This window comes from Erinaceus europaeus, chromosome 8 (assembly GCF_950295315.1).
Source record: "Erinaceus europaeus chromosome 8, mEriEur2.1, whole genome shotgun sequence".
Classification (NCBI taxonomy): Eukaryota; Metazoa; Chordata; class Mammalia; order Eulipotyphla; family Erinaceidae; genus Erinaceus; species Erinaceus europaeus.
The window spans coordinates 54,551,694-54,623,782 of record NC_080169.1 but is presented as its reverse complement, the minus strand read 5'-3'; the positions used below and the strand labels follow the sequence as shown (position 1 = coordinate 54,623,782).

The 72,089-nt window shown below is 39.9% G+C and overlaps 1 protein-coding gene across 3 annotated transcripts; it reads right to left on the bottom strand.

Annotated features, from left to right (window-relative positions):
- Positions 1 to 19,511: 19,511 nt before the first annotated feature.
- TMBIM7 (protein lifeguard 1) lies at positions 19,512 to 61,613 on the bottom strand. Of its 3 annotated transcripts, XM_060195703.1 has the most exons (11): positions 61,546 to 61,613; positions 61,298 to 61,424; positions 56,808 to 57,067; positions 42,389 to 42,467; positions 41,604 to 41,657; positions 40,754 to 40,844; positions 32,632 to 32,669; positions 32,462 to 32,549; positions 28,371 to 28,460; positions 25,184 to 25,231; positions 19,512 to 20,023 (listed from the first exon to the last, which is right to left on the bottom strand). In XM_060195703.1, coding segments are annotated over exons 2-11 (903 nt in total). In that variant the 5' UTR covers positions 61,300 to 61,424; positions 61,546 to 61,613; the 3' UTR covers positions 19,512 to 19,870. The 3 variants fall into 3 exon arrangements, with proteins under 3 accessions (XP_060051686.1, XP_060051685.1, XP_060051687.1); XM_060195702.1 differs by having other exon boundaries at positions 61,298 to 61,601; XM_060195704.1 differs by lacking the exons at positions 32,462 to 32,549; positions 32,632 to 32,669 and having other exon boundaries at positions 61,298 to 61,601.
- Positions 61,614 to 72,089: the final 10,476 nt, after the last annotated feature.

Below are 72,089 nucleotides of genomic sequence, written 5' to 3'. Positions count from 1 at the left end.
AGTTCTTAGCTGTATCAAAGCCCCTACATGCTTTTGCATTCATTTGTTGCTCCTTTGGAACACAGGAAACTAACTTAAATGTGCTGGTGCTCATTTTTTTTAGCTGTGTCTTGTCCAGAATGATAGTTTTTGCCTCTGATGCAGTAGTCTCGTGTTTTCTGTCAGCATCTGTGAAACTAACAGCCTAACTTACAGCCCTGTGAATAGAGTAAAATCCAATCCGAGACTCAGTAGTCTTGGCATTGAGGACTGAATGCTGACAGAAACATGATTTTCTGGAAGAGAAACAGTATTGCAGGTTTGGGAACATAAGATATCCTGGCAGCTGGTAATTAATTATCTCACCTAAGTAATGGGTAAAAGAATACAAAATGGGGGGGGGGGCGATTAAGGATCTTCACTGTCTAACTGAACGGGAGTTTAATGTTTAGAGTCATTGTAATAAATATTGCACCAAGCTGTCCAATTAATGCCTTGATTGTTACTAACTCCTGCAAGCACAATCATTACAAATGGTCAACAATTCCTGTGGTCCTGACTGAAAGGAAATAAAGCAGCATCCAGGATGTCCTAGATGTAAAATAAATGGTGTTGGCAATAAGAAATAATGTGTTTGGTTGAGTTTTGGATAAATTTAAAAAAAAAAAAACACTAGACGTTCATTTGCTTGTGCAACAAGCTGTTTACATGCGAAAATGAGTGGAAAGCCTCATCTCAAAGAGTAAAGCAGGGCACGTCACAGCTTTGGCTCCTGACCTAGTGAGGACATGAATCTGGATACAGGAGTAACAGAAGGTACCAAAGACTGCAAGGTAAAATGCAGCAGTGGGCAGGCATGGACAAAAAGAAGCCCTGAGCTCTGATTTTCTCTAGATGCTAACAGGCATCACCACTGCCATGGGAGAGATAGCTGTGCCACTATTAAGGCACTGACTTGGGAGCAAGGGACTAAAGAAGAAAAAGACCAATAAATTTGTCTTTCCACAAACTAATCTCCCCCAACTTTCCGCCTTCTCAGTTGGGAAACAAGACAGCCTCGTACCAACTTTGCTATAGCTACTGACTAGATCGTATTTAGACTCTTCAGTTAGCAAAGTATTTATACACATTCAGAATTAGTGTAATGTTGACTTTCAAGTCTGAAAGTCTAATGGAATCAGTGTATTACATGCCCCAATTGTCAATGAGATTTTCCTGTTCAGGAACTGTCAACCTACCTTCCTGTCTCATAGTCCAACAGAAACTAAAGAATCTGGAGGAAAAAATAAAATCATACTGTGTTAAAGATTTAATGGCAGCAGAAACGTAAGCTGTTTCTTAGCACAACAACTGCCACCTACCTGATGCCACTAAGTACAGTCATTGCTAAAAAAAAGATCCCTTAACCAGCTATGATTTATGCCTAACTATGGAGACTTTATGATTCACTGTTAAGACGTCTTCGCTTTGGTGTGGATCGCATTAACTTAGAAAATTAACATGGGCCCGACAGATCTTTCAAGTAGAAATTATGTTTAAAAGTGCAGCTCTAGGAGGCTATCAAATGGCTCACCTGGTAGAGTGCACACATCACCATGCATAAGGACCGTGCCCGGGCAACCACAGGGAGCACCTGCAGAGAAGTTCCACCAGCAGTGCTGCAGTGTTTCTCCCTCTCTCTGTCTCTCCCTGTCTCTAACTGGAGGGAAGGGGGAAAATGGCTGCCAGAAGCAGTGATATGTAGGCACTGAGCCCCAGCCACAACCTTGGTAGCGGGGCGGGAGGAGAGGCAGCTCTCCCAACCATAGCTAGTAAGAATCAGAATTTTATATAACTAATGCGTAGCTACCCCCCTTTGGGGGGTGATTTTGTGCTCACCTCCACCATCTGAAGCAAAGTCACTGGCTTGTTGGGAACCTGAGTACACAGAATGTCTGGGCCTGCTATATTTACTTGGTAGTAATTTCAACCAGACCCCAGCAAGATTTTCCTGTAGCTATAAGTAATTTTAAAATGTATATGGAAGGACAGAAGAACTAAAATAGCTAAAGTGATTTCAAGAAAGAGTAGGAATGATTATCAACCCAGTTTCAAGACAATAGAGAGTGATAGACACTAATCAGAACAGAAAAATTAAAAATAACCCCACACAGATAACCACCAGCTGACTTTGACAGGTTCACAAGCATTGCAATGGAAGAAATAAATTTAATTTTGTTTTGTTTTGTTTTGTTTTGTTTTCCCAGAGCACTGCTCAGCTCTGGCTTATGGTGGTGCGGGGGATTAAACCTGGAACTTGACAGAGCCTCAGGCTTGAGAGTCTGTTTGCATAACCATTATACTATCTACCGCCGCCCAGAAATAAGTTTTTTATACAAATGTATTGGCACAATTGGTTATGAGCCAAATAAAACTAAACTTCAGACTTTACATAAAACTTAGCTCTCAATGAAGCATAGATTTAAATGAAAAAATATCAAACTTTCAGAAAAATTAAAAATCTTCATGGTGTAGATTAAGCGAAGAACTATTACGCTTGATACCAAAAGTAGGACCCATAAAAGGAGAAAATGATCATTTGAATTTCATTATAAGTTTTAAAGACCTTGTGATAAAGATGAAAGGACCAGCAACAGATGGAGAAATACTTTGAAGCCACATACCTATTCTCTATATAGAACTATCAAAATTCAGCATTTCAATATGAAATGAAAGAACTACATGAAGAGATTTCCAACTAAGAAAATAACGTGATTAGCAATCCATGAAAAAGTGTTCAACATCACTATCAGGGAAATGCAAATTAAAATCACAATGAGATTCTATCTAAACATCTAAAAGATGTTTATACCTGTACATAGTAATTCATTAAAGCTTTACTTTTAATAGCCAAAGACCAGAGTCCACCAAAATGTCCTCTAGTTGGAAAAATGGTTAACTTTGTCATATCCATGCAGTGGGCTGCTATTTACTCAGTAATAAAAACAGCACAGCTTGGGTAAATCTCAATAGCATGGTGAGTGGAAAAAGCCAATAGAATCTATTAATACAGTATTTTAAAATGATGGGAAGAAGTATATATAACTATGAAGGGATGGTATAAGAAACATCTTATTTTATTTTATTTTATGTATTTATTTGCCCCCAGCGTTATTTCTGGGGCTTGGTGCCTGCATTACGAATCCACTGCTCCTAGAAGCTATTTTTTCCCTTTAGTTGCCCTTGTTGTAGTTATTATTGTTGTTATTGATGTGGTTGTTGTTGGATAGGACAGAGAGAAATGGAGAGAGGAGGGGAGACACAGAGGGGAAGGAAAGATAGACACCTGCAGACCTGCTTCACTGCCTGTGAAGGGAACCCCCTGCAAGTGGGGAACCGGGACTTAAACCAGGATCTTAACCCAGTCCTTGTGCTTTGCGCCATGTGTGCTTAACCCACTGTACTACAGCCCAACCCCCAAGGAACATCTTTTTTGGTAATGGAATAGTTTATTGGGGAGGCGGGTGGTCATGCACCTGGTTAAGTGCATATAGTACTCAGCACAAGGATCTGGTTCCAGTCCCCGGCTCCTCACCTGCAAGGGGGACTCTTCACAAGCCGAGAAGCAGGTCTGCAGGTGTCTATCTTTCTCTACCCCTCTCTGTCTCCCCCTCCTCTCAATTTCTCTCTGTCCTATTCAATAAATAAATGGAAAAATAGCCACCAAGAGCAGTGGATTCATAGTGCACACTGAGCCCCAGCGACTGGAGGCAAAAAAAAAAGTATTGGTTGCAATAATGGCTACATAAATATAGCATGATAAAGTCAAAAAGAACTATACATACTGTATACAAATGGCAATTTCCTGGTATTACATCGTACTTTATATACTAGACAACCAATAAGGGAAATTGGATAAAAAGTACATACAGCCTCATCTTTATAACTTCCAGTGCATCTGTAATTATTTCAAAAGAAAAAGAAAAAAAAAGAATAGATCACATTTTACATGTAGACAGTAGTGTGATGATCCCTAATATGAAACAGCATGATAAATAATAACACATTATGAATTGTCAATATTGCTATGACTTGGGAACTATTGAAGTTGTCTTTGGCATTTGATTCATTTATTTCAAAGATTTTAAATAAGCAAAAGATACTGCCAACTTTCTTTTTGACAGTAATGTGAAACTTAAGCCACAACATTTTGACGTGACCTTCTTTGATCCTATTAGTGAAAAGTGTGATGTTGATTTAAAAACAGTGTGGTAGAGTGGTAGAAACAAAGATGACAGACTAGCAGGATCTTTTTTCATCTACCTCCCCAAGCAGATCATAACATGCATTAAAAACTGCATAGAAAGGGGATTCCATTGCAGACAAACTTCCTTAACTAAGGACAGCAGCTCATCTATCCCACTAGGGAAAGAGAAACAGGCTGGGGATATGGATCATACTGCCAACACACATGTCCAGTGGAGAAGCAGTTACAGAAGCCAGAACTGCCTTCTGTACCAAAAACAATTTTGATCCATACTACCACTGGGGAAATGACAGGAGGAACATGATAAGAGGGCTCTGAACTACAGCTCCATCAGGACCTAGAGAGAGAGGAGAAAGAGAGGGACATTTGGATGTAGTAATAGGGTTATGTGTGGCTTGGAGGGGAAGAGAGGATGGGACCTGGGAGAAAATGGCGACAATTATGTACAGATGTAGACAGTTGTAGAGATGACAAATAACCCATGTCTGTAAACTCAGAACTGTGGCTTGCAATGGAGGGATTGGGGATTCAGAACCCTAGTGGTGAAAACGGAATTGAATTATGTATACCACTGTTGACATGTAATTTTGTAAGTAAATATTAAATTACTACTACTAATAAAAAAAAAGACAACAGCTCAGATAAAGCTCACTGAGTTTCCCAGTTATACTTGACTCCTTCAAGTCCACTCCTAGATCTTCCACCCTTTTCCACACTACCACCTAGTACCCAAAGGCTCGGGGCCCCAATCTATTCCCTCCTCTGAGCCTCAGTTCACACTGGCCCACTCAGCACTTCCCATCTAATGGCCCCACTCTACTCCCCAGGATCCCGCCCTGCCTTGTACCATGCTTTGCAGGATAATAAGCCACAATAGGAAGAAACCCAGGAGACACAGAACTTTACTTGAGTGAACAAGGAGTAAGCTGAACCAAAACCCTGACACTCCAGTTGCAAGTTTGTGCCCACAACTTTACAGCAGAGAGGAAGAGGAAAATAAGAGCTAAAAAAAATACTGTGGAAGGGAGTCGGGCTGTAGCGCAGCGGGTTAAGCGCAGGTGGCGCAAAGCACAAGGACCGGCATAAGGATCCCGGTTCGAACCCCGGCTCCCCACCTTCAGAGGAGTCGCTTCACAGGCGGTGAAGCAGGTCTGCAGGTGTCTATCTTTCTCTCCCCCTCTCTGTCTTCCTCCTCCTCTCTCCATTTCTCTCTGTCCTATCCAACAACGACAACAACAATAATAACTACAACAATAAAACAACAAGGGCAACAAAAGAGAATAAATAAATAAAATAAAATAAAAATACTGTGGAAACTGCAGCTGCAACTTAGTTGCAGTTAACATTGGGTTTCAGGTCCCACAGTAACTGACTGTAGCAACAGAGATGGAGAGATCTCCACTTACCCAGTTTGTAATGTAACTGCAGTGTCAAACTTATGATTTGGCAAAATGAATTTCTTGAAACAGTTACAGCCAGACACTCACGACTGAGACCCACAGACCCCTTGCTCTCGTTCATAGACATGCGCACGCGCACACGCACATGCACACACACACAGAACATAATGTGAACACAGAGAAAATCACCCTCAATGGAGGATGTAGACAGCAATTTATAACCCCAAATTCAACCCCTACACCATAAGCCGGAGCTGAGCAGTACTCTGGTCTCTCACACTATCTCATTAAAATATGTATAATATTTTAACGGATTATAGACACAATATTTGGGACCATTATAAAAATACATAACCAGATTTTTTCCATGGATCCTCTATATAAACTTTCATTGCCCAGTTAGAGAAATCTTGAGTGGGCTTACACATGTGGAAATTGAAATCATGCCTGACAGATTTTCAAATCATGATTTTTTTTTATTTATGAAGGGGAAATCTGATTCACTAAACTGACTCTTAAATTGTGCCTTGCTCAGAGTGTTTAAATGCAGAAATCAAATGACTGTCATAGAAGCATTCAGATGCCTTTTAATCAACTCACTACTACCACGTAATGGAACATAAAATAGACTCACATAACAGACTGCATGAGGTTGGGAACATTGCTTTAGAGGGTCCTCCAAGATATGTTCTTGGGTGGCTTTAAAGTCTCTTTTTTATTTACTCACATTTTATAAGCCATGCATGTGTTCCAGGACTTTTCTGCTAGTGGCAAGATAAATTTAATAAGAGAATATACTGAGGGGGGTGGGTGGTGGCACATCTGGTTGAGTGCACATGTTATGATGTGCCAGGACCCAGGTCTGAGCCCCTGGTCCCCACCTGCAGAGAGAAAAGTTTTGCCAGTGGTAAAGTAGTGTTGCAGCTCTCTGTCACCCCCTTCCCTCTCAAATTCTGGCTGTCTCTATCCAATAATAAAGATCGTTTTTAAAAACGAAAAAGAAAATATACTGAAGTAGTGGGTCTAGGGATAATCTGATACAACTGGAATATGAAAAAAGTGCTTATACTTAAATGTCTTTTGAGATTTGTAAATTCAGCTAAATCTAGAGATAAAGGTCTATGGTATATCTATGTAATTCACATAAGATTATGTAATTCCTCTCTTATCCCCACTGTACAATTCATCCATGTTGGAAATAGCACCTCATCTTCATAGCAGACACAATTTGTCCAGACACAGAAGACTCCCCTGGATATTAAATATATTCATTTGAGATAACAATTCTTACGTATGTAGGAATTAATTGTGTAAAACTTGAAAGCAAAATGTATTAGAGTTGCTACTCATGGTTGTATTATACATATATCATAAACTCAACTTTATCAGTTACCAAAAACAGATTCTTTTTTTTTTCTTTTTGTCTCCAGGGTTATGTTGCACTTGTTCATCGTTGCTATTATTGTTGTTATTGCTGTCGTTGTTGTTGGATAGGACAGAGAGAAATCAAGAGAGGAGGGGAAGACATACAGAGGGAGAGAAAGATAGACACCTGCAGACCTGCTTCACCGCCTGGGGTCTCAAACCGGGATTCTTATGCCAGTCATGGCGATTTGCTCCGTGTGTGCTTAACCTGCTGCGCTACCGCCTGGCCCCCCAAAACAGACTTTCCAAAGTAATTTATCAAAGTCTTATAGTTTGATAATAATCCGTTCAAGTACTTTGTGCCTGGAAGCTTTTTTTAATTCTATTCCTCATTTATCTATTAAGATCTTAACATTTTGTGGGGGAGATAGAGTAATGGTTATGCAAACAGACTTTATTGCCCCAGGCTCTGAGGTAATAGGTTCAATCTCCCACACCAACATAAGCTAGAGCTGAGCAGTGCTTTGGTTATATATATATATATATATATATATATATATATATATATATATATTTATTTATTTATATATTTATATATATTTATATTTATATATATATTTATATATATATATATTTATATATATATATATATCATAAGTCAGGAGTGGAAAACTTTCTATAAGAGGATAGATAATATTGTTAGAGTTTGCAATTCATAGTCTCTGTCACTGTTGTTCCAATAAAGCTTTATTTACAAAAAGCAGAGTTTGGCTTAGAGGCCTTAGTTTGCTAACCCACAAAATATGAGTTACTCATATATGAATGTTTTTATTAAGAGAGTTGGTACCAGGGGAATTAATGTTTTGATAATATTTTACTGTAAATTGTAGGTTTAGCAGATTTGCTGTTTTTTCTCCTCATAGTTCATAAACTTTCTCCATATGATATGACTGTTAAGATCCCATAATTTTTAAATATTTATTTATTCCCTTTCATTACCCTTGTTTTATTGTTGGAGTTATTATTGTTGTTTTTGATGTCATCATTGTTGGATAGGACAGAGAGAAATGGAGAGAGGAGGGGAAGACAGAGAGGGGGAGAGAAAGATAAACACCTGCAGGCCTGCTTCACCACTTGTGAAGTGACTCCCCTGCAGGTGGGGATCCAGGGGCTCGAACCGGGATCCTTATGCCAGTCCTTGCACTTTGTGCCACCTGCACGTAAACATCTGCGCTACTGCCGGACTCTCTAAGGTCCTATAATTTTATGCAAGAGGTTCCAGCTTCAAGCCCCAAGCCCCATCACCCTGCCAACCCCACAATGGAGAAGCTTCACTAGCAGTGGAGCAGAGCTACTGGCATATCTCTGTCTCTCTCCCTCACCCTCTACTTATTTCTCTGTCTCCTATCAAAAGAAATAAAAACAATCAAATATTCGATAATCTTTATTTTGTTCACAATCAAGTTTAAAATTGTTCTATGGTTGTAAATTGTTGTATGGTGTGATTTCTATTCTAAATTTAGTTTATGATCTTCTTCAGCAAGGTTCTATCCACCACTCCCTTAAACCCCCTCACCCACATGAACGTTTCTAACTTGTATTGGATGACTACATTAACCTCATTTTAGGAACTGCCTTCCTCTGCCCTGCCATCTTTTTGGGGGGTAGGGGGGTAGAAATGGTAGCTTTTTGAGTCCTAGAACATGAAAGAAAAGAGTGAGGTTTAAGTCAGCAAAACAGGAGATTTTATTGTTCCAGAGTTCACAGTTGACTCTAAGCTTCTCTCAGTTCTGCATCTCTTCAACTGACTACAATTCACATAACAAGGAGCAGGGAAAGGCTTCTGGTTGTCCAGGGTTCCAACCTGCAACAATTTTAGAGACTTATATGACCACTAAGAATTTTATAATTGCATTTTGAAAGTTCAGTTAACTCAAAATTTGCATCTTTTTGTTCCTGGTTCCTTCCTTCCTCCCTTTCTTTCTATCGTTCATTCTTTAATGTTTTCTTTTCTTTATTTATTCAATAGAGATGAAGAGAAATCGAGAAGGGGAGGGAAAATAGGGTAAGAGACATAGAGACACCTGCAGCCCTACGTCATGAAGCTTTCCCCCTGCAAGTAGGGACAAGGGGCTTGAACTCGGGTTCTTGTACACTATAATGTGTGCACCAACACCTGGCCCCTTTGGTTCCTGGTTTCTTTTTAGGGCAGGGTTAGAGGACATCCAGCTCACAGGCCATATATTCTTTTGTCTGACATTGCCAAATGCAAAGCAATCTTAGGCAGGATTCACAATTTAATATATGTAGGTACTTCAACATAAGTAGGAACTTTTTTCATAACAACATTAAGTCCTGATTTTTTTTAAATATTCTGTTTTGTTGCCCTTTTTTTTTTTTAGTTTTGTAGTTATTATTGTTGTCATCGTTGCTGGATAGGACAGAGAGAAATGGAGAGAGGCAGGGAAGATAGAGGTAGAGAAAGATAGATACCTGCAGGCCTGCTTCACCGCTTGTGAAGAGATGCCCCTGCAGGTGGAAAGCCGGGGCTCGAAAAGATATCCTTGTAGGGCACCAAAATAAAAACCCTGGAGTGAGGGTGAGGGTGGATATTCCGCTTCCCGGGGCAGCGGGGGAGGGGGGGATGGGTGGGATGGGACACAGTCTTTTGGTGGTAGGAATGGTGTTTAGGTACACTCCTATTAATTTGTAGTCATATAAATCACTATTTAATTAATATAAGAGGGGAAAAAATGATTGTATGTCTCAAACTTTTTAAACCACATACCGAGTCTTTTTAATACATAGGCTGAGTCTTTGTTATATTGACTCTCTCAAAAGCCTAGACCAGGGAGAACAGAAGCAACCAGTGGCACAGCTATATACAAACAATGTCAAAAGACATAAATTATGGTTATGTTGGGTATTATACAGCAAATCTTAACAAAGTGATTTTTCAGACTTAACCCAATTACCAAATAATGTGATTATAAGAATAACTATCTTTTGTCTTCTTGAACCCTAAGACAGCAGGAACCTCACATTTCCACTATAGAGCCTATATTTTCCCCAGTCCTAGAACCTCTAGGGTGGGGCGCACTTTCTTGCATGCTTCTCTCAGTTCATACCAAATAATACTGCATTTGCTGATCCCAACCTAATCAACACAGCAAGTGCCACCACAGCATGCTTCACTTCAGACTGTGTCCAGAGACATCAGGCATGGAATGTCAACCCTTCAGCTTCATTACTCAGGTGAGACCTTTCCTTTCATAGTATTCTCTAATTCCATTCCAGGCAGTTTACTTCCTAACAAAGTCCCAAAACCTAGATATAGACCAGGTCCCATGAGACAAAGCATATGTTCACATGTATCCATAAATTAGGGCAAAATACATACCTGAAAGCAAAAGTACACAACAGTCTGCAGTGAGTCAGTATAAAGTTCCTAATGAAATAGTATCTAATTAGACTTAGATACCCTCCTCACCTACTTCCTATTACAGTTCTCTCACTCACTCCAAAGCTAACCTTATCAAAGCAAAGACTGCAAAAGCTGAATAATGGCAAGAGATTGGCTTACTTTAATGATGACTCTTTAGTCACTGTCAGGCCACCCCATCAGCTGGGGCCCTATTTGGGGAGTCCTGAGATTCCCGAACAGACATGGTGGGCCTAGACCTCAAATAAATCCCTCTCTCCATTGTTACAGGTCATCTCTATCAGGAACAATGAAATAGACCCCTTTTTGGGTCCCCCATAGGACCTTGCCCTCAACTTGGATCAACAACGGTAGAGAATGTTCCATCCTCCAAACGGAGGATGGACAACACACTCTATGCTACACCTGAGGAAGATGGGTCAATATTGGGGCAGCTTGGAATGTTCCTACTCATGACCACAGAATGTGAGCTCAGATCTACAGGGATGCAGAGGTCACATAGGCTCCTAAGCTGAATATGGGTCCCAGACCAAATCAAATCGATGGGATTTATAGTCAACAATATTTATACCCCTTTCCCATATTAGGGAGCTACTCTCTTCCCTGATCCAGCTTTCTGTTCCTTTTCCAGCCATGACATCACTTCCCCAGACAATAACTTGGATCCACCTGCATATCAGATTTCAAGCTCAGAGAAAAAAAAAAAAAACTAGTATAGCTTCAGGTCCTTTGAAATATAACTAAAATATGCCTACTAGCTATCTACAAAATGGAGGACCTCCCCCCAACTCTTCATCTGCACTATTCCAGCCTTTAGGTCCATGATTGTTCAACAATTTGTTTGGCTTTGTATGTTAACTCTCTTTTCAGCCACCAGGTTCCAGATGCCAGCATGATGCTGACCAGACTTCCCTGGACAGATGACCCCACCAATGTGTCCTGGAACTCCACTTCCCCAGAGCCCCACCCTGCTAGGGAAAGAGAGGCAAGCTAGGAGTATGGATCGACCAGTCAACACCCATCTTCAGCGGGGAAGCAATTACAGAAGCCAGACCTTCCACCCTCTGCATCCCACAATGACCTTATCAGGGGAGGGAATGGGATATGGAGATCTGGTGGTGGGAATTGTGTGGAGTTGAACCCCTCTTATCCTATGGTTTTGTTAATGTCTCCATTTTTTAAATAAAAAATAATAAAAAGAAAAGGGATCCTTATCCTTGCACTTTGCGCCACCTGTGCTTAACCCGCTGCGCTACTGAGCTACTCCCTAAGTACTGATTTTTAAGTGTATTATTTTGTGTGGCCCACACACTATGTTATAAGTATCCAAATGACCATTAGCAGAAAAATGTCCCATTTTAGCGCTTACCAAGGAAATGACTAGAACATTGTAAAGTAATTGTTAATGTATAGTAGAATCTTGGAAAAGCTGTAATATAAATGGCAGATCCCAACAAAATAGACACGGAGGGAGTTGGGCGGTGCCGCAGCAGGTTAAGCGCACTTGGCACAAAGCACAAGGACCAGCTTAAGGATCTCAGTTTGAGCCCCCGGCTACTCACCTGCAGGGGAGTTGCTTCACAAGTGGTGAAGCTGGTCTGCAGGTGTCTGTCTTTCTCTCCCCCTCTCTGTCTTCCCCTCCTCTCTCCATTTCTCTCTGTCCTATCCAACAACAATGACATCAATAACAACAATAATAATAACCACAACAATGTTAAACAAGGGCAATGGAAAATAAATAAATATTTAAAAAATTTAAAAATAGATAACAGGAATTGCAAACTGTTTTTCTCAGTCTCCAGTGTTTTCTTCAGTTATACATTTATCACCTTATGATTAAACTGTGGATCTCTCAGGAATCAGGTCAAATCTTCCTGGAAGCAATCAAACTTCCTTTCCCAATTAACTTTTTATTTCCACAATCTATTTTCCAATCCAAATCTGTTTATATTTGCCTCGTTTGCATTGCCAAAGCATCCAGAAAAGACTCTACAAACTTGATTAGCTCAAGTTGGAAGATTTAAAATTTTTTCATGTCAGGCAGGGGTAGATAGCATAATAGTTATGCAAAGAGACTTTCATGCCTAAGGCTTCAAAGTTCCAGGTTCAGTCCTTTCCACCACCATAAGCCAGAGCTGAACAGGGTTCTGGTAATATATATATTTATGTCGTAATTCCAAATCATTTCTGTTGTTGGAAAATTTTCTGAATAAAGTTCTAGTCTTGACTGTGGTATTTTAACAAGTTCATTCACCTTATCAGATACTTAACTTCCTTTAATATTTCCTAATAAAATAGGAAGAAGATGCTCTAGTCCTCTCTAGCCATTTTCCACCTACATAGCTCCTAGCATCCAAATCCTCAAGTGTTCTGGAAACCCTAATCTCCCTGGAAGGGGTTCTTCAGTCCAAATTTCTCCCTGTTCTGTTCAACTTCTCTCCATCTCACAAGAGGCTGCCATAGGTGAATGTTCCAATTATACCATTTTTATTTTTTATCAAGTGATTTTATATTGATTTACAAAATTATAAGATAACAGGAGTATAATTCCACACCTTTCCCACCACCAGAGTTCTGTGTCCCCATTCCCTCCACTGGAAACTGCAGTAGTTCTTCCGAGATCACAGATATGGGTTGACTATTACTTCTATAGCCATCTATCTATATATTATATATATTTGCCCACTTTTTTCTATGGTCCTGCCCCCTTTTTTTTCTCTCTTCTTTCTATGGGTCCTGGTGGAATATGAGTTCGCAGCCCTCTGGTCATCTTCCCCTAATAATTACCCCTCTACGAGTATGGACCAAAATTTTTGGGGGGATGCAGAAGGTGGAAGGTCTGACTTTTGTAATTGCTTCTCTCCTAGACATGGTCATTGGCAGGTCAGTCCATACCCCTAGCCTATTTCTGTCTTTCCTTTATGGGGTAGAGCTCTGAAGAGGTGAGATTCCAGGAAGCATGGGAGAGGTCATCTGCCCAGGGAGTTCAGGATGAAATTGTAGTCACATCCACAACTTGTTGGTTGAAATGCAGTTAAGATATAAAGCAGGGAAAAATGCTTAATGAACAGGAACCATAAAGTAGGAATAGAGCAGATGGGAATAAGGGCTTTAGGGTGGATAGAAGCTAGGAAGTCACTATTTTTTACAGCTGAGTAGTATTCCATTGTGTGTATACACCACAACTTGCTCAGCCACTCATCTGTTGTTGGACACCTGGGTTGCTTCCAGGTTTTGGCTATTACAAATTGTGCTGCCAAGAACATATGTGTACACAGATCTTTTTGGATGGATGTGTTGGGGTCCTTAGGATATATCCCCAGGAGAGCAATTGCAGGATCATAGGGTAGGTCCATTTCTAGCCTTCTGAGAGTTCCCCAGACTGTTCTCCACAGAGTTTGGACCAATTGACATTCACACCAGCAGTGTAAGAGGGTTCCTTTGACCCCACACCCTCTCCAGCATTTGCTGCTGTTACCTTTTCTGATGTATGACATTCTCACAGGAGTGAAGTGGTATTTCATTCTTGTCTTGATTTGCATTTCTCTGACAATCAGAGACTTGGAGCATTTTTTCATGTGTTTCTCAGCCTTTTGGATCTCTTCTGTGGTGCATATTCTGTCCATGTCCTCCCCCCATTTTTGGATGGGGTTATTTGTTGTCTTGTTGTTGAGTCTGGCAAGATCTTTATATATGTTGTTTATTAAACTCTTATCTGATGTATGGCATGTAAAGATCTTCCCCCATTCTGTGAGGGGGTCTCTTGGTTTGGGTAGTGGTTTATTTTGCTGTGAAGAAGCTTTTTAATTTGATGTAGTCCCATAGGTTTATACTTACCTTAGTCTTCTTTGTAATTGGATTTGTTTCATTGAAAATGTCTTTAAAAATGTATGCAGAAAAAAGTTCTGCCAATATTTTCCTCTAAGTATCTGATAGTTTCTGGTCTAACATCCAAGTCCTTGATCCACTTGGAATTTACTTTTGTATTTGGTGAAATACAGTGATTCATTTTCATTCTTCTGCCTGTTTCAACCCATTGTTTCCAACACCATTTGTTGAAGAGACTCTGCTTTCCCCATTTAATAGTCTGGGCACCTTTGTCAAAGATTAGATGTTCATAGGTGTGGGGCCTCATTTCTGGGCTCTCAATTCTATTCCACTGGTCAGTGTGTCTATTCATGTTCCAGTACCAAGCAGTTTTGATGACAATGGCCCTATAATACAGTTTGAAATCTGGGAGTGTGATGCCTCCGGTTCTGTTCTTTTTTCTCAAGATTGTTTTGGCAACTCTAGGTCTTTTCTGGTTCCAGATAAACATTTGTAGCATTTTTTCTATTCTCCTAAAAAATTCAGCCGATCTTGGATGGACCTTGAAAAATTCATGTTATGTGAAATATGTCAGAAACAGAAGGATGAATATGGGATGATCTCACTCTCAGGCAGAAGTTGAAAAACAAGATCAGAAATGAAAACACAAGTAGAACCTGAAATGTAATTGGCATATCGCACCAAAGTGAAAGACTCTGGGGTGGGTGGGTGGGGAGAATACAGGTCCATGAAGGATGATAAATGACATAGTGGGGGTTTTATTGTTAAATGGGAAACTGGGGAATGTTATGCATGTAAAAACTATTGTATTTACTGTTGAATATAAAACATTAATTCTCCAATAAAGAAATAAATTTTTTAAAAAAAGAAGCTAGGAAGTCTATTTTAAGTATGTTCCTAGGGGCTCATGACTGGTAATTTTTGCTGGAGCTGGATAGCTGACCTGCAGGTGGACGAAAAATGTCTGGAAAGATGATGTCAGAGTTGAGAACAGCTGGATCAGGGCAAAGAGTATCTCCAAAATTGAAAAATATATATGAATACTATTAACTATTTACCATGTCAATCTAATCCGGGTTCTATATTATATTTAGCACAGGAGCCTGTATAACCGCCAAGTTCCTGTCACTCTGTATTCGTATTTCATGGTCACAGCTGGTAACATTCTAAGGTCCACTTATTTCAGGACCAGTCTTCCTCAGGTGATAGAGTATGATGACCCAGCCTCCCTTCAGAGAGTGGGGCCTTTTTTTAAAAAATTTTTTTATATTTATTTTATTTATTTATTCCCTTTGTTGCCCTTGTTGTTTTTTTTATTGTTGTAGTTATTATTGTTGTTTTTGTTGTTGGATAGGACAGAGAGAAATAGAGAGAGGAGGGGAAGACAGAGAGGAGGAGAGAAAGATATACACCTGCAGACCTGCTTCACCGCCTGTGAAGCGACACCCCTGCAGGTGGGGAGCCGGGGCTTGAACCGGGATCCTTATGCCGGTCCTTGTGCTTTGCGCCACCTGTGTTTAACCCGCTGCGCTACAGCCCAACTCCCTTGTGGGGCCTTTTTTTTTACCATTGGTAGTTCATAGTGAGGATATAGTCCTGCCTACAAGAGGGTATATAATGACATTCCTGATGGAAGTGACCAGTGATGATGGACACAGGGGGTTATTAGTGATTTAGGTCCTTTGAATCTATGGGGGAATCCAAGGATTCCCTAAATAGGCCCCCAGGTGATGGGGTGGCCTGGCAGTGACCAAGAAGGTCATGATTAAGTAAGCCAGCCTCTTGCCCTTTTCCAGCTTTTGTAGACCCTTTTTTACCTGTCACGTTTAGACTTTCAGTTGCTAAAATGTTGAGTGTCATTTGTTGTATCCAAACTGTTACTAAGTTTATGGGGTCTAGCCTCAAGTTAGGGAGGAAATAGGCCTTAGTGTTTTACTGCATTAACTTGCTTGGTGTTTACTTATTTTAATAAAGATTGTAATGAAAGCAATAATTGCCCCTGCAATTGATAAATTATTTTTGCCAGTATATCTCTTGACCAACTGTATTGTTTCTTCTGAAGATTATCAGGGGGTGATAATAATGCTGATGCTGTCAAAAAAGATTAAGAAATGTATCTTTCTTTTGTTTAATCAGTTGAGTAGATAAAGTGACTCAGAAAATGAAGTAGGGGGTAGAAGAGGAGGGTGTCAAAGCCTAGGTAATAAATATTTTATTGAAAATTTATGGTGCCAGGGTCAGGTGGTGGCACACCCAGTTAAGCGCACATAGTACCATATACAAGGACTCACACAATGGACTGGGTTTGAGCCCCTGCTCCCCACCTGCAGTAGTGATACATCATGAGTGGTGGTGACTCATGTCTACAGGTGTTTTTCTTTCTCTCTCCCTTTCTATCTCTGCATCCCCTCTAAAATTCTCTCTGTCCTATTAAATAAAATGATGGTGTGGGGGGAGGATGAAATGGACTCTTTGAGCAGTGGATTTGTAGTGTCAGCATTAAGCCCAGCAACTGGAGGCAAAAAAGGGGAAAAAATCATCACAAAAGGGAATAAATAAATATTTTTAAAAACTTTTTAAAAAATCATTGTGCCTTCTATAGGCCTTTCTACTAGATTGCTAAGCTAAATAGTTCTAAATTCATCTCCATTTTTTAAAGCAAGGGATCTTTGTTTTAAAGCCATCCCTTTCCCATTCCTTTCACTTTGACTTTTCCTAGTTTCTAGTAATTTAATTTTCCTTTTACCTTCAAACATGCCTAAAATTGCACCTATCCTGGAAAGTGAAAAAAAGAAGTGAAAACTACTTTTTTTTTTTAACCTGTCCCTGCTATATCTCTCTTCGTTGAAAGTGAAATAGCCAAGACTTGGAGTTTGGCCTTCCCTCCACAAAACAAGTTCTGCCTCTATGAAATCTAGATTTCCACTTCCTTTACCTCTTGTGATCAGTGCTTAGGTCATTACCAATCCACTGGATTTGTGCTTAGTTTTTTTGTGCCTTGATTTTTTTTGACACCACAACTATAAGTAAAGTGTAGCTGTGCTTCACCAGTACCTTCCTGAAAGTATTTGCTGAACTTTATGTTTTAATTTTTATGTCATTTTATTGGGGAAGTAATGGTTTACAGGTCAGTCATTTTACTCTCCATAGTAGATGACTGCACACAATTCCCACCACCTGCCCGAGTCCGTCTTCACATTCGTCTTAAACATAGTGTTATGTTTTCACCATCCTTATATTTTGTTTCATATTTCCTACACTTTTCCATTTTTTACTTATGGGCATTCCCAGAGTTCAGTCTTTGGATTCTCCTTTTTCCTTTATTCATGATTATTTTATTTGTTCTTATAGCCTTATTTCTCCCCCTAATTTTAACAGCCCCAGCTCTGTATCTCTAGTCCCAGCTCCCAGAACTGCCAGGTTAACACACGCAGTATTTCCACACATTCAAAATACTTAAACCTACATCTCTCACCTCACCATACAACTTCCCAACCTATTTCTCCCTTGCTTGAAATGGCTTAATTTAGTGACAATTGCCCATAATGAAGTCTGGGACATTCTAACCACCACCATCACCAATATCACCACCCCATCCTTTCACCTTAAATTCATCTAACCACACTTCAACTCCCATCAACCTCTTGTCTGTTACCTTACTCATGTGTGGTTCATTAGTTTTCTTTTTTAAATGTTATTTGATAGGACGTAGAGAAATTGAGACTGGAGGGGAAGACAGAGAGGAAGATAGAAAGATAGACACCTGCAGACCTGCTTCACTACTTGTGAAATGACATCCCCTTCCAGGTGGGGAGTCGGGGTCTCTAACCGGGATCCTTGTGAGTCCTTGCGCTTGGTACTACGTGTGCTTAACCTGGTGCACCACAGTCTGGCCCCCTGGTTTATTAATTTTCTACATTTAATGCCTTATTAATGACTTAATTGTACATTATTATAGGGCCATCTCTAATATTTCACCTCTCAACCCTAACACATCCGTCACAATTTGACTAATTGTCCTAAAGCAGTGCTTTCACCATGATACTCCAGTTAGTATGCCTACTAAGTCTGCCTCTTGATATGCCTGTTGGATAAAATCTAAATTCCTGAGCCTGAAATTTAAAGTTCTCCATCATCTGGCACAACTACTCCCCCACAGAAATCTCTATAGCCCCTGCCTTGTATTATCTGATGCAGGTCCAGGAGTAGGCCTGCTTTGTACCTTTGATCATTCTGCCAAATGAATCATTTGATGCCAATGGGAAGCACCAAAGACTGTCTGGATCAACACCTGGAATTCAGAATAGCTAAAGCAGGGCAATGGATTTGAAAGTGTGACTTTTACACTCTCATGGAAATGTTCACATCAACCATCTTACACCAATGCAGTGTGAGACTCCAGGTCCCATTTATAAACTCACAGAATTTAAACTGATTAAATACACATTTACAGATTAAGCCAATACAAAATATAATGGGAATTCTTGTTGACTAGTGAGGTGTGGAGTTTCAGTTTTTCAAGATTGTAAGAAAAAAAATTTTGTAGATTTGTAGCCAGGAAACAGCTTAGCATGTCTGGGGCTCCCTTTTCAAACCCTGGTGCCATAGGAACCAGAGTGGCACTCTGGCTTCTTCCATTCCTGTCTCTGTCTCTTATGTGAAACTCTATTCATATGAATTTAATCAGAGAGAGAGAGAGAGAGAGAGAAGGAGAGAGACTGGGACGAGGAAGAGGCTTAACTGAACATACTTTCCCTTGTCCCACATCACCACATGGGAGCTCCACCCAAAAGGGAAACTTTACAAGTGGTGAAGCAATGCTGTGGAGTCTTTGCTTTTCTATTCTCCTCTTTCACCCTCTATCTGCAAAAAATAAATAAATAAATTACTAATAGTAATAACCTTAGCAGAAAAAAATTCATGTGCAATCACATGAATGTTTGACAATATAAAGCTGTATACTTTAAAAAGACTGTTAGTATATTGTCACAAATTCCAAAATATTTTTACTACTACAGAACCTCAATAGAGGTTGATTGTCTCAGTGAAAAGAGGTAGTCTAGAGGTATAGGTGGGATAATGACAAGCTTCCTAAACTTTTCTATTAACCCTTTCTAGGGTCTTCCAAGTAAATGTTGTTACTCTGTCCTGTCTGACTCTGGATTCTAGAAGAAAGACAGAATTATTTGGCTTATCTTAAAAAATCAGATGTCAAAAGTGTATAAATCAAAAGGAATGGAAAGAGCCAACACAGGTTTTTATAGTCAACTTTATTCATGTAGAGAAATGTTTAAGTGTACATAAAACTTCAACAATGTAAAGGGAATCTTACAAATGTTTGCAAATATTTACTAATTATGCTATTCATCTTTTGAATTTGTAATAATCAGAAATGTCCCACAGAAATTTTTGCAGTGTGACAACAGAATGAAGACTGTAACATATATTGTTACATTATACTAAATACTTGGCTTCATTTGTGGGGGTAGGGAGTAAGTATTTTTACAATAAAAGAGCTTATGAAGTGGCAACCTCTGCATCTCTGAACCTGGCGACACTTCACAAGTATCCCTCCTGTCTTTTCAACACGAACCAGTCTTGGCCATATGGCTACTGTCCCAGTCCAAAAAGTTGCAAAATAAAAATAAAAATGTTGATTACGTCCATGTAGATGTTCAGAGCAGCAAACACATACTCTTCAGGATCCAGCTGAGAGTGACGATGACGCCCTCCCACCATGAGTTGCACATCCACCACCAAGTACTTAAAAGAAAGAAGAATTACCTACTTGAGTTGTACATTTCTATCAAATAAAAGTACTAAACTATTTGAAAGAGTTACTCTAGCACCAAAAAATATGTTCCAAAAGTTAGTTCATGGCTACTCATGATACCCCCAACCTTGTATTCTATTAAAGCAAGTATTTCATTTTTCTGAGGTTAGTGGGACCAAGTCTGTGAGTCTCCCTTTTTTTTTTTTTCAAGTCCAGATTTTTCAGGCAGATTGAACAGAGATAAAACTACAGAATGGCTTGTGCTTATGACTTTCCCATTAGATTTTCACTGAAGAAAAAAAAAGAAAGAAGAAAGAATGAACGAAAAGAAGGAAAAATGAGGAAAGAGAAAAGGAAGGGAGGGAGGGAGAAAGAGAGGGAAGAAACAAGGAAAGTGTGCTCCCACCATTTCTATTCACACGTAGAAGTAATTCTGAACTCTTAAAAATTTTGAGTGATAGCATTTTTCAAATTTTGACATTGGGTATGACTTTATGATGATGTCAGTATAACCAAATCGAATGAGAAGAGAGCATACATATATAGTTAAAAAATCTTCAAAGTATCTATATTTGTTCAGCTATGGTAGGTAAAAAGTATGAACTCTTAGGATATCTAATATTTTAAAAAAAGGTCAAAGATAAAATATATATAAAAAAAAAAAAGCCACAGAACTGTTTCTTTGTGTGTCTTGCAGAGTGAGCAAACCCAGGCAAGGTGAATGTAATGACATGAAGGAAAAGAGCACAAATGAATCCCAGAGTAAGTACCCAGACTCTACGCAGGAGCCCAGCTCTATGTGGCAGATTGTTCTCCACTCAATCTGGGCATTATAGAGTTCTTAAAAGTTTTAAGTTCTTTAAAATAATTAATTTTAGAACAATATCCACTTTGCTTAGACCACTGGGTACTAGCCTATGTCAAAACTTACTTTGTGTTAGAAACAGAAGGATGAATATGGGATCATCTCACTCTCAAGCAGACATTGAAAAACAAGATCAGAAGAGAAAACACAAGTAGAACCTGAACTGGAATTGGTGTATTGCACCAAAGTAAAAGACTCTGGGGTGGGTGGGTGGGAGAATACAGGTCCAAAAAGGATGACAGAGGATCTAGTGGGTGTTGTATTGTTATATATAGAAAACTGGGAAATGTTATGCATGTACAAACTATTGTATTTACTGTCGAATGTAAAACATTAGTCCCCCAATAAAGAAATTTAAAAAACTTACTTTGTAGCTATGGTAACCAAGACAATATGTTACCAACAAAAATTAAGCAAATAGATCAGTGGAACAGAGCAGAACTGTTGACAGTTGCTTGAGAAATGTTGCAGGATTTCTTTATACACACATACTTACATATATTTCTGTTTTTTTATTTTTGAAAACATAATATAAACCAGAAATAAACCCACATAAATGTAGATGACTGATCTGTGGAAAAGAAACAAAGGCCACTTGATGGAGCAAAGATAGTCTCCTCAATAAACAATGCCAGATAGGGCAGTGCCTTGCCATGTGCACAGCCCAGGTTCACGTCCCAGCACCACCTGGGTATACCATGGCATTAGGGGCAGCTCTGGTACTGTGATACTTCTTGCTGTCTCTCTGAATGAAGAAAGGAAAATGATGCCAAAATGAGTGGACATACACATGCAAATAAAGTAATCTAGTCATAAGTTCATAAAAATAACTAAATGAATCATAGACATAAAAGTGAAGCACAAAACTAGAAGACACATAAAAGAAAATTTAGATAATCTTGGGTTGGTAATCACTTTAATTCCCCAGAGCTTCACTGGGAATTTGCATCTGTGCAATTCCACTGTTCCAAGAGAAAACTCTTTCCTCACCCTCCCTTTTCCAAATGAGGGTGAGAGACGGAGCAGGAGAGACACAGGAGAGAACGGCACTGTTCCACCACTCATGAAACTTCTCCTTTGCATGGTACTCCTACGTGGTGGCAGAAACTCAATCCAGATCTTAATGTAGGATAAAATGAACACTTTACCACATAATCTATCTCCTGGCCCCTGGGAATCACTTTTTAGATAGGACACCCCAAGTATGATCCATGAAAAAAATGTATAAGCTGAACTTTTCTACAATTAAAAACTTCTGATCTGTAAAAGAAATGTCAATAAAATGGGGCCAGGTGGTGGAGCACCTGGTTGAGCACACATATTACAGTGCACAAGGACCTGGGTTCGAACCCCCGGTCCCCACCTGCAGGGGAAAGCTTTGCTAGTGGTAAAGCAGGTCTTCAGGTGTCTCTCTGTCTCTCTCCCTATCTCCCCTCCTCCTCTCAATCTAGCTGCCTCTATCCAATAAATCAATAAAGGTGATAAAAATTTAAAAGAAATAAATGTTAATAATATAGTAAGTTAATCCACACATTGGCAGAAAATATTTGCAAAATACCTACCCGATAAGGAGGTAGCATACAATAACCACTATGCTATCACCACAGCCCAGTCTCTTTCTGTAGCTTCCTGGGCCAGTGGGGGGTGGGAGTGGGCGGGAGGGATGGGTCACAGTCCTTTGGTGGTGGGAATGGTGTTTATGTACACTCCTAGCAAAATGTAGACATATAAATCAGTAGCTAATTAATATGAGAGGGGGAAATCAATTGTATGTCTCAAAGTTTCTCAAAAGACAAACTGAATCTTTTTAATATATAGGCTGTGTATTTGATATGCGGACTCTCTCAAAAGCCTAGACCAAGTAGATTAGAAGCTTCCAATAGCACAGCTATATACAAGATACTGAGTACTGTCCAGCAAACCATAACAAAGGGACTTTTCAAAGTTAACCCAATTAACAAATAATGTGATGATAATATTAATTATTGATTGTCTTTTTGAACCCTAAGACAGCAGGAACCTCACATCTTCACTATAGAGCCCCTACTTCCCCCAGTCCTGGAACCCTTGGATAGGGCCCACTTTCCCGTATGCATCTCCCAATCCAAACCAAATAACATTGCATCCGCCGATCACAACCTAACCAAAGCAACGATTGCTACCTCAACATGCTTCACCTCAGACTGTATCCAGAGACTTCACGTGTGGAATGACAACCCTTCAGCTTCATTACTCGGGTGAGACCTTTCCTTTAATAGTACACTCTAATTTCATCTCAGGTAGTTCACTTTCTAACAAAGTCCCATAACCTAGATATACACCAGTTTCTGTGAGAGAGAGCTTATGTGCACACATATCCATAGACTACTGCAGAATATATACCTGAAAGCAGAAGTACACTAGAGTTTGCAGTGAGTACCTCCCTAACACTTCCTCTCCACTATTCCAAGCTTGGGATCCATGATTGCTCAACAAATTGTTTGGCTTCATATGTTAACTCTCTTTTCAATCACCAGGTTCCAGATGCCACCAGGATGCTGGCTAGGCTTCCCTGGATTGAAGACCCCACCAATGTGTCCTGGACCTCAGCTTCCCCAGAGTCACACCCTACTAGGGAAAGAGAGAGGCAGACTGGGGGTATGGACTGACCAGTCAACGCCCATGTTCAGTGGGGAAGCAATTACAGAAGCCAGACCTTCTACCTTCTGCAACCCTCAACGACCCTGGGTCCATGCTCCCAGAGGGATAGAGAATGGGAAAGCTACCATGGGAGGGGGTGGGTTATGGGGATTGGGTGTTGGGAATTGTGTGGAGTTGTACCCCTCCTACCTTATGCTTTTGTTCACTAATCCTTTCTTAAATAAAAAATTAAAAAAAAAAAAAAAAGTCAGCACAGAGCAAAGAAGTCCTTGGAGCAATAATAAAAATGAATACATAAATAATTTTAAATGAAAAATAAAAGGCTATCACAAAAGATAGCATAATAGTTATGCAAAGAGACTCTTATGCCTGAGGCTCAAAACTCCCAGCCTCAATCCCCCACACCATCATAAGCCAGAGCTGAGCAGTTCTCTGACAAAAAAAAAAGGCTATTGCATGATTCCAACTGTATGACATTCTGGAAAAGACTAAAACAAATATGGAAACAGTAAAAAGATCAGTGGTTCTTGGGGGTTGGAAGATGGGGGTTGGTAAACAGATCACAGAGGATTTTTAGAGCAATCAGAATAATTTTTAAATTAAATTTTTATTTATTATTGGATAGAGATAGAAATTGAGAGGTGATGAGGAGGTAGAGGGAGAGAGACAGAAAGACATCTGTACCCCTGCTTCACCACTTGTGAAACTTTCCCCTGAAGGTGGACCAAGAGCTTCAACTCTGGTCCTTGCGTACCATAATGTGAGCGCTTAACCAGATGTGCCACCACCTGGCCCCCAGAATACTTTGTATGGTATGTCATCATCCGTTTGCCCAAACACTGTACAATACCAAAAGTGAGAATCTAGTGCAAACTGGACAGGGTGATTGTGATGTTTCAATGTAGGTTCATCAACTGTCAAAAATGGTGAATGATGTTGATAATGTAGGATGTCGTACATGTGTGAGGACAGGAACTACATAAACTGTCCTGTCAGTTTGTACTGTCCTCTCAGTTTTGCTGTGAGTCAAAACCTATCAAAATGTTCATATGAAGGAGGAGGAGAAAGAAGAGGAAGGAGAAAAAGAGGAAGAGGAAGGAAGAGGAGAAGATGATGATGAAGACCCTGGAGGTGAAGAGAGAAAGAGAGAGAGAGAGAGAGAGAGAGAGGGCGCCTAAAATTGCCAATCCATTGATTCTTTTATCAGACTCTGATCTCCCTCAATAGAAGGTAATTTCTTCTATAAGATTTGTTTATTTGTCTTTATGATAGGGAGGTTGGAAGAGAGAGAACTAGAACACTTCTCAGCTCTGGCACAAAGTGGTATCAGGAATTGAACCTGAGACCTCCTAAAAGCAAATCTGGGTATATCCCTGGGGGAAAAAGGAGAAGGAGAAGATGGAGAAGAAGAAGAGGAAGAAATAATGAGAGGAGGAATGGGGGAGGGAGAAGAGGGTTGGGGAGAGGGAGAGGGAAAGGGACAGGGACAGGAAGAGAGAGGAGGAGGAGAAGGAGGAGAAAAACTGCAAGTTGTTCGGAAGCACTTTTCAGAGTACTATAGACTCCACTTGCCTTTAGGCCAAGCGTAAATGCTTAAGAGTTTTGTCAACACACATAGCATATTAAGAGGGAGAAATGGACTTACAACTGAGAAGACCACAGTTCCAAGTGCAGCATACACTAGACGCAACCACTGCAAAAAGAAACAATTGTATATTAAGAACAACAAAAGGACTCAGGTCACATTTGTTAGATAAGGAACTATTATTGAAAAAGTCAAATCTGTGGGTAAGCTTATCTTCTCTGTAACATAGTTAACAGCACCAACTCAACTCCATACAGTAAACAAATTAAAACTAGCATTGCATATGCCAAATAATATTCATTAAATAAGTGCTAAGCACTGCAATGCGTAATAGGTCAAGTTGAATGTGCTTGAATGTGTTTGAATGTGGTTTCACATTTTATCCTTGCCTGATTCTACTGATGCAGTGAAAATTACTTTTCTTTTAATTTCATGCAGAGAGAGAGAGGGAGAGAGGACACACCACAGTGCTTCTTCACCATTCATGAACTTCTCTCTGTGTCATGCATGGTGCTCTCATGTGGTGCTGGGGGCTTGAGAATAGTAATATTTGGTATCTACTAAGTGAGTTGTCTTCTGGCCTGATAGCTGTTTCTTTTTGTCCCCTCTTTACAACCCTCAGCTCTTGAAAAAATAATAACTCTGAAAAAACTTGATTTTTTTCCCATACCATATAGAGTCGTCTGATAGTAGGTGGAAGACACCCTTCCCCCTAGCAAATCTTGTGGCTGAACCAGAGCTTCCCATATGTGAAAGGGGATAAGACATATACACCATGCCAACAAGAAATCAATTCTTGGGCTAAAAGGATCCAGGCAGCAGAAGTCTGTTCCATCAGCTAGTACTGGAATTAGCATTGTACAAAGCAGATATGATTGGTCAGCTCTGCCATTCCTATGAATGGCTATTTTCTCCTCACCCAGGAGTTTCAAGAAATTCTTTAGAGGTGGTGGTGGGTGGTGGGTGGTGGGTGGTGGGTGGTGGGTGGTGGTTTAACTAGAGCACTGCTCAGCTCTGGCCTATGGTTGTGTCAGGAATTGAATCTGGGACCTCAAAACCTCAGCTACAAAAGACTTCATTGCATAGCTAGTATTTTGCATAACTAGTTTTTGAATAAAGCTAGTTTGGTTCCTCGCAACCAAAAGAATCCTGATAGGGATATGGAATGGGCCTAGATGTAAAAGGATTTAACTTCTACTTGGGGAAAGGGGGGAAGTGGTATATACATCTGAGAAAAATAGTGGCATTCACTCTTCAGGATTACAAATGTGGTCCTAGAAAAATGAGCATAGCACTCTAGTGAAAGCCAAAATGAAGGAGGGAAATCAGGGAAAAACAGTGTGGAAGGCACAATGTTTCCAGACTGAGTTCCCAATGAAAGAAATATAATAACTAGAGCCCAAAGAATTCAGAATCACCAGGCCAGGCGGTAGCGCAACAGGTTAAGCGCATGTGGCGCAAAGCACATAGACATAAGAATCCTGGCTTGAGCCTCTGGCTCCCCTGAGCAGGGGAGTCACTTCACAGGCAGTGAAGCAAGTCTGTAGGTGTCTTTCTCTTCCCCTCTCTGTCTTTCCCTCCTCTCTCCATTTCTCTCTGTCCTATCCAACTATGACGACATCAATAACAACAATAACTACAGCAACAATAAAACAACAAGGGCAACAAAAGGGAAAGAAAAAAAAAAGAATTGAGAATCACCAAACAAATAGGAATACTTAGGCCAAGGTTCTGTAAAATATCCATTTTAAACTTACATATAAGTTAAAAGATAACAGATATTTGTGAAATAGAAATTTAGAGTGTGAACCAGGGTTCATCTGCCTAGTTAAAAAAAATGTATGTTTTTTAAGTGAAGCTAAATGGTATAAAAAATCCATGGAACCCACCCAATAAATATTTATATAATCACTAATAATTTCTGTGATGCTGTCAATAATAATAAATGAAGAACTGTGGTCTCTCAAGGAATAAATGATGCCTTTGTGAGAAGTACATAGGCCTATGTCTGATATTAAGTAAGAAGTCAGTGGGGGGGGGGGCGGGTGGTGGTGCACCAAGTTAAACACACATGGTAGGAAGCTCAAGGACCTGTATAAGGATCCTGGTCCTTCATCCCCCCATCTCCCCACCTGCAGGGGAGTCACTTCACAAGTGGTGAAGCAGGTCTGCAGGTGTCTATCTTTCTCTCTCCTTCTCTATCTTCCCCTTCCCTCTCAATTTCTCTCTATCCTGTCCAAAGAAAAATAGAAAAAAGATGGCTGTAGGAGCAGTGGATTCATAGTGTAGGCACTGAGCCCAGTGATAATCCTGGAGGAAAAAAAAAAAAGTCAATGTGGAATGTAGATGGCTAAAGCAAACAAGCTTTCAGGGAAAACAAAGATAGCTAAACTATTTCTTTACAATATGAGAACTAAAACAGTTATGGGGTGAGAGGTGGGTGTGTGTTGGGGGGACACAGAACCTTGGTGGGTTGGGGTGGTGAATTACACATATCATGTGTCTGTATGAAAATATACCTAAAATGTGATTTTTTTTTGTAAAGTCGTGTTAAAGCACTATTTTTTTTTTTAGAACAAAATCTGAAAATAAGGAGCCTCTGTATTTTACAGTGGGAAGAGTAGCTGAAACAAGCCCCTATCTCTACTCTCATCAGTTCAAATAAGCAGCAGCCATGGAAAGGATGGATCTAAGGTTTCCTGTGGAGAGATCCACCCCAAGACTCTTTTTAGGAAGGACATCAGGAGTATGTGAGATGAACTCCATCTCAGGCCCTCAGCCCCATATTCAGGGTACTCCCAACCATCTCACAGACCTCCAGCTGCATCCAAAGGAGTATAATTAGCCAAGGCCCCTTATGGTCTATGCTCTACAACCCATTGCAGTTTGCTCCTGGGTCATGTTTCTACTTCTCATCTGCTAGGAGCAGAGTGCCCTTCTCCCTGATGACCTTGCCAGGCCTTCCTTAACACTATTTATGGAGTGCCCCCACCTGATAAATCTTGCCTCTCCTTCATTGAGTGTGCCAGATATGCTACCTTGATCTGACAGTTCTTCTAGGCAGCTCCCCAACTCCACCAAGCCATCCCTACCTTCCTCTCACAAACATTTATCGCTAAGAGGAAATCCCTCAGTTTAGTTCACCAGAAATTGTCTGCTTCTCAGAAAATCCAGATTAACACAACCAGTACACTTCAACCCACATTTCTAACAATTCCCTGAGGTTACCCAAGGAGGACCCACTTACATATGACCGTATGAAGATTATGAGAAGTCCGAAGATGATTAATACGAAGACTACAACAAACAGCACTCCACTTAGAACAGTAAAATCCCACTGAGGAAACATAACATAAAAACAACAGAATTATCAACTATAAGGAATTTCAAGGTTTTGAGACAGGAATATCTTATATTCCATTAGCAAAATTCAGCTTACTTTTCCCTGAACAATTCTGAAACTTATGGAGATCCATTAGTACCAACTAATGAAAAATAGTAGATAAAATGTGTTATATTGTCTGGGATTTGTTTCAAGAAGGACAAGAATGCAGGATTATGAATAAAATAACAGGAGCCTCAAATGATAATTTTGAAACTAGATTCTGAGTACATTTGGTTCTTTGTAACAGTTTTATTTGTATATTTTATCTAATAAAATGTACATTAAATAAATGCAATGTAAATGTGTGTCACAATTATTCATATTTTTTAAACAGGCACATCAAATAGTAAAATGAAACAGACCGAGGTGATAACTGTACTTTTTTTCATGTTTGTATATGTATATTTTAATACAAATAAATAAATACATTAAACTTTCAAAAATTACTGATAATGCATTTTTTACACTTTTAAAAGTATATTTTTGGGTATTTGGGATCTGATTTTTGCCTAAATCAAATCAAGAGTAGGGTATGTTAAAGAAAGGGAAAGCTCATGACCTAGCCTGAAAAAAATTGAACTATGCATCAAAAGAGGACCCTCTATGGATCAACCTGCTAACATCCATGTCCAGCAGAGAAGTAATTAGAACATCCAGATCCTTCACCTTCTGCACTCCATAAAGAATTTTGGTTCATACTCCCAGAGGGATAAAGAATAGGGAAGGTGCCAATGGAGGAGATGGGACATTGAATTCTGGTGGAAGGAACTATCTGGAATTTTACCCCTGTTATTTTACAATCTTGTTAATCATTAATCATTATTAAATCACTAATAAAAAGTTTAACAAAGAACAAAAGAAGACCCTCAAATCTAAGATATTTTCTTGCAAGAGCATGCTCCTAATTCCTTTATCTCTCCTCTGACTCCCTACATCTACCACACTAAGTGAACAGTATGAAGTCAGAGTATGGTTCTCAAGCTAATTGTGTGGTTCTCAAACCAGTGTCATCAGCACCATCTTGGACATGAAACATCTGGAGGCCTTACCCTAGAACTTTTGAAGCAGCAGCTCCAGGATTAGAACCCAGAAAACTGTAAGCAAGCAAACTTGGTGGAACTAAAGCCTACTTTTAAAAAAAATGTCTATTTTCCCATATTTGAGAGCTACTCTCTGCCATGATCCAGGTTTCTAGTCCTAATTCCCACCTCTGACACCATCTACCCAGACAATACCTTTAGCCCACCTGCATGTTAACTGTCAGGCTCAGGCAAAAATTAGTAAAGTCATGGGCCCCTTGGAAAATAGACCTACTAGCCTTTTCCAAAATGGAGACCCCAAATCTCATCAGCTATATTCTTACCTTTAGGTTCCTGATTATTAAAATGTTTGTTCTTGTTTATATCTTAATGCTTTTCAGCCACCAAATTGCAGGTGCTACCATAATGCCAAACTGACTTCCCTGGGCAGACCACCTCACCAGTGTGTCCTTAAACACCACCTCTCCAGACCCCTGCCCCACTGGGAAAAAATAGAAAGAAACAGGCTGGGAGTATGGATCAACCTGTCAACACTCATGTCAAATGGAGAAGCAATTACTGATGCCTTCCACCTTCTGCACCCCATAATGATCCCAGGTCCATACTCCCAGAGGAATAAAGAATAGGAAACCTTCCAATGGAGGAGATGGAATATGGAACTCTGGTGGTGGGAATTGTGTGGAATTGTACCCCTCTTATCGTATGCTCTTGTCAGTCATTAGTCAATCAATCAATAAATTTTAAAAAGAGGTTTTAAATTACACACTTATGGCTCACACTCTTATTTTTATAGGACAATACTGACCTACACCACAATAAGTTTTGCTTGTGAGAATGAAACCCTAAATCTTCCTTATTACTTGTTGGCAGAAAAAAAATAAATAAGTGCTGGGCCAGGGAGATAGTTCAGTGTATTAGAGAACAGAATTCACATGCTGTATGCTCCAGTTTCTTGTTCAGTCTCCAGGACCACCATATACTACAGCTGCTCTGGTCTGCCTCTCTCTCTCTCTCTCTCTCTCTCTCTCTCAAATAAAAAAGATGTGGCACTGAAGAAGGATGTTGGGTGCAGGTAATTCAGCTGGGGAGTCATATTTTTTTAACTTTAGGAAATTTTTCTCTATTTATTGGTTAATATATTTGTTTTTATCATTGTATTGAGGGGTTAGTGGTTTACAGTACAGTTATTAACACATAGCAAAATTTCATCTCATCATAATAGGTGATGAAAAACATTCTCACCCCCAGTTTAGTTCCACCACCATCATGCACCAGCACACCGAAGTGTCCCCCCACTCCTTCTTGCCATTCCATTTCACAAAGGGGGAAAAAACTAGTATAGTCATGAGCCCTTTGGAATATAACTAAAATACTACTACCTATCTGCAAAATGGAGACCTCCAAATCTTCATCTGCAATATTCCAGCCTTTAGGTTCATGATTAGTTAACAATTTGTTTGGCTCTATATATTAACTCTCTTTTCAGCCACCAGATTCCAGACGCTAACATGATGCCAACCGGACTTCCCTGGGCAGACGACCCCACCAATGTGTCCTGGAGCCCTGCTTCCCTAGAGCCCCACCCCACTTGGGAAAGAGAGAGGCAGGCTAGGAGTATGGATCTACCTGCCAATGCCCATGTTCAGTGGGGAAGCAATTACAGAAGCCAGACCTCCCACCTTCTGCACCCCATAATGACCCCAGATGCATACTCACAGACGGATAAAGAATATGAAAGCTATTGGGAGAGGGGATGGGATACGGAGTTCTGGTGGTGGGAACTGTGTGGAGTTGTACCTCTTTTATCCTGTGGTTTTTATCAGTGTTTCCTTTTTGTAAATAAAAACTTAAAAAATGCTGCCACAGTCTTTCCAGAAATATCTAGGCACATCTGATAGCTGGAGAGACTTTGACTTATTTGACAGCTAAACAGGAATAGTCCCAAATTATGTGACCACCTCAGGAAGATTGTCACTCCTGAACCTTTGTGAATGGCACAACCTTTTTAGTTTTTAGACTCCCTGAATCTATCAGAGTGCCAGCAAGAAGCAGGTGGTTTCACTCAAACAGAATAAATTGGGGGATGCTTGTTTATAAAGGCACCCTTTACAAAAGCAGTCTGTGAGGAAGAGTTACAATTACACAGGCTAACATTGAGAGTCCAAGAGAAACTAAAACAAAGGGTTTTTTTTCCCTATAATTAAAAAAATTATTTATAAAATGGAGATATTGACAAGACCATAGAATAAGAGAGTTATAAATCCATACAATTCCCACCACCAGAGAAAGGGTTTTTTTTTTTTAACTTTTTAAAAATTTATCTTCCCTTTTGTTGCCCTTGTTGTTTAACATTGTTGTGGTTATTGATGTCATTGTTGTTGGATAGGACAGAGAGAAATGGAGAGAGGAGGGGAAGACAGAGAAGGGGAGAGAAAGATAGACACCTGCAGACCTGCTTCACCACTTGTGAAGAGACTCCCCTGCAGGTGGGGAGCCAGGGGCTCGAACTGGATCCTTATGCCGGTCCTTGTGCTTTGTGCCACATGCACTTAACCTGCTGCGCCACCACCGGACTCCCCAGAGAAAGGTTTTTACAGAAATTTAAAAGGTTCTATTGAATTGACCACCTGAGACAGGCAGTGAATTTTGATTAAGAACCATGGATAACCCAAGTGGAACTTGTTAAAAGAAAGGAGTAAACACTTTTCCCCACTCTACCCCATTCTCTAAATGGGCATCCCCCATTGGCACAATTCCATAGGAAGCCAGAAAGTGAGGAGGCCATGGAGGTGAGGAGGCTATGGATGTGAGGCCTATGAGATGGTAGAGAATAGGAGGGAGGTGGGAGTAAAATGGATCTAAAGAGGCAAAGGAACAACTCCTATGGCAGCAGTCAGTTTTGAGAATACGTACTTTTGTTTGAACAGCAAATAAAGTAAGCAAGAATGTCACCATAGCTGTCGCAGCTGTTGCCCATAACACTTCCTCAGCTTCATAAAAACTAGAACCAGAGATTGTGATTAGTTTCCACATACATTCAAAGAAAAACACACCCAGAAAAAAAAAGTGTATTAAAGACTTACACTGATACGGTTCCTAGCAGCAGACCTTCAAGAATTGTCTAAAAACAAAATGTACAATAAATCAGAAGCCTAATTGCCAAGGCTCAGTACTTGAAGATGATCTGAGGCACTGAACTTTGTCAGGGCCTAGGGAATATGAAAACCCTACAGAAATTAACTATAGTGAACAAACAGTGAAACTATGCATTTCCTTAGTATTCTTCCCAACACTGGCAAGAGTAAATTCTCTTATAAGTAACTATTTCTTAGGATCCAATAGTAACTGGCAACATATTTATTGAAATAAATGGGCATTCATTGGGAATGTAGAAGAGAAAGTTAAAGACTCATTAGTAGACCCTATTGTCCTTAATCAAATTGGGACCATCCACACAGAAACTTAACATTTTAGCTGGGCAAGGTGTACTATTTCTAATCTTTTTTTACAAAAAATTCTTTATTGGGGAATTAATGGCTTGCAGTCAACAGTAAAACAGAACAGTTTGTACATGCATAATATTTCCCAGTTCTCCACATAACAATACACCCCCTACTAGGTCCTCCTCTGCCATCATGTTCCAGGACCTGAACCCTCCCCACCCCCAACCCCAGAATCTTTTACTTTGGCGCTATACACCAACTCCAGTCCAACTTTTATCTTGAGTAGATTCCAAGCATGCAAGTGTGGCTCCATGATAGCAAGGAAGCCATAAGAGTCTCTCAGTGAGCCACACTTACAGGGGCTGAGGCTATTCCCTAACTGACAGGCTTTTTAAACTTTTATTAGTTATTTAATATTGGTTTACAAAAAAAAAAAAATGAGATAGCAGGGGTATAATCCCACAGCTTTTCCACCACCAGAGTTCTGCATCCCCATTCCCTTCATTGGAAACTACAGTAGTTCTCCTAAGATCATAGATATGGGTTGACTATTATTTATTTGACTATACATATTTATATACATTTGCCCTTTTTTATGGTCCTGCCTTTTCTTCCCCTCCAAGTCAAGCCTACACCTACTGCCACTTCTGAATGTACTTCTTTTTTCCTCTTCTCTCTCCGGGTCTTGATGGGATTGGGTTTCAGAACCCTTTGGTGATCTTCCCCTATCATTTCTCCCCCTCTGGGAATATGGACCAAAATTATTATTTTTTAATTTTTATTTTAGGAACTATATTTGTGGCTTATTGTGACATACTTTAGAAAAACTTGAAGGTCTTGAAGGATTTATGCTGGAAACCTTCTTCACCTGATCTACCTTACAACTCCTTATGACATGGCTCCTCAGTGTGGATCAAAATTCTTTATGGGGTGCAGAAGGTGGGAGTTCTGGCTTCTGTAATTGCTTCTCTGCTGGACCTGCACATTGGCAGGTCAATCCACCGCCCCCACCCCCCAGCTGACAGGCTTTTCTGTCAGAAGCAAATCCAGAGATTTAGTCAACTCACTAGTCCACGACGAGCCAGGGGAAAAATTCTAAGTCCAGCAAGTGAAAATGAGGACATAACCTACCAAAAGCCAGGGCTGATAGAGGGACTTTGAACTTCTCTAGCTGGACAACAATGTACAGGACAGGAGACTGGAAAAGACCTGGAGTCTCCAGAGTCCCCTCTGTGGAATCCTTAAACACTATATCTCTATTACACTGTCAAAGTAGACTGTCTTTCCACTATAAATGGATGAAATATACCTAGTCCATGGACACATGATATCTTAATGATGCATTTGCTTCTGACCTTCTCAAAAGTATTTTTCTCCTTGCTTGCTCAAGAGATTTTTTTAAAATTTCATCTTTAAAAACAAACACATGAGGAAGAGAAAGACACAGAGACAGAGAAGATATGAGAGGGAAAACAAGAGGAAATTATTTCAAGCCAAAATCCCCTTATAGTTTTCTGAAGAATAGAAATCAATCTTTCTTAAAATCAATGACTTCAAGTGCTCAGAACATAGGTTCAAAGGGTCAGTATTCTATAAGACCAAAATTGTCTTCAGTGTGTTAATATTTTCCTTTCCCCCTTAACTCCTTTTAGAAAATGGTTTTCTCCATATATTTGCTTTTTTTAAAAAATGTATATATTTCCTAGCATTTGGCCAAGACATTAAGTTGGACAACTGTTACTGACCTTTTGTCTCATTAACTGTTGTAGGATAAACAGAAAAATTTCAGAGAGGAGGGCTTCCTTCTCTTCTTGCGATAAGCATACAAATTAAAGCAAATATTAAAATAAAAAATATTTTAAACTTTCTGTCTGAAAGTCAGGTTTTTTAATGTCTGACTTCCAGGCCCTACCACCTCCCCTCAGGGAGGCAGATGCTTCCACTTAGACAATAGACAGGGTTATCCATGACATCTTAAAAAAAAAGTTCCTTTTCTAACAAAGTCCCAAAACCTAGATATAGACCAGATTCTGTGAGAGAGAGCATATGTTCACATGTATCTATAAACTAGTGCAAAATACATACCTGAAAGCAAAAGTACACTAGAGTTTGTAGTGAGTAGCCCCCTAACACTTTCTCTCCACTATTCCAAACTTTGGGTCCATGCTTGCTCAACAATTTGTTTGGCTTTGTATGTTAACTCTCTTTTCAGCCACCAGGTTCCAGATGCCATCAGGATGCCGGCCAGGCTTCCCTGGATTGAAGACCCCACCAATGTGTCCTGGAGCTCAGCTTCCCCAGAGACACACCCTACTAGGGAAAGAGAGAGGCAGACTGGAAGTATGGACCGACCAGTCAACGTCCATGTTCAGCGGGGAAGCAATTACAGAAGCCAGACCTTCCACCTTCTGCAACCCACAATGACCCTGGGTCCAGTCTCCCAGAGGGATAGAGAATGGGAAAACTGTCAGGGGAGGGGATGGGATATGGAGATTGGGTGGTGGGAATTGTGTGGAGTTGTACCCCTCCTACCCTATGGTTTTGTTAATTTATCCTTTCTTAAATAAAAAATAAATTAAAAAAAAAAGTTCCTTAGTGCTCTGATGCTACAGAAATGCCCTTATGTGGGCAGCAGAGAATCCATCTTCCTTAGCCTTAGGGAAAAACTTCTTCCCACATATAAATAGCACTGGGTACTGCCCCATATGAATGCCAGAATCTCACCATAGGTCATGGTGGTCATGCCTTCTTTGACTACCAGAAAGCACAGAATCAAATCTAGTCGCACCATGCTCACATGTATAGAACTCAACACATCTTGTACACTAATCACTGACTTTATTTTCTTTCTCCTTTATTTCCTCCAATAGGGTTTTTCCCAGAGTTACAATATGGATATTTTTATAAGCTACCACAAATCTGAAATGGAACCAGATGAAGAACAAACTGACAGGTGCCTAAACATTCATATGGAAGAGTGGTCTGAGGTGACTGAGAGGAAACAAACTCAACCAGAAAGAATCATTGGCTGACACACTGAATTCTGCAGAGATTGTTCTGAATTTTCACAAGAGGACCAACTATTTACTGTGAGCTTCAGTTGCCTCCTTCCTGGAGGCAAGAAGTTTGGTTTGGCTGGGAAGCTAGAAGAGACATCTGGAGAAGGGAAATAATTCTTCAGTGCTCCCTCTTAATTCTCTCTCCTTCCAGACACTAAGCTCTGAGTCAGAAGAGGGAAAAATAGAAGCAAGTTTTCTTTAGACTTTTTAAATCTAGGGGGAGTTCCAGGTACCTGCTAAGAACCAGCAAGATCATAGAGTCCCTCTGGACAGCACAGAAAGGAACTGACTGCCAGAAAGAGGGTACAGGAAACTGCAAAGCAAAACTGACCCACAGAGAAAAGGCAGCCTTGTGAGTGAACTGAGAATAAGACCCTGAAGTCATGAGGACAGTCAAAGCCCAGGAGCCCCTAGTTCTCTGGCACTGACAAAACCCTCCTGAACTGAGATGTTGGGAGGCAGGGAGAGGATGAAGAGAGTTAAACTGAAATGGTTTCTGTTCCCAATGAGACTTCACATAAAGGGAGTAGTACAAAAGAAAATAAAATTATATTTATCTTTTTATTTATAAAATGGAAATATTGACAAGACTATAGGATAAGAGGGGGACATTTTCATACAATGCCCACCCTCAGAGCTCCATACCCAATACCCTCTCCTGATAGCTTCCCTATTCTTATTTATTTATTTATTTATTTATTTATTTATTTATTTATTTTTGATAGCTTCCCTATTCTTTATCCTTCTGGGAGTATGGACTCAGGATCATTGTGGGGTGCAGAAGGTGGAAGGTCTGGCTTCTGTAATTGCTTCTCCTCTGAACATGGGCACTGGCAGGTCGATCCACATTCCCAGCCTGTTTCTCTCTTCTCCTACTGGGGCAGGGATCTGGGGAGATGGGGCTCCAGGACACATGGTGGGGTCCTCTGCCCAAGGAAAGATTTCTTTCTTTCTTTTTTCTTCTTTCTTTCTTTCTTTCTTTCTTTCTTTCTTTCTTTCTTTCTTTCTTTGTGCCTCCAGGATAAGGAAGTATTTCTTTTGCATGAATTTGTTAACTAAATTTAAAAGCGAGATCAGTGGGGTTTACAGTTAATTGTATCTATATACTTTTCCCATATTTGGGAGCTACTCTCTTCCCTGATGAGCTTTCTAGTCCTATTTCCAACTCTGACACCATCTCCCCAGACAATACCTTTAGCCCATCTGCATGTTAGCTAGCAGGCTCAGGCAAAAATCAGTAAAGTCAAGGGCCCCTTGGAATATACCTAAAATAGACCTACTAGCCTTTTCCAGAATGGAGACCCCAAATCTCATCTGCTATATTCTTGCCTTTAAGTTCTTGATCACTAAACAATTTGTTCTTTATATCTTAATGCTTTTCAGTCACCAACTTGCAGATGCTACTATGAGGCCAACCTGACTTCCCTGGGCCGACCACCTCACCTATGTGTCCTAGAACTCCTCCACCTCCCCAGAGCCTTACCCCACTATGGAAAGATAAAATCAGGCTAGGAATATGGATCGACCTGCCAATGCCCATGTCCAGTGGAGAAACAATTACAGAAGCCAGACCTCCCACCTTCTGTACTTCATAATGATCCTGGGTCCACACTCCCAGAGGGATAAAGAATAGGGAAATTTCCAATGGAGGGGAGGGGGTATGGAACTCTGGTGGTAGGAACTGTATGGAATTGTACCCTTCTTATACCACAATCTTGTCAATCATTATTAAATCACTAATAAAAATATTAGAAAAAAGAAGAAAGAAAGAGGCTAGTTCTTCTTCTTGCGTTTGCCCTTCTTCCGTAGCCAGTCAACAGCGTCAGGTTGAGCCTGATGTAAAGTTTCGAGACCTCCTTTGAATCTGGAGAGGTGGCAGTCGTTGACTATGTGGGTCATAGTCTGTCTGTAGCCGCAGGGGCAGTTCGGGTCATCGACCTTCCCGTGGTGCATCCCGTGAGTACCCATTCATTGGGGAAACTGACGATCCTTCCTAGCCGACTGAATCCACATGGATCCCAATCACTTTCAAAGCCAGCAACAAGCAGCTCCTGCCAGCTTTCAAGCTGTTGGTCCTGCTCTTCGAGTCCTCCAACTTAATGTTGAGGGGCTGTCCTTTGCCAAACACGTTCTTATTGGTCAACTGGCGATACAGCATCAGGCAGATGTTATCTGCCTACAAGAAACACATATAGCAGTCGATGAAGCTGCTCGATTCACCATCAGTGGATTCGATTTAATATGCTATAATCTCCATCCTAAACACGGCCGAGCCATCTACGCCAAATCGTGTCTTGCGGATGTTTACCACACGGCCGGCCTCTTCGACCTTCTACGACTCCATTACTATTGAAAGAGGCTAGTGTTGGTGTGGATTGAACTGCCAATGCCCACGTCCAGTGGAGAAGCAATTACAGAAGCCAGAACTTCCACCTTCTCTACCCCAAAGAGAACTTTGGTCTATACTCCCAGAAGGGTAAAGTATAGGGAAATACCTATACTCTATGAATCCCAGTTACACCAGGTATTTGTCACCAGGAATCTTGGTTTTTGCACCATCACAGAAATGGAAACGAATCTGGAAAACATCAGAGGAAGCCAGATACTGTTTTCTTTATCAGAGAGAAGAGAGAAAAAGAAAGGATACTTGGAAGTAGTAATTGGTGTAGGTGTGACGTAGAAAGAAAAATGAAGGTAGGATGCTACCATGATGCCAGTCTGACTTCCCTGACCAGAGACTTCACCAACAACGTACTCTGTAGCTCCACCTCTTCAGAGCCCTGCCCCACTAAGGTAAGGAAAGATAGAAACAGGCTGGGAGTAGGGGGACCAGGTGGTAGCATAGCACGTTAAGCGCACATGGCACAAAGCAAAAAGACTGGCCTAAGGATCTGGGTTTGAGCCTCTGGCTCCCTACCTGCGGGGTAGGAGATCACTTCACAAGCAGTGAAGCAGGTCTGCAGATGTCTTTTTCTCCACCTCTCTGTCTTCCCCTCCTCTCTCGATTTCTCTTTGTCCTATCCAGCAATAACAACAATAACAACGATGAACAACAAGGGCAATAAAAGGGGGAAAATGGACTCTAGGAGCAGTGGATTCATAGTGCAGGTGACAAGCCCCAACAATAACCCTGGAGGCAAAAAAAAAAAAAAAAAGGAAAAGAAAAAGAAAAAGAAACAGGCTGGGAGTATAAACTAACCTGCCAACACCCATGTCCAGTAGAGAAGCAATTACAGAAACCAGACCTTCCACCTTCTGCACCCCATAAAGATCCTGGGTCCATACTCCCAGAGGGATAAAGAATAGGGAAGCTTTCAAGGGAGGGGATGGGACATGGAGTTCTGGGGGTGGGAACTGTGTGGAGTTGTACCCCACTTATCCTATGGTCTTACCGATATTTTTTATTCTTTATTTTTTTTTTAATTTTATTTATAAAAGGGGAACACTGACAAAAACCATAGGATAGGAGGAGTACAACTCCACACAATTTCTACCACCAGAATTCCGTATCCCATTCCCTCCCCTGATAGCTTTCCTATTCTTTATCCCTCTGGGAGCATGAATCTAAGGTCATTAATGGGGTGCGGAAGGTGAAAGGTCTGGCTTCTGTAATTGCTTCCCCACTGAACATGGGCATTGGCAGGTGGATCCATACTCCCAGCCTGTCTCTCTCTTTCCCTAGTAGGGTGGGGCTCTGGGGAAGCAGGGCTCCAGGACACATTGGTGGGTCATCTGTCTAGGGAAGTCCAGTTGGCATCATATCAGCATCTGGAATCTGGTGGCTGAAGAGAGAGTTAATATATAGAGCCAAACAAATTGTTGACTAATCATGAACCTAAAGGCTAGAATATTGCAGATGAAGATCTGGAGGACTCCATTTTGCAGATAGTTAGTAGTCCTATTTTAGTTATATTCCAAAGGGTTCATGACTATACTAGTTTTTTTTCTTTCTTTTTTTGTTTTCCTGAGCCTGATATCTGGTATGCAAGTGCATCTAAGTTATTGTCTGGTGAGATGATGTCATGGCTAGAAAAAGGACCAGAAAGCTGGATCAGGGAAGAGAGTAGCTCCCAAATATGGGAAAGGTATATAAATATTGTTGACTGTAAGCCTCACTGATTTGATGTGATCTGGGGCCCATATACAGCTTAGGTGCCTATGTGACCTCTGCATCCCTGTAGAACTGATCTCACATTCTGTGGCCATGAGTGAATAAAAAGCCAACAATGTAGAAAAAAATAAAGGCAGGAACTTAGAAATAATTGACAAAAATATATAGATATAGAGAAAGGTAGACAGACATACAGATACAGGTCAACCCATATCTGTGACCATGGGAGAACTACTGCAGTTTCCAATGGAGGCAATGAGGTCACAGAACTCTGCTGGCAGGAACATCATGGAATTATACCCTTAATATCTTATAGTTTTATAAATCAATATTAAATGACTAATTTTAAAAATGGACACCACAGTGTGACAAAGAGAAATATATCTTAGTGTGTTGGAGGCTGGGCTGGATTTGGGGCTTGAATCTGGAAGTGCTTTATTCAAGTGCCCTAGTCTGCTGTCCCTCACAAATAATTTCTACCTTTATTATTCCACAGGACAATTTTCCACAATAAAATTAATTAATTTAGTAATATGAAATAAACACACACACCAGAGGTAAGCTAAAATGGGAGCTACTGAGGTTTACTTACAAATAATGACAGGAGGATATAATTTGCAGGCACCTGACGACGGAGATCACCACAGCAGGCAAGTAGAATAAGTACAACAAAAAATGCTGGTCTGAGGATAATTTAAAATCATGCATTATTTACTATATGTCATACTACAGGTATAAAAAATATATAGATCATGATAACATTATTTTATATTATAAAGTAAAGAATAATGTATATTGCATTCATCTTCCTTTTCTGTAACTTCTAAAGCTAACTCTTCTCATTGCCATCCATAGGCAGTTATAAGTTCTTTTAATTATGGTTTCTGTTTTAATTTTGAAACAGTTGTAAAGTCACAGTATGTTGTAAGGGGGAAGACAGGTCCCATATATCTTTCACTCAGTTTCCCTTAATAGTTTATACTTACAAGCCCCTGGTCCTCACATACAGGGGGAAGCTTCACAAGTGGTGAAGCAGTGCTGCAGGTGTCTCTTTCTCTCTCTCCCTCACTACCTCCCTCTTCTCTGGCAATTTTTCTCTATCCTATCAAATATAAGAAAAATAAAATAAAGCAAAACAACAAAAGTAATACCACGCTACAGAACTCTAACACAGATTATGTGTAGATTAGGGCAAATAACACCACAATCAAGATTTAGAGTTATACTGTCATTAAAATATCAACAAAGATTTCCTCAGTGCCCTCCCTTCACACACGCGCACACACAAATACACACAAACACCTGTCCAGGAAACCACTAATTAATTTTTCAATCTCTATAATTTTATTATTTCAAGATTTTTATGTTTACTTAACTTTTGTTAGTCAAATAATCTCAATGGCTAGTAAAAAATATTTTTTGTTAATTCTAATAATACTTACAAGAGTGTATATGTGAACCAGGGATTGTTATGCACCCAAACTCTTAAATCCTTCCTGGTTAAGAAAATACATTAATAGATTTTTATGTAAGTAAGGAGATTATTTTACTTACTAATGTAATATATAAGTGAAAATAAAGAAATAGCAGGAAGTATGTAATACCACATGACTAGCAATGTCAGGAGTGGGAAGAAACAGTGAAACTTAACTGGATCTTGCTTCTTAAAATAAATTCATAAAGACAAATAGTCAAACGTTTAGAGTCAAATGTAGATAAGTGCAAATGTCCTAGTGAGGTTTTTTAAATTTAAAAAGTAAGAAAATTAGTATGTGTATAAAGCAAAAGACATAAGCTTCTCACATTATTGGTTTTATAAGTAGATATTTTTGCTGGGTGGGTTTAGGCAAAGGCAAACCACAGGCCCTGAAACAATTTCTGAGTTCAGCATGTTCTTTCTTCTAACCTCCATAATACATTCTTCCTTTCCCCCACCCAAGACCTTTGTCTAGTTTGATCTGTGGAAATAGCTCAGGGAAAATAAAAGAAGGAAAAAAGTGTTCAGATTCAAAAAACAAAAGGAAATTTTTTAATTCAGGAAGTTGAAATAAATTTAACAACACTTTGGTGGAGTGGTTAGCTCATAAAAAGAAAACATAGGTATGCTACATCTTATTAGTAACTAAAAAAAGAGTAGATAATTTTAATGGAAAATTAAATCAAGTTGATTCAGCAGGAATTAATGTGAACAACAGGATATTTTAATTGCATCATTAATAAAACTTACCAGAAAATAAATATACTGATAATCATCCCAGTGATCACCAACTGGGCCGACAGGATAAGGAACACTTTTATAATAAAAGCTGAGGAGGTAGAAACATCATTTTTATGAAAATATTCAAAAGTAAAAAAGTACAAATATGATTACCTAATATTGATACTTAATAGAAGGATTTTTTTTCTTCTGGTGTTTTTGAGCATGGTAAAATGAACACTAATTTATTGCTAACACAAGGAATAACAGCAGATATATGTAGCCCTGCAGAATTTTGTAAACATACTTAGTCCAGGTCATTGGAAGTTTTTTTTCTTTTATCAGAAATGTGAGCTTTTATCAATGCAAGTCCCCAAAGTTTAAAGACAAAAGTAAAGGATTCCATTCCTAACTGTGTACACTCCATCCTCTATAGGCCAAAAAAAGTCTGAAAGAGAAGTTGAAAATCAAGAACACTAAGCAGAACTTGGACCGAAGTTGGTGTATTGCATCAAAGTAAGACTCTGGGGTGGGGAGAAGGGTTCAGGTCTTGGAACATGATGGCAGAGGAGGGCCTAGTGGAGGGTTATTTGTTATATGGAAAACTGAGAAACGTGACTCATGTATAAACTATTGTATTTTACTGTCAATTATAAACTGTTAATCCCCCAATAAAGAATTTTTTTTAAAAGTCTGAAAGTGGGGCAGGGGTAGATAGCATTGTTAGGCAAACAGGCTGTCATGCCTAAGGCTTCTAAGTCCTAGGTTCAATCCCCTGCACCACCGTAAACCAGAACTGATCAATACTCTGCTTAAAAAAAAAAAAAAGTCTGAAAGTTTCAAATGTCCCAAGCTCACCGGGACTTCTATACACCCCTGCAGTGCTGCAGAGATCATTGGTAAGAAGTCACTTGTCTCTAAGCATGAACATGAGTTTCAGGTACTTTGCCACCATTTTTCCCTCTAGCTTCTATGCCTTTGGCTATTTCCTTCCCTTGAACTATTCTGTTCTCTGTGGCTTCCTCGCTATACAGCCTTGATCTTGTTGTAAGTAGAATTATTTGGGAGTTATCAAAGTTGCATACCAGTTTTAACCTTTCTTTATCTTTGGTTCCTTTTCTTAGCTGGAAGACTTCAAGTCACGGGTTGGAGTAGAGAGTCAAGGGAAGATACAATGGAGTCTAAAATTCACTGTCTACCTTAAACTAGAGTAGCAGAATGGTCACTCTCACCTGTAACATTTGCTTTGCATTACTGACCTTCAAATTCTGTGTCTCATGGAAGAAAAAAAAGACTCTGGGGTGGGTGGGTGGGGAAAATACAGGTCCAAGAAGAATTAAGAGGACCTAGTGGGGGTTGTATTGTTATATGGGAAACTGGGGAGTGTTATGCATGTACAAACCATTGTACCTACTGTTGAATGTAAAACATTAATTCCCCAATAAAAAAAGTAATAAATAAATAAATATAGAGGGCAGGGGTAGATAGCATAATGGTTATGCAAAGAGACTCTCATGCTTGAGGCTTCAAAGTCTCAGGTTCAATCCCCTGAACCACCTTAAGCCAGAGCTGACCAGTGCTCTGGTTAAAAAAAAAAAAGAGAGAGAGAGAGAGAGAGAAGTAAGACAGACATAGGATACAGAGCAACCAGTAAAGGGTGAGTTTGTTGAGGATGAGCAGGGGAGAAAGAGCCAGACTTAGTGAAGAAAAGGAGAGCTTTCAAGGGTTATGTGGTGCATAGCAGGAGCAACTTGAGAGGAGAGGCTCCCACAGTGTCTGTCCTGTGAGGAAAGTAGTTCGCTTGCCTCTCTACTGGACCAAGGATTTCCCCAAGGTCATGGGTCCTCAAGGTCACACATCTCTTAGAAAGTCAACAGTTTTTGTTGGCAGAGCAAGCTGCCACACTGGCAAAAGAGCTCACTTGGATAGTAGTACACTGCTTTGCCATGTGTGCAGTTTTGAGCCCAGGTTTGAGTCCAGCCTCCGTCACACTGGAGGAAGCTCTAGCACTGTGGTCGGTTTCTGTAGCTCTTTCTCACTCCATCTGTAAAAGTCAGTACAGAGCAGTGAAGTACTGTCAGTAACAGCAAAAAATCACACTGCTGGGCTGGCAAAATAGCTCTACGGAATAATGTGCCTACTTTGCCATAAAAAAATCAAATTGTGGGGGATCGGGTGGTAGCGCAGCAGGTTAAGCGCACATGGCACAGAGTGCAATGACCAGTTAAGGATCCCAGTTTAAGCCCCCAGCTCCCCACCTGCAGGGGAGTTGCTTCACAAGCAGTGAAGCAGGTCTGCAGGTGTCTGCCTTTCTCTCCCCCCTGTCTTCCCCTCCCTCTCCATGTCTCTCTGTCCTATCCAACAACAATGACATCAATAACAACAACAAATAGTAGCTACAACAACAACAATTAAAAAAAACAAGGGCAACAAAAGGGAGAAAAAGTAAAAAAAAAAAAAAAAGAATCAAATTGCTTTAGAATTATAAAAGGTGGGGGGAGGGTTCAGGTCCTGGAACATGACGGTGGAGGAGGATCTAGTGAATTGCTATGTGGAAAATTTGGAAATGCTACACATGTACAAATAATTATTTTTTACTCTTGATTGTAAACCATTAATCCCCCAATAAAGGAATTACAACAACAGCAAAAAAAAAAATCTCACTTAAATTAGACAAATTTTGTAAGATTTTATCACCTACAACTGAATGTATTTTTTAGTGTGTACAGAACTAATACCTAATCATGTTAGTAAGGGTGAGTAGCCTAAGGTCTGCATTCAGAATTAATGTCTAGAGGAATATTATTTTACTTTAATTAAATGCATCATAATTTTTGCAATGACTGATATTATTGAGAACAGAATTTATTTTACATTCCACTTTATTTTTAACCCTTTAATTGTTTTACTCAGTAAATAATAATTTACAAGATAGTTGCTGCCACATGGGCATAATTTCTCATATTTCTGTGATAGGTGTCTGCACATTACTCCCCTTTCCTAGCCACCCCATACCCTGAAGACCTTGGCCTTACCGCAACAGGTCATGCCTAGTCCAAGCAACCTTATGCTTTGCCTATCTTTCCTTGATCCTTGAAATCAATATATAAGTGAGGTCACCCAGTATTCTTCCTTCTCCTTTTGCCTTATTTCATTTAGTATGTTTCTTTCAAGTTCCAACCAAGATGTGGTAAAGGAAAGGATTTCATCATTTCTTACAGATGAATAGTATTTTCTTGTGCATATATACTACAGTTTTCTCCTTTCCTTCCTTCCTTCCTTCCTTCCTTCCTTCCTTCCTTCCTTCTTTCTTTCCTTCCTTCTTTCGCTTCCCTTATTGGAGGGATTAACAGTTGACAGTTGACAGTAAAATAGTGGTTGGTGCATATATAAAATTTCTTAGTTTTCCATATAGCAATCTAACTCCCACCTAGGTCCTCCTCCATGATGTTGCAGGATTTGAACATGTCCCCCTGCCCCAGAGTCCATTATTTTAGTGCCATACACCAAATCCAGTCCAAGTTCTGCTTACAGCACAGTTTCTTTCTTGTTTTAATTTTTTTTTAATTCTTAAAATTATTTTTATTTCCTTTTGTTGCCCTTGTTGTTTTATTGTTGTAGTTATTAATGTCATCATTGTTGGATAGGACAGAGAAATGGAGAGAGGAGGAGAAGACAGAGAGGGGGAGAGAAAGACAGACACCTGCAGACTAGCTTCACTGCTTGTGAAGCAACTACCCTGCAGGTGGGGAGCCGGGGGCTTGAACCCGGATCCTTACCGGTACTTGCACTTCTCGCCATGTGCACTTAACCCACTGTGCTACTACCCAACTCCCTATACCACAGTTTCTTAACCATTCCTCTGTTGTTGGACATCTGGTCCACTTCCATGTTTGGACTATTATAAATAGTGTGAAAATGGTTTAAAATATAAGTTTAAAATATAAGCCAACACTGTGATGTGCACCATCTATAAATAGGTAGGAATATTCTATAATCAGTAATTTATTCATATTTTCTAAGAAAACCATAAGAATATACACATAGTGGTAAAATAGAACTCATCAAAAGTACTGTACTTGTAGAGCAAGGAGTTAGACCTCTATTACATAGTCAAGGCTAGATAGTTATCATAACTCTAGTTGTGAATTTCTGAATGTCCTAGACTACCTGGGGGCTTACCACTTATAGAAAACTACATCACATGTAATAATAAAGCATGACTTGGAAAAACTGAAAGCAAAATTAAATGTTTCTTGGAATAAAAGTGGACATACAAGGACTAGCAAGATGGCTCCTTTGAATAGGGCCCTTACTTTGTCTTGCATGACACAAAGTTCAAGCCCAACCTCCATCATACTGAAGGAAGTTCTGTTATTTCTCTCTATCTCTAAAAAAAAAGTCATCCCGTACCTGAAAACACCTAGAATTGCCAAAACCATTTTGAGGAAAAGAAACAGAAATGGAGGCATCACACTCCCAGATCTCAAACTATATTATAAAGCCATCATCATCAAAACAGCATGGTACTGGAACAAAAATAGGCACACAGACCAGTGAAACAGAATTAAAAGCCCAGAAATAAATCCCCACACCTATGGACATCTAATCTTTGATAAGGGGGCCCAAAGCATTAAATGGAAGAAGGAGGCTCTCTTCAATAAATGGTGCTGGGAAAACTGGGTTGTAACATGCAGAAGAATGAAATTGAACCACTTTATCTCACCAGAAACAAAAATCAACTGCAAATGGATCAGAGACCTGGAAGTTAGACCAGAAACAATCAAATACTTAGAGGAAAACATTAGTAAAACACTTTCCCACCTACACCTCAAGGACATCTTTGATGAAATAAACCCAATTACAAGAAAGACTAAAGCAGAAACAAACCAATGGGACTACATCAAATTGAAAAGCTTCTGCACATCCAAAGAAACTATTAAACAAAGAAAGAAACCCCTCACAGAATGGGAGAAGATCTTTACATGCCATACATCAGACAAGAAACTAATCACCAAAATATATAAAGAGCTCAGCAAACTTAGCAACAAAAAAGCAAATGACCCCATCCAAAAATGGGCAGAGGATATGAACAAAACATTCACCTCAGAGGAGATCCAAAAGGCTAACAAACATATGAAAAACTGCTCTAGTTCACTGATTGTCAGAGAAATGCAAATTAAAACAACATTGAGATACCACCTCACTCCTGTAAGAATGGCATACATAAAAAGGACAGCAGCAACAAATGCTGGAGAGGCTGTGGGAACAGAGGAACCCTCTTGCATTGCTGGTGGGAATGTAAATTGGTCCAGCCTCTGTGGAGAGCAGTCTGGAAAACTCTCAGAAGGCTAGACACGGACCTTCCATATGATCCAGTAATTCCTCTCCTGGGGTTATACCCCAAGGACTCCATAACACCCAACTAAAAAGAGGTATGTACTCCTATGTTCATAGCAGCACAATTCATAATAGCTAAAACCTGGAAGCAACCCATGGGGTAAGGGTGAGGGAGGATGTTTGGCTTCCCGGGTTGGGGGTGGTGGATGGGATGGGACACAGTCTTTTGGTGGTGGGAATGGTGTTTATGTACACTCCCATTAATTTGTAGCCATATAAATCACTACTTAATTAATATGAGAGGGGAAAAATTGATCGTATGTCTCAAACTTTTTAAAGCACATACCGAGTCTTTTTAATACATAGGCTGAGTCTTTGATATGTTGACTCTTTCAAAAGCCTAGACCAGGGAGAACAGAAACAACCAGTGGCACAGCTACATACAAATAGTATCAAAGGACATAAATTATGGTGATGTTGTGTATTATACAGCAAATCCTAACAAAGGAAATTTTCAAAGTTAATCCAATTGCCAAATAATATGATTATAGCAATAACTGTCTTCTGTCTATCTACTGTCTTCTTGAACCCTAAGATAGCAGGAACCTCCCACTTCCTCTGTAGAACCTATATTTCCCCCAGTCCTGGAACCTTACGGTGGGGTTCACTTTCCTGCATGCTTCTCTCAAGTCATACCAAATGATATTGCATCTGCCAATCTCAACCTAATCAACACAGCAAGTGCCACCACAGCATGCTTCACTTCAGACTGTGTCCAGAGACATCAGGCATGGAATGTCAACCCTTCAGCTTCGTTACTCAGGTGAGACCTTTCCTTTCATAGTATTCTCTAATTCCATTCCAGGCAGTTCACTTCCTAACAAAGCCCCAAAACCTAGATATAGACCAGGTCCCATGAGACAAAGCATATGTTCACATGTATTGATAAACTAGGATAAAATATATATTTGAAAGCAAAAGTACACAATAGTCTGCAGTGAGTCAGTATAAAATTCCTAATGAAATAGCATCTAATTAGACTCAGATAACCTCCTCACCAGTAGGTTACAGTTCTCTCACTCACTCCAGAGCTAACCTTATCAAAGCAAGGACTGAAAAAGTTGAATAAGGGCAAGAGACTGGCATACTTTAATGATGACTCTTTAGTCACTGTCAGGCCACCCCATCAGTTGGGGCCCTATTCGGGGAGTCCTGAGATTCCCAAACAGACATGATGGGCCTAGACCTCAAATAAATCCCTCTTGCCTTGTTACCAGTCATCTCTATCAGGAACAACAAAATAGACCCCTTTGTGGGTCCCCCATAGGACCTTGCCCTCAACTTGGATCAACAATGGTAGAGAATGTTCCATCCTCCAAAGTGAGGCTGGACAACATACTCTATGCTACACCTGAAGAAGATGGGTCGATATTGGGGCAGCTTGCAATGTTCCTACTCATGACCACAAAATGTGAGCTCAGATCTATAGGGATGCAGAGGTCACATAGGCTCCTAAGCTGAATGGGTCCCAGACCAAATCAAATCGATGGAGTTTACAGTCAACAATATTTATACCCATTTCCCATTTTAGGGAGCTACTATCTTCCCTGATCCAGCTTTCTGTTCCTTTTCCAGCCATGACATCACTTCCCCAGACAATAACTTGGATCCACCTGTATATTAGATTTCAGGCTCAGGGAAAAAAAAAAACTAGTATAGCGATAGGCCCTTTGAAATATAACTAAAATATGCCTACTAGCTATACAAAATGGAGCCCCCCCCCAACTCTTCATTTGAACTATTCCAGCCTTTAAGTTCATGGTTAATCAACAATTTGTTTGGCTTTGTATGTTAACTCTTTTTTCAGCCACCAGGTTCCAGGTGCTACCATGATGCTGTCCAGATTTCCCTGGACAGACAATGTCCCACCAATGTGTCCTAGAGATTTGCTTCCCCAGAGCCCCCACCCTACTAGGGAAAGAGAGAGGAAGGCTGGAAATATAGGTCGACCTGTCAGTGCTCATGTTCAGCGGGAAAGCTATTACAGAAGCCAGACCTTCCACCTTCTGCATCCCACATATACCTTGGGTCCATACTCCCACAGGGATAAAGAATAGGAAAGCTGTCAGGGAAGAGGATGGGATATGGAGTTCTGGTGGTGGGAATTGTGTGGAGTTGTACCCCTCTTATCCTATGCTTTTGTCAATGTTTCCTTTTTATAAATAAATAAATAAATAAATAAATAAAATGAATAAGTCATCAAGTTATACCAATAGATGAAGACAAAGTATTTTTGACAGGATCTAGCATCTATTTATGATAAAAGTAGCCATTCAATAAAATTGAAATAGAAGAAACCTACTGCAATATAAGAAAGGTCATATTTTAATCCAGTACTATGTTGACTAACTGTTGACTCTGACTAGTCAGAGAAATTAGGCAAGAGAAAAAAAACGAAAAGGATCCAAAGTTGAAAAGAAGTAAAAATTTCATTATATGTAAATAACATGATAGAAATGTATTACCCTTTTAAAATTTTTAGAAGTCCAATATATATATTTTTACTGGGTGGCTGAGGATTTTTTTTTTTACCAGAGCACTGCTCAGCTCTGGCATATGGTGGTGTGGGGACTGAACCTGGGTCTTTGCAGTCTCAGGGATAAGAGTTTCTTTGCATAACCATTATACTATCTACCCCTGCCAAAAATATTTTTCAAAATAGTTGTTCATATTATCACAATTTTTAGTACATTAAAAATCTTAGGTTTGAAACTTTTAATTTTATATAGATATATTTTAATTTTTATTTATAAAAAGGAAACACTGACAAAAACTATAGGATAAGAGGGGTACAGCTCCACACAATTCCCACCACCAGAACTCAGTATCCCATCCCCTCCCCTGATAGCTTTCCTATTCTTTATCTGTCTGGGAGTATTTGTCTGTATTTTCCTCTCTACTTCTCTGTAGGCAGAAACTATGGTTTCTTAGTTCTCTATACAAATCCAATACTGAGGCATGGCCATGAAATATCTGGGATCGAATCATCTCTCCCCCCAAAACAACAAATAAATATAAGAGACCCAACTGAACTTATGATCTAAAGCTGAAAGATCTCCAGCCTCAGTTGGGTGCTCACGTGGGGTTGGGGCAAAAAGGGGTGTGGGTTGAAGAACAACACAGCCAAATCCAAATCAGAGGTGGGGGGCGGGGGGACACATGACACTGGTGATTTCAATTTAGGCTCAGCAAGTTAGTGCCAGAAGAAAAGAGAAAGGAGCTTAAAATCTCTCAGTCTTTGACTCGAGGGGGTGGGGGTGTTAGCCTTTTGAATTTAAGGCAAGGACACAACAAAAAACAGAGCATTTTTGACAAGACAGCCCAAAGCAATCACCCCACCCCATCTCATCCCACCAACGATGGATCATACAAACAAGAGAAGCCTAGAGATCACAATAGTACCTACCGCCCGCTGACAAGCAATAACCAGCACAATAAATACACAAGCAGAGAAACAGAACTAAACAGCTAGCCATGCCATATCAGCCAGACACAAACCCAGTACTTCCTATTCTATTTTTACTAGGATAAGTAGATACAGAAATACATCATGACCCTAATATAATATAAAGAAAATATGGACACAGAAAACTGGATAAGGATAAGGTTAGAAAGAAGTGATCTATTTTAGACGCAATATACAATTAAGCAAGAAACTATGGTTTATGTTTCATCCAAGTCTCTAAATATATAATGTTGATTTATAGTCTGAATCTTTGTCTTCTGTAAAATCAAGGGTGTTGGCATTATTGGCACTCAACAATTTTCTAATTTCCTTACCAATTAACCTTTCTACCTAGAAGTACTTAATGATGATTTAGTTCAGAAATCATTTTGTGTTTCTGAGAGTCCTGTGAGCTGAAAATATTTTGAACCATGGCTGGGTAGTGGCGCACCTGGTTGAGTGCACATGTTTCAGTGCATAAGGACCGAGGTTCAAGCCCCCGGTCCCCACCTACATGGGGAAGGTTTTGCGAGTGGTGAAGCAGGGCTACAGGTGTCTCTCTGTCTCTCTCCTTCTCTATCTTCCCCTCTCAATTTCTGACTGTTTCTATCCAACAAATAAAAAATAAAGATAATTAAAAAAAAAGAAAATATCTTGAGCCATCAAAAAATCGATGATGACAAACCAAGAGGCAGGGCTTTGGAATCACATCCCAACCTAGGGAGATTATTGTACTTTGTTGTTTGTCACTTTGTTTTAGGGTATTACTTGTTAAACTTAGGTAAAAGTATGAATAGTGATATGCAGTTTTTATAGAATGCAGTTTGCTTAAAAAAAAAAAAAAAAAGGAGAGACCTGACAATATAGAACAGAGAATGAGTTGCAGATTTACCGGTGGCTCACAAGGGTACAGAGAACATTGGGACTACAAAAAAAAAAAAATTACTAGAGTCAGTTGACTGAAAGTCCCAATGAAGGAAGATGTAGATTCTGTTATCATAGTAAGGCTATCAGACATCCTGTGGCTGAATAATGGGTAAGAATGCTAAGCTGATATTAGACTCTGAAGAAAGATGATTTTAGCTGGTTAGCAGGCTTGGGTGTTGCTGAAGGATGATGGAAGCCAGCCATGAAGGTAACTGAATAGCAGAAGCTCTTCAAAGCCATCATAGTGATTTAAAGTTTTTGAGGATGAAATTTGGAGGAAGGTAGATGCTGGCTGAGTGAACCACAGAATTGTGTTGATAAGTCATTCTGAGGTGGCTGATTTATGTTTATTTTGGCCATTTTTAACAATCACTGTTACTGTTTTTTGCTAAATTTCACTTATTGTAGCCTTTTTATGGCTGCTCTGTGCTGCACTAATAGGCACTAGAGGTGGAGAGAGTTATGGCATCACCCCTTAAAGACCCAGGGCACACCTAGTTGCACTTAACACAGAAAATATTTTTAAAGCACTAACTTTAATATGAGCTTTGGAGTAGGAAAATTAAAAAAAAAAAAAAATCCCTCTGGGGGAGGAAATTCTTGTCTAAGACTTGTGTATGTTTAAGATTTCCAGTAAGTCAACTTACTGGAAATCTTAAACATACACAATAACAGAGAATATACAGTGTGAATAATTTATATTATATATATGTAAATTCTTCACACTGTATATTCTCTGTTATTTATGTTGGCATTTCAACTTCTTAATAAAGTCATCCTTGTTGTAGTATTATAATATGTTCTGTTTTAATTCCATTTATATGAATTTTTTTTCTTTTTGCCTTCAGGGTTATCCCTCGGGCGCGGTGCCTGCACCATGAATCCACTGCTCCTGGAGGCCATTTTTCCCATTTTGTTGTCCTTGTTGTTGCCCTTGTTGTTGTTTTTGTTGCCATTGCTGTTGTTATTGGATAGAACAGAGAGAAATCAAGAGAGGAGGGGAAGACAGAGGGAGGGAGAGAAAGATAGACACCTGCAGACCTGCTTCATCGCCAGTGAAGCAATCTCCCTTGCAGGTGGGGAGCTGGGGGCTGGAAAAAGGGATCCTTATGCTCTTCCCTGTGCTTCACATCATGTGTGCTTAACCTGCTGTCTACCACCAGTCCCCTATATGAATGATTTTATGTAACATAATACAACAATACACATGATGCCATTTGATATATTGCCACTTCAATCACTTTGTTTCTATATAGTCTTTTCAAATAGATGGTGAGCTATTGCAAACGGCAGCACGATTTTTTCTTTTGGTGTCCCAAACTTAGTAGACAGGAAATACTTATTTATAATATCTCAAATACATAAATTGATGTGTACAACAAAAGCTGTATCAGTGCCAGACTCTGTGCATCAAAAAATTATGTTTAAAAAATTATGTTTGTGGGGGGTCAGGTGGTAGCACATCAGGTTAGTTAATTGTACACATTACAGTGTGCAAGAACCCATGTTCAAACCCCTGGTCCCCACCTACAGGGTGAAACTTCATGAGTGGTAAAGCAGTACTACAGGTCGGTCTCTCTCTCTCTCTCTCTTCCTCTCTCCCTCTCTCCCTCTCTCCCTCTCTCCCTTCCTCCTTCCTTACTTCCCTCCCTCTATCACCTCCTCTTCTCTCAATTTCTCTCTCTTTATCCAGTAATAAATAAAAATATTTTTAAAAAATTATGTTTGGTCTCCAAGTGCTCAGTCATACAGTCCAATAAGTATGGCTGCTTCCATACTGTTTAAGTCTCTGTTTAAAATTTTCCTCAACAAAGACTTCTTTGATCACCAATTTATCTATATTCCTCTTCCCTAAAGTGTGTGTATGTGTGTTATGCTAAGGCCTCACAATGTACAATACTGCCATTCCCATATCATTTTTTCATTCATTTTTTTCACTAACATAATTCTGAAGGCTATAAATTTGACCTGAACTCACTTGGAAAAAAAAAAAAAAGACAAAAGAAGATGTTGGCAGGGCTTTGTTTATTCAGAAAACCACGGGAGAATCCATTTCCTTGCCTTTTATAGCTGCTATGATTTGTATTACTTAGTTGGTGGCCCATTCATCTTCAAAGCCAGTAATATAGCATCTTCCATGTTTTTCTCTATTCTTATATCTCTCTTTTTTATTATTTTTATTTGCTTATTTAATAGAGATAGCCAGAAATAGAGAAGAAAGGAGAGAAGAAGAGAGACAGAGAGACACCTGCAGCCCTTTTTCATCAGTTGTGAAGCTCTGCAAGGGGGACTGGGGGTTTGAACCCGGGTCCTTGTGCAATTGTAACATGTGTGCTCAACCAGGAGCACCACCACCTGGCCCTTTCTTAAATCTTTCTGACCCTGTATCTTTTCTATCTATATCTTAAGAGCATTCTTGTCATTGCATTGAACCAAGCTAAATAATCTAGAATACACTTCTACCCAACTCAACTTACTCATTTCTTCAAAGTCCTTTTTGTCATATGAGGTTATATATTCATAGGTCCTGGGGGTTAGGATGTGGTCAATTTTGTTAGGGAACGTTATTGCTTAGCTCTTCATTATATGTATTAGTGATAATAAATAATGAGTACCAATTAATATACAGATCACCCTAGACATTACATTAAAATTACTAGAGACAATCAACCAATACACAAAAGTGGTAGGTTATGAAATCGATATACAAAATCCTGTGTCATGTGCCATAAGAGTGTGGAAGAGGGTAGAACTGACCATACATGAGGGCTCAGGTTCGAGCCTCTGGCACCACATGGGGCACCATGCTTAACAGGTGCCATGTCATATCTCCTTCTCTGTCTCTATATTACATTTTGAAATACAAGACATTTTGGGGGAGCAAAGGGATCACACAAGTGTAAAGTTCCAGTGTACAAAAAAAAAAAAGACAAAAAGAAAGAAAAAGGGGCCCAGACCAATGAAATTATACATACCTCAGTGAAGCACAAGGCCCCAGATCTGAAAAAAATAATAAATCGAAGAGGAAAAAATGCTAGAGAGGGTATGGAAAACATAGAACAATGTTTGTATACTATTAGTAGGAATGTAAATTGGCTTAGCCCCTAAGGTATAGAGGGTCCTCAGAAAATTTAAAATAGAGGGGGCCAGGCAACAGTGCACCTGGTTAAACACACATAGTGGTAAGCACAAAGACCAATGCAAGGATCCAGGTTTGAGCCCCTGCTCCCCACCTACAGAAGGATGCTTCACAAGTGGTGAAGCAGGTCTGCAAGTGTCTGTCTTTCTGTCTCCCTTTCTATCTCCCTCTCCACTCTCAATCTTTGTCCTATCCAATAAAATGGGGCTGGGGGGAATGGCCACCAGAAGCAGTGGATTGAGAGGGGAAAAAGAATGAGAGAAAATAGAACTATCATATGATTAAGCAATTCCACTCCTAGGTGTCAATCTTGTGAATATAGACAAACTTAGAGGAGGCCAGAGAGATAGTGCAACATTAGAGTGCTGGGTTTACATGCCTGAGGTCCCAGAGACTCCAGACTTGATCCTGAGAAAATACCATATGTTAAAACTCAGTCGTGCTCTGGTATCTCTTTATTCTTTCCATCTCTTTCATGAAAAGAAATGAATCTTTTTTTTAAAAAAAAGTCACTTATCTGATGTGCAAGGAGAAAGCTTGAGCCCCTAGTCTTCACTTACAGAGGAGAAATTTCAAGAGCAGTAAGGCAGAGCTACAGATGTCTTTCTCTCTCCTTCTCTATCTCCTCCTTTCCTCTCAATTGTTCTCTGTTCTATCTTATAACAAAAAAAGAAAAGGAAAAAGAAAATGGCTGCTAAGACAGTGGATTCATTGTGCAGGCACCAAGTTCTAGCAATAACTCTGGTGGCAATAAAAAAAAAATCACTTACCTGAAAAGATGCAGTTATGTTAACTGCAGCACTATTTACAATAATCAATATTTGGAATAAGCCCATATGTCCAAAGACAGATGAGTAAAGAAGGAAGTGGCATATGAAATATTACCAACTATGAAGAAAAGATTAAATCTTACCTTTTGCTGCAACATGGAATTGGAGGGGGGTCATGCTAAGCAAATTAACTCAGAAGATGAAGGACAAAATACCAGATGATCTCAGTTATATGTGAGAAAGAAAGGAAAGAAAGAAAAAAAGGAGGAAGGGAGGAAAAAGAAGAGAGAAGAGAAGAAAAGAGGAAGAGAGAGAGGCTGAAAAGGAGGGAACAAAGTAAAGTGAAAACAAACCCTTACATTAACCAAAGAACAAAGGAGACCACAGTGTATGTGTGTATGGAGAGGAGGGGGGTGTTGGCAAAAGACTTTGGTGGAAGGATTTGACCAGAGCAGGGAGTTTGAAGGGGAGAGTAGAATGAGGCTAGCCAGAATGGTAGTGGAGCCAGATCTCTGAAGCTGGCAAGCCAAGCTTATTAACCACCAAGACTGTGGTGAGTAGAATAGCATTTTGGTGGTCAGTGTAATGTAAGAACACCTGCCAGGAAAAGACTTGATATCCTACTCCCTAAAACATAGTCTTGTAAGTGATCACTGCTACAATGTTTGTTTATTTTTTAATCAGTTGTTTCTTACAAATCATTCTGCAGAAACATTTTAAAAACTCATTTGTTTTGCTTTTCCAAGAAGTTAACATCTTTGTTCTTACCTCTGCGAATAGCTGTGTCTGAGAATGGATCAACAGAGTTGTTTTCTGTATTGGTCTCTTCTGAAATTTCCACCACATACGAATTGGCTGGCTCCCCAGTCTTTGGCCGTGGTTTTGCACTAGATTGTTTTGGCACAGCTGAGGCTGAGGCTTTGTAGGGCTTATTAGGTTTGGAGCTATCATCTCCTGCTTTCCGAACGAGATACTGATGATCTCCAGAACCAAAATCTATTGGTTCACTGATCTCCAACTCTATTTTCCTGGAATGGGAAAACTATCATTCACATCCTCATGATCAAACCACTACAACCTTACCATCCTTATAACATTCAAATGATCTTTTTCCCTTAATTTTAACTCCCTTTGTTCAATATTTGCCAAATCAGTGGTTAGTCAATATTTGTGGATTGATAAACAAATATATTTTTAAAAACAAATACTGGTTTTTAAATAAAGACAGAAGAGAGAGAATCAAAATGATCACAGCACTGAAACTTCCTTCAATTCTGTGGGAACTGGACTTAAAGCAACACACTATTCAAGTGAGATATTTTGCCAGACCAAAACAAATACTTATAAGATGTGGCCTAGTATATGTAAAATAATCTGTGTTATGAAATTCACATTTTAATAATAAATTTATTCATCAGCAAGTCTAAGTTCCCTCTTATACGCCAAGTGTATAGTTTCCCTGGTCACTCTGCTCTTCAGGAGTTCATTTATTTATTTATTTACTTATGTGAGAGTCCAGAGCACCACTCTGATATATGTCATGCTTGGGAATTAAACCCAGAGCCTCACACACTCAAGTTCTGTGCTCTACTCACTAAGCCAGATTTTCAGCTGAGGAAAACATAAACAACAATAATATGAAAAGCTAAGTAAGAAGACCCAGAGACAATGGTAGATGAGCTTCTAATGAAGATTGAAGGGTGATACATGGAGTAGAAGTTGTAAAAATCTTCCGAAGAACTTAAGTGAAAGCCAAAGTTGGAAGCTAAAATTGGCATTCATCAAGTAAGAAGTAGGGTAAGGTTTCCTCTCAGGCTGAGAAATCATGCTAGACAAAGACTGAAGGAAACAGAGAAAACAGGTTCCTAAAACTGCAAGTTTCCATAAGCATAATAGGGAGTTCAAAGGAGACAGTAGGAACTGAGGAGAAAGCACCAACATTAGCATAAGACTTCCAGAAGCATCAGAGGTCCTGGGTTCAATCCCTGGCTCCACCATAAGCCAGAATTGAGTAGTACTCTGAGAAAAAAGAAGAAAGAGGAGGAGGAGGAAGAGGAAGAGGAGGAGTGAGGTTAAACAGTGGTACTGGGCAAAGTCACAGAGACTAGCAAGCCAAGTTCATCTAAGGGTCATGGCTATGGTGGGCAGAATATAACAGTTCCCCAGTAATATATACATTCTCATCCCTGCTACCTTGCACAGCAAAAGAAACCTTGCAGATGTGATTAAGTTAAGGACTACTGAGGTAAAGAGATTAATTCTGGATTACCTGTGTGGGTCCTTAATGACCATACAAGAGTGGCACAGGAAGATCAATGTCAGAGAAGAAGTGACAATAGAAGCAGAGAGACATAGCTACTGGAGATTGTTGTTGTTGTTTTGTCTTTGCCACCAGGGTTGTCACTGGGATTAACAAACAACACCACCTGCACAACACCACCATCATTCCCAGTGGCCTTTCTAAAATAAGAGTATAAGAAATGGAGGTGTGGGGGGGAGAGGAGGAGAGGGAGAGAGAGAGAGAGAGAGATTGAGAGAGTTGCAACACTGCTCCACTGCTTATGATGTTTCTCCCCTGCAGGTGGGGACTTGGAGGTGGGACTTGGAGCTTGAGTGTGGGTCTTTGCATATGGTAACATGTGCACTTTACTGGATGCACCACCACCAACCCTCCACTACCGCCATTTATAAAGCTGGAGGAAGAGCCAAGTGATCTCTAGTTGTAAAAAAAAAAAGGCAAATAAATGGATTCTCCCCTAGAACTTCCACAAAGGATGATGCAGCTTGGCTGGCAGCTTGATTATAATCTGGTGCAACTATTTGAGACTTCTGATTTCCAGAACTGCAAGATAATAACTTTACAGACTAGCATAATGCCTTGCTTTGCCATGTACACAACCAAAGTTTGAGGTGGGCCCTCACAGCATTGGAGGAAGCTTTGGTGCTGTGATCTCTTTCACTACTCTCTCTTTCTCTCTCCTTCTCTATAAAATTTAAATTAAAGATAATAAATATACAAGACATTGAACAGCAATTGTTACAGCAACAATGGAGAAGCACTAATGATTTTACAATAAGGGAGCTAGGCAATCTGAAAGATAACACTGAGCCAAAGCAAGCAACAATAGTTTGTGATAGGCTTGGTCACAATGCTGTGCAGCAGAACACAGTTCCTAGAAATCCATTATTAGGGACTCAGTGGGAGACAATATGATAATTATACAAAAAATTTTCGTGCTAGAGCTGAGCAGTATTCTGGTCTTTCTTGTTCTGTCTTTCTCTCTGTACCTCTCATTAAAAATTAATTAATTAATTTTAATTAAGAAAGAAAACTAGTATTAAACTAACCCCAAGCAGCAAAGACAAATGTCCGCATTTGTCTCATGGGAGACATGAAGATAGACAAACATCTGCTGTGGCCTCTTGTTTCACAAAGAAATCCATGGAGGAGTCTGAGGAGACCACTAAGATGGCAAAGGTTTGGAAAAACTGAAGATTAACCAATAATGGCACAAATAGCCCTGAGCTAAATGCTCTAAGACAGAGAGGTTGACTTTAAAAGAAAGAAAGAAAGAAAGACAGAAAGAAAGAGAGAAAGAAAGGGAGGAAGGAAGGAAAGAATTTGGAATGCAAATGGTAAATGCAAATTTTGCATTATTTACTATATATTTAAGAGATTTTAATAAGGAGAAAATGAGACAACTCAATAGAAACATAGAATATAAATTGGACAGGCCAGGCAGTGATACACCTAGGAGCATACACATATTACAGTGCACAAGAACCAAAGTTCAAGCCCCTGGACCCCACTTGCAGGGCAGGAAACTTCACAAGTGGTAAAGCAGTGTTGCAGGTATTTCCATTTCTCTCTCCCTATCTCCCCCTTCCCTCTGAATTTCTCTGTCTCTATTAAAAATTAAATAAGTAAATGACACTTTAAAAACATTTAAAAATAATATAAATGACAATTTATAAAGTAAATTTATATAATAAACTTAGGAGATAAAGTACAAATGATCAAAGAATCGCAAGTAAGAGAATGGCCAAGCCAAAAATGATAATTCTAGACTTGTAAGTGCATGGGATATGAATAGCCCATGGTCACCTTATAAATCATGGGGATACTCCCATATTTGCCTTTATAGGCTTCTCTCCAAAAAGAAATACAAAAGTCATGGTCTGGGAGGTAGCACAGCAGATAAAGCATTGGACTCTCAAACATGAGGTCCTGAGTTCAATCCCTGGCAGCATATGTACCAGGGTGATATCTGATTCTTTCTCTCTCCTCCTATCTTTCTCATGAGTAAATAAATAAAATCTTTTAAAAAAAAGATACAAAATTCTATTTTATAGCTACATTAGTATACAATGTGATCCAGCTAGATTTGTTGGGTGTTATAACATTATTACTATATTCATTTTTCTCCTGATTTTAAGAGAGATGAAAATATTTTCATAATCTCTAAAACTACAATATACCCTAAGCAATGTGGCTACTATGTCCATTGCCTAAGTCAAACTTGAAATGACTGCACATGTGCTAATAAATGTGTAAGGTTTTTTTGCATGTGAATAATTAGGCATCTATCAACATTCAAAATATGTTTTAATTCAGAACCAACAGCCACACTTTGAGAAATGTATCCCCATAAAAATACACAGAATCTGAGAGAGATATCTTAGTGGGTGGGAAGCCTGCTTTGCCATAGATTCTTCCCAGATTTTAGCCTTTGTACCACAAAGGGGGTGTAATGGCCCTGGAAAAGCCACCAGAGACACCAGTGCTGTGGTTTCTATCTGTCTCTTTATCCCTGTGACTCTGACTGAAAAAGTGGCCTGGAATGGCGATATCACACAGACTCAAGACGTTTGTTTCAAAAATAAAAGTAAACAATGGACAATAATATATAAGGAAGTTTATTACCTCATTCATTATTTGTATCTGCAAAAAAATTTAAACAAGCTTAGTATCCAGTATCAAGAAGAATGGTTAAATTTATTTTAGCAAGAAAAGGCAACTACTTATGGACTGATGTGGTAAGTTCACTCTTGCATACTTTTGGATTTAAAAATCAAGTTAGAGAATAAAAGTAGAATCACGTTAATACTTTACACGCATACACACACTCATTTAAAAAAATTCACAATCCACTGTTAATACGGTTATCTCTGATTCATGGAATTAAAGAATACCCTATGAACTGTGTACATCTTTACAGTGGGAATTTATTATTTATATAAGTTTAAATAATATTTACATTTTGGTGAGAAATAACTTCTTTTTGACACAGCCCAGAGATCCTCTGAGGGAAGCACTGTTTGTTCACACACAGATGAAAAGATACTCTGATAACGAGGTTGGTTTCTTCCTCACTGTCCTATAAACTAGAAGGGGGAGAGGCAGCAAAATTTTCAAAGCACTCAAAAGCAAAAAGGCAAAGGTGACTGAGTTTCCCTCAGGATGCTACATTTGGCTAGTGCCTGACTCACAAAACGAGGCTTTCACCTTGTCCTCCAAAAGCTTTCCCAGCTCTTAAACCAACCGTCATCCAAGAGCAGGCAGGTAGGCAGACACCAGGATAGAGAAGCAAAGTTCTGAGTGACAGTTGGGGGTGGATAGTGGCAGTTGGAGTGTGGGGTTGAGGTCAAGTCCATCTGCTGAAACACATAGTTGCCTAACAGCCGTGGCCAATACTCTCCATGCCTTAGGGAACCTGCACCTGAATCTTCAAAACCAACTCCACATCAGGGAGTGTGTCCTGGAGACTTAGCAAGAGGCTCTGGTGTCCTCCCCACCATATCATCACCTTCTCCCAGGAAGAATACAATCGTTTCAACTAAGTAAGACTTGTTTACAATAAAATGGGTGGTATTGGTTTTTCTGATGAATGATGATAATGTCAGGGTCCGCTCCCTCCCCAAGCCATAGGGGGATGCCTGCCCCCAGGTAGCTGGCCAGTGAATTCAGAGAGAGCCTGATTGAGGCTGTTTGGAGAGAGGTTAGATGATAATGAGGTGGGGACAGTGAGGTGGAAAATGGAAGAAGTGACTTGTCCTGGAGACTTTTAGTGAGAAAAGGCTGACAGATAGATTAACCCACTCTTTAAACTAATTGAGGCCTACATAATATGGGCCAGATGTGTGGAAATAAAAGGAACATAATTGGGTGGGGGGCTGGTGGTGGTACAACTGGTTACCATGTGAAAGAATCCAGGTTCAAATCCATAGTCTTCATCTGCATGGGGGAAGCTTCACAAGCAATGAAGCAGAATTCTCTCTCTCTCTCTCTCTCCTCTCTCTCTCCCTCTGTCTCTCCCTCCCTATATCCCTCTTCCTTCTGTATTTCTCTCTACCTGTATCCAAAAAAGAAAAAATGTAATAGGCACCAGGAGCAGGGATTTGTCATGAAGCATGATATCCAACAATAACCCTGGTGGCAAGGAAAGAGAAAAAGGAGGAGAGGGAGAGGGAGAGAGAAAGGAACAGGCTTGAGTGGTGGTGCACCTGGCTGAGCACACATATTACAATGCACAAGAATGCAGCTTTAAGCCCTGAGTCCCCATCTGCAGGGGGGAAGGTTCACTAAAAGTAAAGCAGTCTCTCTCTCTCTCTCTCTCTCTCTCTCTCTCTTCTCTCTCTCCCTCTCTCTCTCTCTCTCTCTCTCTTCTCTCTCTCTCTCTCTCTCTCTCTCTCTCTCTCTCTCTCTCTCTCTCTCTCCCTTGCCTCCAGGGTTATCTCTGGGACTCAGTGCCTGCACTACAAATCCACTGATTCTGGAAGCCATTATTTCCATTTTTGTTGCTCTAGTTGTTATTATTGTAATTGTTGTTATTGCTGCTGTTGTTGCCAGATAGGACAGAGGGAAGTCTAGAGAGGAGGGGAAGATAGAGTGGGGAAGAGGAAGACACCTGTAGACTTACTTCACTATTTGTGAAACGATCACCCCCCACAAGTGGGGGAGCTGGGGGTTCGAGCTAAGATCCTATACTGGTCCTTGCGCTTTGTGCTAAGTGAGCTTAACCCACTGTGCTACCACCCAGCCCCCTTGTTTATCCTTCTCTATTTCTCCTTCCCAACTCAATTTCTTTCTGTCTTATCAATAAATAAATATATAACTAAATAAAATAAATTAATGTGAGAGAAAGGAGATGTAAAGAAAGAAAGCCAGCCAAATAGGAAAAGCAAGATTCCTGTTCTCAATATTTTTATAGTCCAGTAAAGGAGACATGGGTACAGTGGCATGCCCTAAGGTAGAAGGTGTAAAGAATCATAGCAAAGGAGGCCAGGCGATGGTGCACCAGGTTAAGTGCACATAGTATGAAGCACAGGAACTGGCTAAAGGATCCTGGTTCAAGCCCCTGCTCCCCTGACTTGCAGGGGAAGTCTCTTCACAAGTATTGGAGTAGGTCTGCAGGTGTCTCTCTTTCTCCCTCTATCTTCTCTTCTCTCAATTTCTCACGGTCCTAAATAACAGCAATAACAATAGCAACAACAACAACAAAGGGAAAAATGGCCTCCAGGAACAGTGGGTTTGTAGTGCTGGCCCTGAGGACCCACGATAACCTGAAGGCAAGAAAAAAAAATAAAAGAAAGAAAGAAAGAAAGGAAAAGAAAGAAAAAAATCATAGCAAACAACAGCTAATTAGAGTCATGGAGTTGAAGAAAAGAGTTGTGACTTCTGGCTACAAAGTTTCCTGAAGGCAATGAAGCTTGAGCATCTCAAGACAGATTGGGTTGGATATGAAGGAAGCATAATCCAGGCAAAGAGATAAATCATGGGGCACACAAACAAAGTCCTTTCAGTCAGCTAGATATAGAAGGTAGGAGTAGGAAGTAGAAACCATGAGAATGAAAAAGGTAAGGTCAGCAAGAACATCTGCTATAGCTCTTCTCTGACACTGTCTTGTACCTTTATGACTCTCACTCTCTGCCTTCATTATTTTTAAACTTTTACTAGTGATTAATATTGATTTACAAAATTATAAGAGGAAGTCGGGTGGCAGCGCGGCGGGTTAAGTGCACATGTTGCAAAGCGCAAGGACAGATTAAGAATCCCTGTTCGAGCCCCCAGCTCCCCACCTGCAGGGCAGTCGCTTCACAAGTGGTGAAGCAGGTCTGCAGGTGTCTATCTTTTTCTCCCCCTCTCTGTCCTCCCCTCCTCTCTCCATTTCTGTCTGTCCTATCTAACAATGATGACATCAGTAACAATAATAAGTACTACAACAATGAAAAACAACAGGGGCAATGAAAGGGAAAATAAATAAATATAAAAAGATAATTAAAAAATAAATCTTAAAAAAACAATATTATGAGATAATAGGGTTATAATTCTACACCATTTCCACCACCAGAGCTCTATGTCCCCATTCCCTCCATTGGAAATTACAGTAGTTCTCCCAAGGTTACAGATGTGGGGCGACTATTATTTCCTTCTTTTTTTAATTTTTAAATATTTATTTTCCCTTTTGTTGCCCTTGGTTGTTTTAGTGTTGTAGTTATTATCATTGTTGTTGATGTCATTGTAGTTGGATAGGACAGAGAGAAATGGAGAGAGGAGGGGAAGACAGAGAGGAGGAGAGAAAGATAGAAACCTGCAGACCTGCTTCACCGCTTGTGAAGCAACTCCCCTGCAGGTTGGGAGCCGGAGGCTAGAACCAGGATCATTATGCCAGTCCTTGTGCTTTGTGCCACATGCACTTAACCCACTGTGCGACCGCCCGACTCCCAGGGCTATTATTATTTCTATAAATGCATATACATATATATATATCAATTCTTTCTATGGTCCTACCTTCTTTCTCTTCCTTTCCAAGTCACACCTACATCTATTACAATTTCCAAATGTTCTCCCTTTTTTCCCTCTTCTTTCTCTGGGTCCTGACAAAATTTGGAGTTTAGAGCCCTCTGGTCATCTTCCCCTATCATTTTTCACCCACTGGGAGTATGGACCAAAAATTTTTATGGGGTGCAGAAGGTGAGAGTTCTGTAATTCTTCTCCACTTGTCCCTAGGTTGTCACTGCTAATAGACAACCATTATATGTTTTCCCTGATTACACGGCGGGGGGGGGGGGGGGGGTTTACAACTAAATGATCACAGCTTGATGAAAAGAAATGCTACTTTCTCCACCTCATCCCCATATGTACTTACTAGACTCAAGAATTGACATTAATCATGCCGCCCTTTTGAAATACAAAAGTTGTTTATAACCTCATAAGTACTACTAGCTCACTGGACTCTGACATCAACCCTCTGAGGTATTTCCTCTCCTTGTCCCCATTGGACAGGTAGGTGAGTGGAGATTCAGTGGCAGTATGACCCTGAGATACACGGGACAAGGATATGAGTGATCCAGGAATTCCACCCCACCCATAATCACAAAGACGCAAAAGGTGTTTTTGAGACACTATCTCTTTGAACAAGCTCTCTTACAGATTTTGTGCACCTTCTCTTCTTCTTCATTTTAAGAGTTTGAATGAATGAACTGTGCAGCACTTATTCAAGCAAATTAGATTCCTTGCCAACATTACTGGTCCCCTGGGGGATCTCAATTTTATTCATTTCCCATAGTGTGAAACTTAAAATTTATTTGTTTGTTTTGCTACCAGGTTTTTTGGTGTGGCTTTGTGCCTATATGATGAATCCACCACTCTGCTCCTGGCCATTTTTTTTCCTTTTTATTTTATTTATGTTGATAGGACTGAGAGAAGTTGAGGGGGGTATAGAGAAGGAGAGAGTAAGAGAGACACAGGCAGCACTGCTTCACCATTTATGAAATATCCCCTGTATGTGAGAGCCAGGGACTTGAACATGGATCCTTATGCATGGTAATGCGTGTGCTTAACCAGGTGCACCAATGCCTGGTCCCCCCATAGTGTGAAACTGAAAAATTTGGAACTTATTTGTTTTTATTGTTTTGTTCAAAACTTACACTGAAACAAGAGGCGTATGCCACCATCAGATTGTCTAGGGCACCAGATGGTGTCTTACCCAGTAGAGCACATCTGTTATCGTGCACGAGGACCCAGCTCCTGATCCCTACCTGTAGGGGGCAGTTTCATGAATGATAGAACAGTGGTGCCCTCTCTCTCTCTCTCTCCATCAGAATGGAAAAGAAAAGGCCACTTGGAATGGTGGAGTTGTTGTGATGACACATTGCACCCCAGTAATAAATAGCCCTGGTGGCAAAAAAAAATAGAAAGGAAATTCAAGACAACACCATAGGTATTAAATTTTCTCTGTGCATTCCAACTGAACTCTTCCTTGAGTCTCTGCTGTGCTGCATAGTTCTCATTATTTCAGTCTGAGACCACTCCTGACATTTCAGGGAGCCCCAACCTGGTCAGTTGTGTTTCATGCTCTGTCTGAGACACAAATAATGAAACGGGATAGAGTCAGAGGTTTAACAACAGTGCCTTCCTGCATTTCTTTTCTCCTATCAATGTCTTTCACCTCTTCACTTGATGGCCCCACATTACCTTCCCTGCCTCACAGTCCTATTTGTTTTCACAACACAGTACTCTATTATACTCCAGTACATTTACACAATTCTGTGATGCTGACCAGAAGAAAATCCCTACTTACTTAGATGTGCCAAGCACAATAACGAATAATGAATTATGTGCCAAACACATTAATGAAAATGTCACATACCCTAGACTTGGATAATCCCATACTTGCTTTACAGGCAAGGATTTGAACTTCAGAGAAAAGGCACACACCAATTCTGGAATAAGGTATTGTCCAATGTGCATCACTGCTTCTATTTTAGGGTTGAACTACTATTTCTTCCCTTTTTTCACTTCACACTTATCACTTTTAAAAATGAAAGTGATGAGCCACATGATGAGCTCATGTGCACTGTGTGCTGCTTTGCCATGTGCTCAACCTAGGTTTGAACCCTACTCATAACATATTGAAGAAAGCTTCAAAGCTGTATCTCTCTCTCTCTCTCTTCCACTCTTTCTCCCTCTTTCTCTCTTTCTCTTTCTCTCTCTCTCCCTCATTTAAATAAAAATGATGCTGGGGGGAGTAGGGCGGCAGTGCAGTGGGCTAAGCACAGGTGGTGCAAAGCACAAGGACCAGTGTAAGGATCCCAGTTCAAGCCCCCCGGCTCCCCACCTGCAGGGGAGTCACTTCACAAGTGGTGAAGCAGGTCTGCAAGTATCTTTCTCTCCCCCTCTCTCTCTTCCCCTCCTCTTTCCATATCTCTGTGTCCTATCGAACAACAATGACATCAATAACAACAACAATAAAACAACAAGGGCAACAAAAGGGAATAAATAAAATAAATTTTTAAATGATACTGGGATCTGGGTTGAGTGCACATAGTACGAAATGCAAGGATCCCATTTGAACCCCCAGCTCCCCACCTGTAGTGAGTCATCTCACAAGCAGTGAAGCAGGTCTACAGTTCTCTATCTCTCTCTCTCTCTCTCTCTCTCTTTCTCCCCCTCACTACTCAATTTCTCTCTGTCCTATCCAAAAAAAAAATTGGCCACAGGATCAGTGGATTTGTAGTGCAGTCATCAAGATCTAGCAATAATCCTGGAGGCAAAAAAATAAATAAATATAAAAATAAAAGTGATGCAAGCAGGTGAAAAAAATCAAACAATACCTAAAAGGCACAAAATGAAAAGTGAACATCTCTGTTACCATTAGTTGTCAACAATTTCCTGTCTTTTATTTTTCTCTGTTTGCTCTAAGAGTCCATACTGAACAAGGGAAAGATAGAAACAGGTTTGGGGTATGGATTTACCTGCCCATGTCTAGTGGAGAAACAGTTACAGAAGCCAAAACTCCCACCTTCCACACCCTAAAAAGAATTTTGGTCCGTACTCGTAGAGAGGGAGAAATGACAGGAGAAGGTGACCAGATGGCTCTGAACTCCAATTCCATCAGGACTCAGAAAGAGGAGAAAAGGAGATTCAGAAGTGGTAATAGGTGTAGATGTGAAAGGAAGAGAAGGCAGGACCATAGGAAAAAAGGTCAGATATATAAATATAGACAGGTAGTTATACAAATAATCCATATTTGCAACCTTAGGAGAACTTCTGTAGTTCCCAATGGAGGGAGTGGGGGTGCAGAACTCTGGTGGTGGGAGAGGTATGGAATGGTACCCTTGTTATCTTATAATTTTGTAAGTCATTATTAAAGTCATAACAAAATATTTTTTAAAAAAACAGTCAAAAAAGAGAGAAAAAGAGATCCCCCACTTGACCTGGATAGTCCTATGAATCATCTGTGGAATTGTCATATTCAATTAATTATTAGTCCTCAATAGATATACTTTAGACTTTTAAAGTTTTGCTGACTTACTTTATGTGACAGAGATCAGAGATCTGTTCAGCTCGGTTCAGCTCTGGCATATTTTTTAGTACTGGTAATTGAACCTGGATTTCAGGCATGCATATCCTGTGCTCTAACACTGAGAAATTTGCCTGATCCATACCTTTATTCTTAGAATGCAATTGCCTTATATATTTTTTCCATTTCATTGGGGAGTTAAAGGTTCACAGTATGTATAATTATTGACACACAAGTAAAATTTCTCATCTTACCATGATAGGTGTCTGTGAAACACTCTCCTCCTTCAGCTAGGTCCCTTTCTGTCATCATACACCAGGACTTGAAAGCCACCCTCTCCCCTAGAGTTCTTTGTTTTGATGTGGTACACCAAACCCAGCCCAAGTTCTACTTTGTGTTTCTACTTTCTATTCTTGTTTCTCAAGTGGTGCTCATGAGTGAGATCATCCTATATTCATCCTTCTCTTTCTGGCTTATCTCACTTAACGTGATTCATTCATGTTCCACCCAAGATGAGATTAAGATGACTTCATCATTCTTAGCTAAGTAGTATTCCATTGTGTATATATAATCACAACCTTCTAAGCAACTCATCCGTTTTTGCATACCTAGGTTGCTCCTAAGTTTGGGATATTACAAATTGTGTCGCTATGATCATATGTATACATAGATCTCTTTGGAAGGGGTAATTACCTTAATTTAAATTACTTTGTGTCCTGTGCACAGCTGCATTTAGGCCAAGTAAATGCCTCTGTGCAAAAAAAAAAAAAAAAAAAAAGAATCTCCCCAACAACAAAGTCCTGGACCAGATGGTTTCACAAACAAATTCTACAAAACCGTCAGGAAACAGTTAATACCCATACTTCTTTTTTTTTTTTTAATTTTTTATTTAAGAAAGGATTAATGAACAAAAACATAAGGTAGGAGGGGTACAACTCGACACAATTCCCACCACCCAGTCTCCATAACCCACCCCCTCCCATGATAGCTTTCCCATTCTCTAGCCCTCTGGGAGCATGGACCCAGGGTCATTGAGGGTTGCAGAAGGTAGAAGGTCTGGCTTCTGTAATTGCTTCCCCGCTGAACATGGGCATTGACTGGTCAGTCCATACTCCCAGTCTGCCTCTCTCTTTCCCTAGTAAGGTGTGTCTCTGGGGAAGCTGAGCTCCAGGACACATTGGTGGGGTCTTCAATCCAGGGAAGCCTGGCCAGCATCCTGGTGGCATCTGGAACCTGGTGATTGAAAAGAGAGTTAACATACGAAGCCAAACAATTTGTTGAGCAATCATGGATCCCAAGCTTGGAATAGTGGAGAGGAAGTGTTAGGGAGGTACTCACTGCAAACTCTAGTGTACTTCTGCTTTCAGGTATATATTTTGCAGTAGTTTATGGATACGTGTGAACATAAGCTCTCTCTCACAGAAACTGGTGTATATCTAGGTTATGGGACTTTGTTAGAAAGTGAACTACCTGAGATGAAATTAGAGTGTACTATAAAAGGAAAGGTCTCACCCGAGTAATGAAGCTGAAGGGTTGTCATTCCACACGTGAAGTCTCTGGACACAGTCTGAGGTGAAGCATGTTGAGGTGGCAATCGTTGCGTTGGTTAGGTTGTGATCGGTGGATGCAATATTATTTGGTATGGATTGGGAGAGGCATACAGGAAAGTGGGCCCTATCCAAGGGTTCCAGGACTGGGGGAAGTAGGGGCTCTATAGTGGAGATGTGAGGTTCCTGCTGTCTTAGGGTTCAAAAAGACAATCGATAGTTAATGTTATCCCTTTTACATTGCTGGTGGGAATGTAAATTGGTACAGCCTCTGTGGAGAGCAGTCTGGAAAACTCTCAGAAGGCTAGACATGGACCTTCCATATGATCCAGTAATTCCTCTCCTGGGGTTATATCCCAAGGACTCCATAACACCCAACCAAAAAGAGGTGTGTACTCCTATGTTCATAGCAGCACAATTCATAATAGCTAAAACCTGGAAGCAACCCAGGTGCCCAACAACAGATGAGTGGCTGAGAAAGCTGTGGTATATATACACAATGGAATACTATGCAGCTATCAAGAACAATGAACCCACCTTCTCTGACCCATCTTGGACAGAGCTAGAAGGAATTATGTTAAGTGAACTAAGTCAGAAAGATAAAGATGAGTAGGGGAGATTCTTAATAACTGTTTCGATTTCTTTGTCTGTGATTGGTGTATTTAGGTTTTGTAGTTCTTCTTGGTTCGGTTTTGGAAGAGCATATGTTTCTAGGAATTCTTCCATTTCTTCCAGATTTTCTAGCTTGGTGGCGTATAGTTCTTCATAGAAGTTTCGCATGATTTTCTGGATTTCTGTGGTGTCAGTTGTGATATCTCCTCTATTGTTTATGATTCTATTAATTTGAGTGTTCTCCCTTTTTTTGTGAGTCTGGCTAGGTGTTTGTCAATCTTGTTTAATTTTTCAAAGAACCAACTTTTGGCTTCATTGATCTTTTGTATGGTTCTCTTATTTTCAATGTTGTTTATTTCTGCTCTAATTTTAGTGATTTCTGTCCTTCTGGTTGCTTTAGCATTTATATATTTTACTCTCAACTCTGACACCATCTTCCCAGACAATATTTTTAGTCCACCCCCATGTTAGCTGTCAAGCTCAAGCAAAGATTACTAAGACATAGGCTCCTAGGAACATTTCTAAAATAAACTTCCTAGATTCCTTCTATCTTAAGGTCCCTACTTTTATCTGTTCTATTCTTAATTTATGGTTCTTTTTAAATTTCTCTGTTGGTAGATTAATGGTTTATAGTCAACAGTAAAATACAATCGTTTCTACATGCATAACAATATAACCCCCACTAGGTCCTCCTCTTCCATCATGTTCCAGGATATAGTTCTTTTTTTATTAAAACATTTTTTTCTGCTTTCCATTTTACTGCTTTTCATCTACCAAGTTCTGGGTGCTACTAGGATACCATTCTGACTTCCCTTGGCAGATGACCTCACCAATGCTTCCAGGAACCTCACTTCTCCAGAACCCTACCGAACTATGGAAAGACAAAAACAGGCTAGGGGTACAGATTGACCTGTCAATACCCATGCCCAGTTGAGAAAAAATTTCAGAAGCCAGACCTCCCACCTTCTGCACCCCGAAAAGAATTTTGGTTGATATTCCCAGAGGAGTAAATAATAGGGAAGTTTTCAGTGGAGGGGATGGGACATAGAACTCTGGTGGTAGGAAACTGTATGGAATTATACTATACTTTATAATCTTGTAAATCAATATTAAATCATTCATAAAAAATAAAAAGAGATATATTAGACTTTGACCCACTTCTAATCTACAACTACATTTTTTTCACTTAACTTTGCTAAATGTGGTGGATACTTTAGGATGGAGAACCTTCCAGATAAATCCTGAAATGTGTAAATCAGTTCTAAGAGTTTAGAAAGTTTTATCAGTCATGAGTCTATTCACTAAAACTTGCTGAGGTCAAGCTGACCTCTATAAAATAATCTTATTTTGCTTTTGTTGTTGTACATTGATAAAAGCTGATACATTGTTTGAAAAATTTCTTTTGGTGTCAGCAGAAACTTCTTTTAGATTTTCATTTTTGTTCTGAGATGTCTCCTTTTGCCAATATTTACTATAAAGCTTGGAAATTGTAGTCCCATACTGGCTGTCATTAATTTATAAGAAGGAAACTTTACAAAATTTTTGTTCAGTTAACACTGGATTGTTTTATTTATTTATTTTCATTT

Coding starts and splice junctions, on each gene's coding strand:
- TMBIM7 (XM_060195703.1), bottom strand. Junction 42,468..56,807: donor AGACACAGCTATTCGCAGAG/GTAAGAACAAAG, acceptor CTACCTCCTCAG/CTTTTATTATAAAAGTGTTC. Junction 32,670..40,753: donor ATATCCTCCTGTCATTATTT/GTAAGTAAACCT, acceptor TTTTGTTTTTAG/ACAATTCTTGAAGGTCTGCT.